The sequence below is a fragment of the Triticum aestivum genome, chromosome 5D (genome assembly GCF_018294505.1).
Source record: "Triticum aestivum cultivar Chinese Spring chromosome 5D, IWGSC CS RefSeq v2.1, whole genome shotgun sequence".
Taxonomy (NCBI): Eukaryota; Viridiplantae; Streptophyta; class Magnoliopsida; order Poales; family Poaceae; genus Triticum; species Triticum aestivum.
The window spans coordinates 498,336,431-498,408,519 of record NC_057808.1 but is presented as its reverse complement, the minus strand read 5'-3'; the positions used below and the strand labels follow the sequence as shown (position 1 = coordinate 498,408,519).

At 43.6% G+C, this 72,089-nt stretch overlaps 2 protein-coding genes and 1 long non-coding RNA gene across 4 annotated transcripts; all 3 read left to right on the top strand.

Annotated features, from left to right (window-relative positions):
* The first annotated feature begins 35,519 nt into the window (after positions 1–35,519).
* Positions 35,520–36,683, top strand: LOC123125747 (transcription initiation factor IIA subunit 1-like). Its single transcript, XM_044546212.1, has one exon. The coding sequence runs from the start codon at positions 35,557–35,559 to the stop codon at positions 36,448–36,450; it is 894 nt and encodes a 297-aa protein (XP_044402147.1). The 5' UTR covers positions 35,520–35,556; the 3' UTR covers positions 36,451–36,683.
* Positions 36,684–43,447: 6,764 nt separating this feature from the next.
* Positions 43,448–46,554, top strand: LOC123123180 (uncharacterized). Of its 2 annotated transcripts, none has more exons than XR_006460538.1 (3): positions 43,448–44,120; positions 44,201–44,550; positions 46,495–46,554. It is a non-coding gene; the product is annotated as an uncharacterized lncRNA (long non-coding RNA). The 2 variants fall into 2 exon arrangements; XR_006460537.1 differs by lacking the exon at positions 46,495–46,554 and adding an exon at positions 45,325–45,602.
* Positions 46,555–58,106: 11,552 nt separating this feature from the next.
* Positions 58,107–60,151, top strand: LOC123125746 (transcription initiation factor IIA subunit 1). The gene has a single exon (XM_044546211.1). The coding sequence runs from the start codon at positions 58,171–58,173 to the stop codon at positions 59,047–59,049; it is 879 nt and encodes a 292-aa protein (XP_044402146.1). The 5' UTR covers positions 58,107–58,170; the 3' UTR covers positions 59,050–60,151.
* Positions 60,152–72,089: the final 11,938 nt, after the last annotated feature.

Below are 72,089 nucleotides of genomic sequence, written 5' to 3'. Positions count from 1 at the left end.
GTCTATCTTCATAGTTCTCCCTGACAATGATCCTGCAGTAGTAGATAGCGCAGCTAGGCATGGACTGAGAGTAGTCCATCAGTACCTTCCATTGCTGATCTACCGTGTTGATCTTGTTCCAGGGACATCGAGCTATTTGCGAACCTGACAGAAAAACTCATTATGTAAATTTTAAATACACCATAGTCTAGCTGCATAAAAACAATTGCAAGCATAGGCTTGTTTCCTTTCAGCCACCAATAAATCAGTCCAGAGATAGATACAACTGCATAAAAACAATTTCAAGCATAGGCTTGTTTTTCGCAGAGCTTTGCTTCTAGTTTGTTGCTACTCAATGCTCACCTTCATTTCTCATCCCTGTTATTTATGTTGGCTGACATAACTTGCCTGTTGCTCTTGGCCTGCATGTGTATGATTTCATACTGATCTCCGACAGTGCCTAGACGAGGGAGCAGATTCTAAGGATCGACGAGGCGATCCTCAACAGGATCGAGTGGAACCTGACGGTGCCCACGCCCTACGTCTTCCTAGCGCACTTTGCCAGGGCCGCGTCCTCCTTCTCAGATTAGAAGAATGATAAGGAGGTAAAAGAACTTTACATTTACATACACAACATGCAAATCACTTCTGTTGACTATCCAAATCAATCCGAGAAATGCACATATTTCTCTCTGGATTGTGCGAGTTAAACGAACTACTCTAATTTAAACAAGTTGGGATCCATCACTACAATAGGAGTATGTTTGCATTTCACCTAGCTTGTAATCAATAACCTAGTCCTTAAGTAAATGTTTGATTACATCATGAGCTTTTCTACAAATTAGTTAGCTAGTTGTTTCAGCTGCTGCATTGTTGCTTATATTTGATACTACATAATGTGACTGGAGTTTATTGTGATTTGCAGAAGATAGAATCTGGATGCAATTGCTTTGGATATTCCTGTTTGCCCCCCCCCCCCCCAGGCATGCTCATGAAGTACAATCAGGTGTCCTCATCTGACTATTTCGCCAATGGGTAAGCCGCGCTGCCAATATTTCAAGTAGTAGTATGGTGTCGCTATCGTCTCTGTGCGTATATAAGTACGCCACTGGTGAGGTTTAGCAATCTCTGTTATGGTGTTGATCTGAATCATGCTTTTGTGTATGTGACAACGAACTGGCTACCCTCGTGTAGTCGAGCAATTAGTATCCATACATGCCCAGTGCGTGCCTAAATCCTGAGTTTTATTTTTAAACACTTCTCCATGTATGTGCAGTGCCTATTGTAATTGTCAAGTGTGAATTCTGTACATGAGGTGTGTTGTTCTCCTTCTTGTAGTAATTTCTACTAGTCTGCTTGTTACGTGCAGTGCATTTGCCATGTGTATGTGAAGTGCACAACACATTGCGTGTATTGAGGATGAAATGGTCAGAGTATGGCATTGTCAATTTAACTTCCATTTTTGGTGTTGAGCTGTCGTTAAATTGGTGTTGGTACCATGATGCTTGAACTGTTATTTTCTTTTGGTGTTGAGGTGAGGACTTTGACCACGGAAGTACAATCAGGACAACCATGCTGTTGGTGGTAGCTCCCAAGGTCGAGCAACTTCTCCAGGACTACTCTGATAGCAAAGAGCCAAGCAAGGGTGTGAACCATAGTTTTGGTTGATATTTGCCACCATGTTTTGGATTTGCAGGTACACTTCTTAGATATAAACTGTAATTAGACTTGTTCAAGCTATGTTACTGCGGACGTGCAGTCTTGTATGTTTTTCTGAATATTGATCATATGAGTTCTGGATTTAATCATTTAATAAGAGAATTATTGATTGTTTAATTTTTAAATGTGTATCAATTGGAATATGTGAATTAAAAAGACCAAATGTTCTATTGGACCAAACAATATTTGGGCTCTAAGAAGGCTACGGCCCAAACAATTGTGGACTATCACATCGGGCATTTCTAAGAAGCCAGAACAAAAAGGATACACGAAATGGACATAAAAATGTTGGGCTTGGCCCGTGAAGCCGACCAAAAATTGATAGAAAAAATATAAAAGGCTGAATTGTTGGGTTGGGCCCATGTAAAGCAGCGGACTGGATCAGACTGATTCTAATCAACGACCTTTTCATTTGGTCGCAATTTTCCCACGTCAGTTTGCCACGTCGGATCCGACGTGGCCTGGGCAGGCTACCAGCGACCAAAGCAATTGGCCGTAGGATCAATGACCTTTTGTTTTGGTCGTTGCCTTCAACGACCTTATCACAAAGATGGTCGTTAATTTCCATTAAAGACGGTCAGCTTTTGACCATCTGTTTTTGGTCACAAAAAGGCCGCAAATGAAAAACAATGACCATTCAGCGACCAATAGTGATGGTCGCAAGTTGACATATTTCTTGTAGTGCAAATCAACTTCAAATGAGCCGCAGTTTGTGATACGTCTCCAACGTATCTATAATTTTTGATTGTTCCATGCTATATTATATTCTGTTTTGGATGTTTGATGGGCTTTATTATACACTTTTATATTATTTTGGGACTAACCTATTAACCGGAGGCCCAACCCAGAATTGTTGTTTTTTTTGCCTATTTCAGAGTTTCGCAGAAAAAGAATATCAAACGGAGTCCAAACGGAATGAAACTTTCGGGAACGTGATTTTCAGAACGAACGTGATCCAGAGGACTTGGACCCCACGTCAAGACATCAACCAGGAAGGCATGAGGTAGGGGGCGCGCCTACCCTCCCACGCGCGCCCTCCACCCTCGTGGGCCCCACATTGCTCCACCGACGTACTTCTTCCTCCTATATATACCTACGTACCCCCAAACTACCAGATACGAAGCCAAAAACCTAATTCCACCGCCGCAACCTTCTGTACCCGTGAGATCCCATCTTGGGGCCTTTTCCGGAGCTCCGCCGGAGGGGGCATCGATCACGGAGGGCTTCTACATCAACACCATAGCCTCTCCGATGATGTGTGAGTAGTTTACCTCAGACCTTTGGGTCCATAGTTATTAGCTAGATGGCTTCTTCTCTCTTTTTGGATCTCAATACAATGTTCTCCCCCTCTCTTGTGGAGATCTATTCGATGTAATCTTCTTTGCGGTGTTTTTGTTGAGACCGATGAATTGTGGGTTTATGATCAAGTTTATCTATGAACAATATTTGAATCTTCTCTGAATTCTTTTATGTATGATTGGTTATCTTTGCAAGTCTCTTCGAATTATCAGTTTGGTTTGGCCTACTAGATTGATCTTTCTTGTAATGGGAGAAGTGCTTAGCTTTGGGTTCAATCTTGCGGTGTCCTTTCCCAGTGACAGTAGGGGCAGCAAGGCACGTATTGTATTGTTGCCATCGAGGATAACAAGATGGGGTTTTTTTTATCATATTGCATGAATTTATCCCTCTACATCATGTCATCTTGCTTAAGGCGTTACTCTGTTTTTATGAACTTAATACTCTAGATGCATGCTGGATAGCAGTCGAAGTGTGGAGTAATAGTAGTAGATGCAGGCAGGAGTCGGTCTACTTGTCTCGGACGTGATGCATATATAGATGATCATACCTAGATATTCTCATAACTATGCTCAATTCTGTCAATTGCTCAACAGTAATTTGTTCACCCACCGTAATAATTATGCTCTCGAGAGAAGCCACTAGTGAAACCTATGGCCCCCGGGCCTATTTTCCATCATATTAATCTTCCAACACTTAGCTATTTTTATTGCCTTTTATTTTACTTTGCATCTTTATCATAAAAATACCAAAAATATTATCTTATCATATCTATCAGATCTCACTCTCGTAAGTGACCGTGAAGGGATTGACAACCCCTTTATTGCGTTGGTTGCGAGGATTTATTTGTTTGTGTAGGTGCGAGGGACTCGTGCGTGGACTCCTACTGTATTGATACCTTGGCTCTCAAAAACTGAGGGAAATACTTACGTTGCTTTACTGTATCACCCTTTCCTCTTCAAGGGAAAACCAACGCAGTGCTCAAGAGGTAGCAAGAAGGATTTCTGGCGCCGTTGCCGGGGAGTCTACGCAAAAGTCAACATACCAAGTACCCATCACAAACCCTTATCTTCCGCATTACATTATTTGCCATTTGCCTCTCGTTTTCCTCTCCCCCACTTCACCCTTGCCGTTTTATTCTCCCTCTCTTTTCCGTTCGCTTTTTCGCTCGCTTCTTGTTTGCTCGTGTGTTGGATTGCTTGCTTGTCACGATGGCTCAGGATAATACTAAATTGTGTGACTTTACCAATACCAACAACAATGATTTCCTTAGCACTCCGATTGCTCGTCTTACCGATACTGAATCTTGTGAAATTAATACCACGTTATTGAATCTTGTCATGAAAGATCAATTCGTCGGCCTTCCTAGTGAAGATGCCGCTACCCATCTAAATAGCTTCGTTGATTTGTGTGATATGCAAAAGAAGAAAGATGTGGACAATGATATTGTTAAATTGAAGTTATTTCCTTTTTCGCTTAGAGATCGTGCTAAAGCTTGGTTTTCGTCTTTGCCTAAAAATAGTATTGATTCTTGGAATAAGTGCAAAGATGCTTTTATCTCTAAGTATTTTCCTCCCGCTAAGATTATCTCTCTTAGAAATGATATTATGAATTTTAAGCAACTTGATCATGAACATGTTGCACAAGCTTGGGAGAGGATGAAATTAATGATACGTAATTGCCCTACACATGGTTTGAATTTGTGGATGATTATACAAAATTTCTATGCCGGATTGAATTTTGCTTCTAGAAATCTTTTAGATTCGGCCGCGGGAGGCACTTTTATGGAAACTTTTCCTTAGTTTTACCTCGACCCCGTTTAACCGTACAGTGTTTCCTATGACTCAAGAAAGAAAAAATGAAACTACGAAAACAAAAGTCTTCACGCTTCATAGTCCCCGCATCAATATCAAAGTCTTCAAGGTCAGACCAATTTCCTCATTTTCAAAGTCTTCAAGAAAACCAACTTCCATTGAAGACATACATTTTAGGGGTCGACTTTCATGTAAATATCAAACTCCTCATAGACTTATAGAACCTGTGTACACTCACAAACACATTATTCACTTAACCTATAAGTCTTCAATACACCAAAATCACTAAGGGCACTAGATGCACTTACGAAGATACACAATCTGAAGAGTGCAACCTTCATTTTGAGGTGGGTCTAGGCCAAATTAATATCTTTATTTAGTGTATTCATTACCTTGCAATCTGAGTTAGGACCTAAATGCCTACATTGTTTTTCTTATTCCTATGTTTTCTTGGTTCATAACATCTATAGTTTTGGTGGTATTGATTCAGCTTTGGATTCTCAAGTGGAATTTGGAACATTCTTGGGATATCCAACTAAAAGAAACAAGAAATTTTATACAATTATGAGTAAAGAGAAATTACACTCTCGAGCAATCTCTAGCCTTTGATTTATACATAGATTTTCTCTGAGAGATGCATGCCTATTTTGTACAACATGTGGTTGAGTAGCACAAGATACTACTTGACTTATGTTGAAATATTGGTTAATCCACAACATTTTTTCTTTTCATATTGACAAATTAGAAGAGATATCAACCAACAAACCGCATCTCTAGAAATAATAATTCGTGGATATTAGGACTATCATTACACAAGAAGCAACCTTTGTTCCTAAAACCCATAACCTTCTTTTGGCTAGTCTAGTCCGCTCCGTCACATGGTACCAACAAGAGGTGATTTCAAAATATGTATACGTACATATTTTGGCATGAGCTAATTGTATCAACTAAAATAGGGTTTAATGGCATCTCAAAGGATCGCAAGCTTGTCAAAGAAGAAGTGACCATCAAATGCAAGTTCTTAAGACCTTTAATTATGACCTTGTGGGGACTAGAATAAAATCATATGTGCTCCCGGGCATTAATTAGTGTTGGTCATAATCTCTAGTCTGCTACGCACCGTTAATGCACGAGCAATGCCATGCAGCCAGAAGTATGTACAATGTTTTTCCTTGTAGAGTTAACATTACACCGTTAATTTCTAGCCGTGCATACGAGCATTGTTCAGAATTTATTGTACGGTAGTGGTAGCTGGACCCATGACTCCATATTACTGAATATATTGTTTCCACCACCCAACTAACTGGAGCAAAAATTGAAGAAATTTTGACATAGTTTGGATATATTGATTATTTGTTGGTTAGTTAGGTTGTTGGGGTGCTCATTTTACTGTAGTTTGGAAGAACTATAAAGTTTCATGTTAAGATAAAAAAAATTATCCCCAATACATGCAAGCAACTAAAAGTGACCACTTCAGTTGTTGTATAAGAGAAAGGGTAAATTTAAATCTACATCCTGAATAGGTTTAACATAAATTTCACAAATTTCTCTTCAGAGGAATCTGTGGTGGATGTATTTGGTCTTGAACAAAGTTTATGTCAAATCTAGATCCAAAGAGAAAGAATCTATTTGGGAACTATTAGTCAGGAACCTGGATATAAGAATTTCCAATAAGCTCTTTTCCGACCATGCATAGGGACCTCATGCATATTCATTAAGACCAAAAGGTGAAACATGTTGAAAAGAAGACAAAAGCAACTCGGTCCGATAGGGCTTGAAAGATCTTGTCAAAGGGACGTACACTTCGACCAACACTTTTATAGACTCATGAATGCCGGGAGTGGCAGATTTTCAGGAAATGTGTAAGTGGGTCAATGAAAACATCAGACAAGTCAAGGTCTTGTCTGGTGCGAGCAACATGTAACTACTTATCAATCTGAGGTAACTCTGAATACCCACTATTTCCAGATCGAACCCATGAAAGATGATCATGTGTAACTTGCCCATCATTCTTGCCATTGTAGCTCGATCATGGTCTCTCTTTTTGTTAGTAGCACCTAATACTTTATGCCATAAAAGAACATATATACGAAGCTCAAGATGTTGAGAAGATGTATATGTGAGGTTGTTCGGTGGGGCAGTATAGCATTGATCAGATATGAGTCCGAAAGCAATGAGTCGCTCAACAAACCTTGTATACTGCTGAGATAACGTTAGGTACATGATCAAGACCAAGATACAAGATTGTACATACAGAAAGCACACATGTTGTAAAAAGGAATAGGGAGTGAGTAAGAATGTGGATGAGGAATTAATGTCCCATATTTGTGGCTAGATGCCTGACATAATAGAATAGTTGTACACACGAAATATCATATGGGTAAAAGATATATTGGTTGGTGCCTGCCTAGCAATTTCATTAGTTCAGTATAAAACATCATTACTTGTCCATACATGTGGATTCTCTTGTGTGCATAGGTACCACCCACGTCAACAAGGTGGAGCCATCTGACCAGGACAATGGGTTGCTCACTCACATGGACACACTATGCAACACACACTAGTGCAGAAAAGCCTAGCTATGGCGTGCCAAAAACAGCCTTGCCGGCGTAGGAGCCCCACGCCACCAATATGGCGCTAGTGCTAAAAATTAGTGGTGGCGCTGGAGCCTACGCCAGCAGTAATATACGTGTTTCTGGCGTACGATGTTTGCAACGCCACCACTATATTCACTCACCTAGCAGCGCACAATGTAATTTGCACGCTACGAACATTTCGTGCACAAAAAAAAGGTTTTTCAACACCATGTAGCATTTAGCATTTCACATTAATACTAAGTACATACTATATAACACTAGAACATTAGCAGATAATAGAACATTATGAGTTGATATTTAAGTGGCTGCTAGCTAGCTATAGATCTCACAAACATAACCAGTTAATAGAAACATTACGAGCTAAAACAGTACTAGTACATAGCGCTAATACATAATTAAGCAGTACATTCATGTACTACCCCGCCACACACATAGTTCTAAATGAGGTGGATGACCACCATCATCCTCAAGCCATGGCATCGGATGTTCCTGATGGTGACGAAGATGGCCTGTCCAATCTGGAGATTTTTTCCAGCAAAGAAATTGTTCCATCCCGCGGCGCTGAACACAGTGCGACCGTCCGTGCCAGTGTGTAAGCACAATTCGTGATGGAGCGGCAAGCCCCTTGCCGTAAGACGTAGTCCAGCAATGCCTACTTCATCCGGCTCGATGCCATAGCTCTCACTTAGCCTCTTAGGTAATTTTTGAAGAAAAAACAAATATGGTAAATGAGCATGTAACATTACTACACACTAGCTAATTAATTAAGCATATCACGCATTACTACACACTAAGCATATCCTCAAATTCTACACTAATAAGCGCATATATATCACAACACATTACTAAGCATATCACATTACTACACACTAGCTGAGCATCCATCACGTTCTACACTAAGCATATCACATTATACTACACACTAAAGCTATATATATATATATATATATATATATATATATATATATATATATATATATATATATATATATATATATATATATATATATATATATACTACACACTAGCTGAGCATTCATCACGTTCTACACTAAGCATATCACATTATACTACACACTAAAGCATGTCCTCAAATTCTATACTAAGCATATATATCATCAAATTTCAACACTAAGCATATCACATTACTACAAGCATGTCACAAGTAAGCATATATATCATCAAATTTCAACACTAAGCATATCACATTACTACAAGCATATGTCACAAGTAAGCATATATATCATCAAATTTCAACATTAAGCATATCACATGACTACAAGCATGTCACAAGTAAGCATATATATCATTAAATTTCTATACTAACAAGTAACATACCATGACATGGCGACACACATTTGTCCTTGTCAGGCGGGTCGTGAATGGCAACCCGACGTACCATCACGTGGAGGAAGTATGTACTAGAGGTTGGCCGATTTGTCCTTGCTTAGCCTGATTCCTTTGGCATAGAGGGCTGCATCAAGTGGGTCATCATCTTCGTCATTGTTGATGTAGATAACAGCCAGCCTTGGAGTTTGTCTTCTGAAGGAGAAGCTGATAAGTTCACCCCCAGTGAGATGCATGTGGTTGATGAAACGATTCCAGTCATCTCCTCCAATCTGGGATGTTTTTCGTCCCTTGTGGACCTCCATAGTGTAGCTAGGGGCCCCCCCTGGAGCGTCAAAGATCACACTGTCTTCGGTAATGAGCGCACTGAACTCCAGTCTCACATTGCAAGGGACGATTTGTGTAAAAAACCAAAAAACAAACACATTGCATTGCGGGAAATAGCAAGAAAAACAAAAGAAAATGCTGTTATAAAGGTTCATGTAATGCGTTACCGCCGCAGGAACAAAGCACGAGTGGAAGTAGATGCCAAACAGCGTGCCACTTGAAAGGTCGGTTGCGCACCTTGACTTGCACACTGGACATGGCCGTGGCGGCTGCTCCATTCTACATATAATACAATTGAAACTAAGGATGTGTTTGATAGCGAAGTATTGACAAATTAAAGTATTGGATAACCACAGTAATTTAACAAGTAGGTACAAGCAGATGGTGACGGGTTGGGGCCTAAGTATATAAACACTTTGTACACTAGTAATTGCATACACAAATAAACAAAAATTCTACACAAAGCTACAATTTCTACACTAGTAATTATCACTAACTACAATTTCTATGACACAAAGCATCCATGCAACTAACTTTGGATTCTACATGACGCAAAGCAATCCATGATATACATACTAAAATTTCTACACAAATTAAAACAATCCCCTAAGGGCATCTACAATATCAAAAATATAAAAAAGGCATCTAACTTTGGATTCTACATGACACAAAGCAATCCATGATATATATACTAAAATTTCTACACAAATTAAAGCAATCCCCTAAGGGCATATACAATATCAAAAATATAAAAAAGACATCTAAAATGTGACTCCGGGATTCACTAAAATGCGAACGGACGACGTGGGAGAGTGGAGAGGAAGGAGATGTGATGGGGGAGTATAGTGGATCTAACCTTGGTGCCGGCGAGGGGCGGCAACGGGGCGTCAACGGGCCGGCGGCGGCGGTGGCTTTGGTCAGGGGGAGGGGTGTGAAATGAGAGAGAGCGGTGACTTAATCTTGTACTAAGTTGACTCTGATATATTATCGCTGGCGTTGGGAGAAAGTGCAACGCCATAGCTAATAATAGGCCAAATAAAAAAAGACTAAGATTAATAATGAAAGACTTGACAAAATAAAAGACTTGCATATGGCTAATGGTTAACAACGACACACATGTAGAATAGGCAATCGAGCAAAGATTATACACTACCAACCAGAGAAACCTTGGCGATGTTCTGTAAGATTTTCACCATGGCTAGAGCATGTACATGAATTTAGCGCAATGAAATGGCATCATGCATCATGATGCTCTAGTTAAGAAAATCATCATGGACATCTCAAGATCAACTCAAACATATCTTCGAGGATAGGAGGCCAACCTACTTAAATTGTTCTATACAACTACAAGCATATGAGGAGCTATGAGTATGTTCGCTACACGAGTGTACGTGCGACCAATCAAATTATTTAGAGATCCCTGTGGTGAATGGAACAGAGCATATAACATGAGTCTCCACTTGTCACTAGTGGAAAAACGGCTAGCCACAACTATCGTTGGTGGCGTGCCATTTCCCATCGTCAACGCCAGCACTATTTTTGCCAAATAGTGCTGGCGTAGGACAAATCAGCACACCAGCTTTATATGATTAGTGCTAGCGTTGCTTTTCTTCGAAACGCCACAAATCTTTTGGCCCATATGCACTCAACGTCTGGAACGCACGGGTAGCGTTGATTTTATTTGTACGTCATAGTTAATTTATCAGTGATGGCGTCCGTCTGCTTTGTACGCCAAAACACTTTTCCATTTGATCAAGTGTTTTATGTATTTAATTATTAAACTAGTCACAAAATAATAGAAATTTTATATTATGCGTTTTGTGATAATTAATTTTACTATTTTTATCAACTTAGGAATTTTATTTCTTTACTACCAGTTCAAATTACGAAGCCTATGCTACATGTGTGTCGTTGTTAACCATTAGCCATATGCACTAAACTATGCACTATTGTGTTTCATTGTTGTTAGTTTTTTGCGTGTAGGGTGAGGCTCAGGTGAGCCCAACCCAGTGACCGCATTGCCCATCGGGGGGCAGCTTGGGTGAAACCCTACCCGTCGTCGCCTCCTCTTCTCCCATCCCCTCCCCCAGCTATCCCTGGAGGACGCTAGTGGTGGCGGGGATGCATTCTCATGCATCGATCTCTCAGGTGGGGATCTCTCCAGCCATGGAGCTTGGACATTGGGGCATCAACCTGGGGTGCCCTAGGCAGTTATCATACTGATGTTCTACATGGGCGGTGGCGTTCGGTGTGGGTGGCGATGGGCCTCCGATGCCCAGATCTAACAACAACAACTTGAGGTTGGTCGGCAGTGGCGACGAGGAAGCGACAACGACAACGACTACCCGAAGGCGTGTGGCGGAAGGTCGCGGCTACGGGTCTTGGCTCGTTGTCAATCTCAGCTTCTACCACACGGCATCTGGATACGTGCGCGTGAAATGGCTCTCGACCTCATGTGGCTCACTGCATGCTATGACAGTTATGTGCTCACACTCTTAGATTTGGTCACGTGGTGATATCCATGCCAAGGATATGCACGCGAGCGCCTGCCTTCGGCTATGAATGCCATGGAACGGTTTGTATTCCATTCCATACAAACTCGTCTTCTTCACCAAAGGGTAGTGGCAAACACAATATCTTCAGCTTGGTAGTGCTCTTCGAGCACCGAGTCTCAAGGACGGGGTTGAAAACCCTAGGTATGACCTTTGGTGGTTGCCCTGTCAATGGCGGTGTTTTACGTGCCATGTCCTTGTTTAATACACTGCTTTGGAGTATGTTCAGATGTGCACGTCAGAGTGAAATCCCAAGATTTGTAAGTCGCTGGCCATGTCGGCTTTCTTTGTTTCTTCTCCTTATCCTTTTTGGCTATGTGCAGCCTTGATATCTTGATTCGGTCTTGATATTGTGTCATTGTAGAGCCCGGGTGTAATTGGTATCATCTTAACATTAATCTATTACCCTTTGTCAAAAAAGGATGAGGCTCTCACTAGGATAGCATGCTTAGACAAAAAGGTAGAAAACAGATGAGTATCCTAATTAGATCGCTCTCAACACTTGGTATCATCTTAATATTAATCTATTACCTAAGTATTGTAGAGTAAGGCGGTGGAAGTGCATTCATATATTAGGATTTTATGCTTTTGTTTAAACCGCCAAGAATAGCGTCGGTGTGCAAGGCTGCCCACCTGATCATGCATCCACACCTTGATTCAAATACGAAGATGAATGAAGATAAGTTGCTAACACTTTTTGTTGTGGGCTTCAGGCAACCAGTCAAGTAGTGCCTGCTTTCATTTTTAGGTTATTTGCATTTGCATAGGGATAATCATGATAAAAAACCTAGCCATTTTAATGTAGATGTGTTTTCCATACATCCATCAAACTAAAGATCGTCTAAGTGACCACATGGCAGGTCATATGCGTGTCATGTCAGTCAACACATTGCAAGCGATCGTCTAATTTATACTGTATTAAACCACTGCACTAAGTTGTACAAAACCTTATATTTGGTAACAGTTGGCTGAGCTGAAGCAGTAGCATGTTGGATAGCCTCAAATCACTTGTAGAGACATGCCGGTCTTGAAAGATATGGCCATTCATAATCCCAGAGATCAGCAACAAAGGCTATGAAATGCACACAGAGAACATTAGGAACAGGACGTCACAGGGAGATCCACGGTATAGTCAAAGTCTCCTGAGACACATGGAAGCTAAGATCAAGGTGGCAACTAAGCGATCTAGCTGAGAGACTACCTCCTGATGCCCTCTATTCTCAGACTCAAATGACGATGTCTTTTTATCAACCAAAACCATCAAAACCACTCACATCTCGTCTTTGCTTCTGAAACTCATCGTCTCTTTTTCCAAGTGTCTCATGTTGCGCAGAACAAACATTCGTCTGCCTATATGTTGAGATTAAGGTTTGTAAGGAGATGTATAAATGGGTAGCCGAATTGACCGGGTAACATAGGTACACGAGGAGGGCGGATGAGGAAGCAATGACCCCCTAAGTCCTTTTTTTTCTCAAGCACGTGCAATGTAAGTTTGACGACAACAGAACACACACATAAGAAAACCTAATGTGGTACTTTTTTCTTGTGTCTATATACTTATTTTTCTTGGAACAGGAAGAATTTAATTATCATCGCCGGTCTCTGCATCTTGAACTTGAAGTGCATCAAGAGGCAATAAAATACCAGTTATCATGAGAGAAAATTTCTACAATATCAATGAATCTATCCAATAGCAATGGCCAGTCCAACCATTAAAGGACATTTCGAAGCTCTTTGGAAAACCATCTTCATACTAGAAGGGTTGGGCGCACTTTGCTGCGCCGTTGGTGCTGTTGGGTTTCTTAAAAACATTACTCATTCTGTTTCAAAATATAAGATGTATTACATTTTTTTAAAGTCAATCTTTTTAAATTTGATCATATTTGTAGAGAAATATATCAAAATCCATAATACCAAATCGGTATAATTAGATTCATCATGAAATGAATTTTCATTTTTTGTTTAATACTGTGGATGCTGACATTTTTGGCTCTGAACTTGATCAAAGTTAAAGGAATTTGTCTTTCCAAAAAATAATAGAGTTTTTTTATAGTTTGATGATTTGGTGGGCCTTCTTGATGTGATTCTGTGTTATCCACTAATAAACCCATATTTGTGTGGGGAAATTTCTGGGTCGGTAGTTGCATGTACTATATTGGTGCTACAGTATCACATGGTGGCGTTTCTTTCTTCTAGGTGGTGGGAGAGTGCGCAGGATTGATATGTTTTTATAGGCCGGCCGCTGCTGATTGATTTGAAAAATAATTTGCTCCATAATTGAATACCTCAATCGAATTGAAGAGCTTCAAAATTAGGGAACAATAGTGACTTAAAATAATTGAATGAGGGAGCTCCTTGAGCAATTGTTGACCCAGTCAAAATTGAGTGGCTCAATTTAAATTGAAGACCTCAATTAATTGTGAGGCCTTAAAAATTAGGAAGCATGGTGTATAGTATAAAAGAATTGAATGAGAGAGCTTTGAGAAATTATTGACCCGGTCAAATTTAGGTGACCCAATTTCGATTGAAGAGCTCAACTGATTGTGAGCACTTTAAAATTAGGGTGCTTAGTGTTATAGAGGATTCATCGCAAAGCCTTTTGGAAAGGGGATGCACATGTACAAATGTTGCCGGACCTACTGATGCCCTCTGAAAAATATCATCAATCTATCATGTTTTGGTTTCAAGGATAATTCTGAAGCAATAACGAGTAGTGCAATACGTACATGTAGCTGGTGTAATACTGTTATATCTTATATGTATTACTAAGGCTGGCGATCGATATGGTGGTGTCCGAGGTACTCCTAGTTCTTGCGAGATCATTGGATACAACTTCAGATTCTGATTCTCAAGCAAGTTGTGTAGGTAAACTAGTTACAGTTTTGGTACACAAACGTGTACTCGATGTTATTGAAGCCCCAAAGTTTAATGCTATGGTTAGATGTTATCTTAATTATTCTTGTATATTTGTGGATGCTTGCAAAGAGGGTATAGTCATAAATCTTTTGTTTGCTCAAGTAAAAACAACACATTATATAGGCTGCACACAAATAAATATCAAAGCGATGAATGCAACTCAATGAAACTACATGAAAGTAACTTGGTGAAATTCCCGTGTCTCCTCGAGAGCAACTTGATTCCTATAAATAAAACATCCGACTTGTTCTAACCACAATTAAGGATTGTGACACTTGCTGCACAATTGCACTTTTGTTACAATTTAAGTTCATGCAATTATTCAGGTGATCAAACAAACCATCGAACAATCTTTACAACTTTCACAATGAATACTTGCTGAAATCCATCAACCAATTCCTTATGTTCCTCTACGAGACTCTTAATTGCCGAAAAGGGCTATAATAGATACCCTACACTGTGGGTTATCAAGGGACATCCGTCCCGAGCTCATGCCAAATGAACGCAAGAAGGCTAAAGAGGAATATGATCCTTACATTACTTAGGAGGAGGAAATTACAAGTGAGACTACTTTGCTTGAGGATGTCACAGAAACGTTTTTTTTTGCGGGGAATATGACATATTTTTTGCTCTGATAATAGGTTACATTCGACTAACAAAGGATGTGAGTTATAATCTGAAGGACGGGGCAACCAACATGCGGTGTGATCCTCGGTTCTACCACAATTAGCTAAAACACGACTAACCATGTTTTGATTTCTATCTAGGTTCTCCAGCACGATCTCACGAAGACGTACATATATCATCTATTCTCTTTTAGTAATTGGCACATAGGTGATCGGTCCACCATAGTTCTGCCAAGCACCGCGAGCAAAGTCACACAATCACTTGGGAGGACTATGGGTTTATCGGTCCACTAGAGTGCCAACCCTGCCCCTTCCATGGCAGCACATACGTACCTCGGCTTCCTAAGCATCTGAACAATTGAACAAACAACAAGACGCAACAAAGCCATGCGACAAACCTCATGACGTAGCACCATCCTGCTCTCGCCAAGCCATCCGCTTTTAGAAAGGAACCGTCTATGGATAGCGTCGTCCATCCCATAGAATCACATCTGGCGGTGGTGGCTTGGACTTTTCCACCTGGCTTGAAGTTTCACTTTGAGTTGCTACTGGCCACTTGATCTAGTCTAGGAAAGTAGGAACTGTCACCAATAGAGTCCCATCTAGGGTATTCCGTTTGCACAAATGCTAGCCATTTTTGTAAAGCTTCTATCGGGGTTTGTGAAGCTTCCAACTGGTTATTTCTTTTCTTTATTTTTTGTTGGGGTTTCTTTGGTTTTTTCTTTTCCCTTTTTTTAATTTTTGTTTTTGCATTTTGAATTTAATATTTTATTCAAATTCATGAATATTTTTAAAATTCGCAAAGTATTTTAAATTCTGTCAACATTTTAAAATTATGAACATTTCTAAAAAGTTTTTTTTATTTCCCAAACATTTTTCGCGTTCGCGAACCTTTTTTGAATGCACCTTTTTAAATCTCTAAATCTTATTTGAGTTCACGAACTTTTTTGAATTATCGAACTTTTTTTGAATTCATGAATTTTTTTTCGATCCCTGAACATTTTTTTCATTACTTATTTTAAATTCGTGTTCTTTTAAATGAAGGATTCTTTTTGAATTCAAGATTTTTTTAAACTGTTTTAATATACTAAAATTTAATCTATTAAAAAACTAACTTTTTTTTGCCTAAACTAGTGTGACCGAGCGAACGAGCTACCTGGGCCATCTACTCTCGGAAAGGCTGCCAAGGAGGAGGTCTCCCAGAGCAGCGACGGCGACGCTAACCCTACTGGTCGCCGGAGCGAAGCCGAGTGCCGGCACCCCGCGCCGCCACACCCCATCCCTCCCCACGCCTGCCGGTACCCAACCTGAAGACTGTTAGAATTAATGGGCTAGGCCCATAGCAATTTCTGAAATCTCAAAGCCCATGTGTAAAATGGCAAGTGGTGGTGCTAAATTTAGTCCCACCTTGGAAGTTGAAGAAGAGTTGGACCTCTTTATATAGTGGGTTCTCTCCACCACTCTAAGTGGTGTGTCAGAAGAGAAAGGGAAAACCACACGCGCGCGCTCGCTCGCCTCGCCTGGGCGGGGCGGGGCGGGCATGCGACATGCGCATGAATGGTCCGCCGAAATCCAGTCCGTCTCCTTGCAGGAGCGCAGCTTCCTTTTGCCGTTTTATTTTTATGTCTTGGCAGACAAGTTTTTGATTTCTTGTCCGGTAAGTATACGAATTAGAAACCGAGTCGGTTTGGGATTGTGGTCGCGACACAATACCGCCTCTGGTCCTAATATATATACAGCTACCGGCTGCGGCCAGAGACACACCGAAAAACACCTAGGGTTTTGCCTCATCTCACAACTTGCGCCGCCATCGTAGTCTACTCCATCCCAAACGCCGGCGTGCATCGGCGCGTGGGAGAGCAGGTCCCCGGAACCGTTCGTCTTTGCGATCCTGCACCGGGAGAGGACGAATTAGGTTTTTGGGAAGCGCTGTGCGCGACTGCTCAAATTCGTCATCACGGGTCGTCTTCCGTCCAAGTCGGGCGGTGCTACTCATCGTCGTATTCATCGCCGTCAGCAGCAGATTGTCGCCAACATCGTCATCAACACTGTCGCACCCATAATAGCTAACGATCAGTACGTCCAACATCCTCTGTTCATGTCTGTTTCTACAGCTATTGTTACGTGTTTGCTGCTGTTATGCATGTCTTGCTGTTCTTCTAGTTTGCTAGATTATTGCATGCTAGTATCTCTTCTAGTCATGAATTATTTACTGGAATTAATCATGAACTTGCCTAATATTCCAACAATCCAAAAACCTAATTATAGGCAATTTCCTGAGTTAACTATGGCTGGATTCGCTGATGCACTGAGGCCGGATAAGTTTACCGGTGTGCACTTTAAGAGGTGGCAGGTGAAGACCACGCTCTGGCTTACTGCTCTGAAAGTTTTTCACGCTAGTGTTGGTGCTCCAGAGGGAATGACCGACGAAGATCGGAGAAAATTTCAGGAAGCCAATACTATGTTTGTGGGATGCATTCTGAGTGTTCTTGCTGACCGTCTGTGTGATGTGTACATGCACATAAACGACGGAAAAATTCTGTGGGATGCACTGAATGCAAAATTCGGTGCAACAGTTGCAGGCACTGAACTGTACATCATGGAGAGTTTTCATGACTACAAGATGGTGAATAACCGTTCTGTGGACACCTCTAGAACTCATACATTCTGATCTTTGTCAGATGAATGGTGTGTTGACAAAAGGTGGAAAGAGATATTTCATGACTTTGATTGATGATGCGACTAGATTTTGCTATGTTTATTTGTTGCAAACTAAAGATGAAGCATTAGACTACTTTAAAATCTATAAAGCTAAAGTCGAAAATCAACTAGAGAGAAAGATCAAGCGTCTTAGGTCCGATCGTGGTGGAGAGTATTTTCCAAAAGTTTTTGATGAATTTTGTGAGGAACATGGTATTATTCATGAGAGGACGCCTCCCTATTCACCTTAATCAAATGGAGTGGCCGAGAGGAAAAACCGCACATTGACTGACTTGGTGAATGCCATGTTAGACACTGCTGGTTTATCTAAGGCATGGTGGGGGGAGGCTCTATTGACTTCATGTCATGTCCTGAATAGAGTTCCCAACAATAATGAAGAGAAAACCCTTATGAGGAGTGGGTTGGGAGAAAACCATCACTTTCTTATTTGCGCACTTGGGGATGTTTGGCAAAGGTCAATATTCCTATTCCTAAGAAACGCAAACTTGGACCAAAGACAGTGGATTGTGTCTTTCTAGGGTATGCTCAACGGAGCATTGCTTATAGGTTTTTAGTGGTAAAATCAGAAGTACCTGATATGCATGTTGATACTATAATGGAATCTCGTGATGCAACATTTTTTGAGAACATATTTCCTATGAAAGATATGCATAGCATTGCTAGATTTTCTTCTGAGATAATTCCTGAATCTAGTACAACTGATGAATATTTCGAACAATCACATGAGGAAGTCCTTGAGAAGGATAACAATGAAGTTCCTAGAAGGAACAAGAGACAAAGGATTGCAAAATCCTTTGGTGATGATTTCATTGTATACCTTGTGGACGACACACCCAAGACGATTGCAGAAGCATATGCATCTCCGGATGTAGATGATTGGAAAGAAGCTGTTCATAATGAGATGGACTCAATTCTTTCTAATGGAACTTGGGAACTAACTGATAGACCATATGGTTGTAAACCTGTGGGCTGTAAGTGGGTGTTCAAAAAGAAGCTAAAGCCTGATGGTACTATTGATAAGTACAAGGCGCGGCTAGTGGCCAAGGGCTACACTCAGAAAGAAGGCGAAGATTACTTTGACACCTATTCACCCGTTGCCAGAATGACCACCATTCGAGTGTTACTTTCCTTGGCTGCCTCTTATGGTCTTATCATTCATCAAATGGATGTAAAGACATCTTTTCTCAATGGAGAGTTGGAAGAGGAGATCTATATGGATCAGCCTGACGGGTTTGTGGTAAAGGGTGAAGAGAGAAAGGTGTGCAAGTTGTTAAAATCTTTGTATGGTCTGAAACAGGCACCTAAGCAATGGCATGAGAAGTTTGAAAGAACTCTGACTTCTGCAGGATTTGTCATTAACGAGGCTGATAGGTGTGTTTACTATCGCCATGGTGGGGGCAATAGTGTCATATTATGTTTGTATGTGGACGACATACTGATCTTTGGTACAAACATTAATGCAATTAATGAGGTCAAGTCTTTTCTATCAAAAAGTTTTGACATGAAAGATCTGGGAGAAGCCGATGTAATTCTAAACATCAAACTTATTAAGGATGAGAGTGGGATTACATTAACGCAATCTCACTATGTTGAGAAGGTCTTGAACCGATTCGGTTTTATGGATAGCAAGCCTTCTCCAACACCTTATGATCCCAGCGTGACACTCGGAAAGAACAAGAAAGAAACGAGAGATCAATTAAGATACTCTCAAATTGTCGGTTCACTCATGTACTTAGCTAGCGCTACAAGACCAGATATCTCTTTTGCTGTGAGCAAACTGAGTAGGTTCATGTCCAACCCGGGTGATGATCATTGGCATGCACTAGAAAGGGTCTTGCGCTATCTGAGAGGTACTATGAGTTACGGAATTACTTATTCAGGGCATCCTGCTGTGCTAGAAGGATATAGTGATTCAAACTGGATCTCCGATGTTGATGTACTTTACGCAACAAGTGGGTATGTATTTACTCATGGTGGTGGCGCAGTGTCATGGAGGTCTTGCAAGCAAACCATATTGACGAGGTCAACTATGGAAGCAGAATTAATTGCTTTGGACACAGCTACTGTTGAGGCAGAATGGCTGCGTGAGCTCTTGATGGACTTGCCGGTTGTTGAAAAACCTGTACCGGCTATTCTTATGAATTGTGATAACCAAACGGTTATCGCTAAAGTGAACAGTTCTAAAGATAATGCAAAGTCATCAAGACACGTGAAAAGACGTTTGAAGTCTGTCAGGAAGTTGAGAAACTCCGGAGTAATAACTGTTACGTATATACAAACAGACAAAAACCTGGCAGATCCCTTTACAAAGGGACTATCACGAAATGTGATAGATATTGCATCGAGGGAGATGGGTATGAGACCCATAGATGTTACACCATAGTAGTAACCCAACCTTTGTGATCGGAGATCCCGTGAATTAGGATCTGGGAAGAACAAGCTATTGGTTAACTGAGGAGAGTAATAACTTATGATCGTCTCCAAGTGAATATGCAAAACTCTCAGAGCTGTAAGGCTCAGATCTGTAAGGCAGGTTGGCAACATGCCTTAATGTGGTTCTATTGGCTATAATTAGCAAAGATGCTGTCCTACAGAGCAGTCTTGAAAGAACACACCTATATGAGTTCTGACTGTAAACGTCGCAGTCTATGAGATTTGGGTGATCTCTAGTAAGCTCATGAAGAGACCAGGGAGTATGACGTATAAGCTCCAAACCGCGGGGTAGCCTACTGGCGGTCAGGTACTGGTTAAGACTTTGAGTGAAACCTGTTCACACAAAACTAGCAATTCAAGGCATAGTCCATTGTCAAGTTGTGAATGGATGTAGCTTAAAGTTCTAGGCAGAAGTTCAACTTAACAGTCTCTGCTGAAACACTGGTATATTAAACAAGTGGTGAGAGAAGGCAAATCTCTAAATGGGTATTTGAGATCTGGTGCGGGATTGTTAGAATTAATGGGCTAGGCCCATAGCAATTTCTGAAATCTCAAAGCCCATGTGTAAAATGGCAAGTGGTGGTGCTAAGTTTAGTCCCACCTCGGAAGTTGAAGAAGAGTTGGACCTCTTTATATAGTGGGTTCTCTCCACCACTCTAAGTGGTGTGTGAGAAGAGAAAGGGAAAACCACACGCGCGCGCTCGCTCGCCTCGCCTCGCCTGGCCGGGGCGTGGCGAGGCGAGGCGAGGCGAGCATGCGACATGCGCGTGAATGGTCCGCCGAAATCCAGTCCGTCTCCTTGCAGGAGCGCAGCTTCCTTTTGCCGTTTTATTTTTATGTCTTGGCAGACAAGTTTTTGATTTCTTGTCCGGTAAGTATACGAATTAGAAACCGAGTCGGTTTGGGATTGTGGTCGCGACACAATACCGCCTCTGGTCCTAATATATATACAGCTACCGGCTGCGGCCAGAGACACACCGAAAAACACCTAGGTTTTGCCTCATCTCACAACTTGCGCCGCCATCGTAGTCTACTCCATCCCAAACGCCGGCGTGCATCGGCGCGTGGGAGAGCAGGTCTCCGGAACCGTTCGTCTTTGCGATCCTGCACCGGGAGAGGACGAATTAGGTTTTTGGGAAGCGCTGTGCGCGACTGCTCAAATTCGTCATCACGGGTCGTCTTCCGTCCAAGTCGGGCGGTGCTACTCATCGTCGTATTCATCGCCGTCAGCAGCAGATTGTCGCCAACATCGTCATCAACACTGTCGCACCCATAATAGCTAACGATCAGTACGTCCAACATCCTCTGTTCATGTCTGTTTCTATAGCTATTGTTACGTGTTTGCTGCTGTTATGCATGTCTTGCTGTTCTTCTAGTTTGCTAGATTATTGCATGCTAGTATCTCTTCTAGTCATGAATTATTTAGTAGAATTAATCATGAACTTGCCTAATATTCCAACAAAGACCTCCGTACAGCACCGGCGTACGATCCCGTCCCGCCTCTTCGGGTGCTCTTCAGTCGTCAGGCAGCTAGCTAGGCACGGGCTCAGGGCGACAGAGGCACCCACATCCGGCAAGCACGGCGGCGTACGCAGCACTCCACGGCGAGTCGGCAACGGCAGCAGCACCGTGAGTGTTCCAAATTCTGATCCTTCACAATTTCTGATTTTCCCGGTTGAGAGGAGAACAGAGGATAATTCTTAAATGTATCGATTGATTCATTGTTGGCTGTTTGCATTCGTCTACTGATTCGTTTTGCATCGTGAGAACTTTTGCATCGAACCTTTTTGTATCAACCATCCACTATCATGTCTTGTAGTATTACTGTGAACTTTCATTTCGTATATTGTTCCCACCATAATCTCACTGAATTATTGCTGTCTGCTTGCTGAAGATGAGCAAAACAGACAGTGGCTTCTTATTTTCCATCACAGAAAAACCCAACCGATCGTCAACTTCGTATCAGTGCTCGCTAAATGAGCAAAAGACTCTGTTACTTGCCTTTTTAGTACTGTAGATTCCTTGTGCAGCCAAGGTGTTTTTGGTCTTTGTAGATTGTTCTGTTTCTTTCTTACCTTTTTAGTATCAGAAAGGATTTGTTCTTGTCACACTCACAATACAGGCTCGAGCTAAACATAAGATTTTAGTACTTTGCTTTATTTTATTTTTTACTCGTCTTGTACTTTACCATGGAGCAGGTTAGTCCATCGTTGAACCGCATAACGAGGCTGTTGCAGTAGCAGCTGGAATGAAGTTTAGGGTTTTTTTTTTAACCGGGCATCACCCCTTTCCATTACTTGACATAACGAAAATACAAATAGTTTGTCCGGACTGCTACTACCCAGGAAACTAGAAAGGGGAACGCGAGTTCAACGCATCTGTGGGAAACCCGCTGCAAGCACTCGTCATCGAGCAGCCTGCCGCGGGGCGAAAACCCACATACACCAAATATTAGTATCAAACATACTAGAATTAAGGGGACTCCAACAGGGCTCACGCAGGAGCAGCAAAACATCCTGAGACAACGACAGAACCCAGCTTTAGCTCCAGATTGCAACCGAGATCTCCCATCAGTCCAGCATCTTCTCACCCGGCGCTGCGCAGATCCTCATAATGGCTGAAGCGCTGGCCTTCAACATCTTGGACCCCCGTTCTATCATCTCCCGATCCTCTCCATTCATCATCCAGCCACATGCTGAAAAGCTCACAGCAAAAGGGGTTTTAAGATTTTTCAGTTCAAAGGTAGCTTGGTTGCGACAATTCCAAATTGCCCAACAAATGGCCGCTAATCCGAAGGTGTAAAATCTTTCACCATCAGGGAGGAAAACATAACACCAGGAAAAAAATTGTGAAATATTGTTTGGGCATCTATCAGTACCCAAAGCACAGCCCACCGTCCTCCAGACCACTCTGGCTACAGGACATGTAAAGAAGAGATGCTGAGAGGTCTCTCTGTCTCTACAAAATGAACATTTCGGATTACCAGCCCAGCGTCTTCGCTTCATGACATCTCTTGTCAAGACAACATCTTGGAACAGCTGCCAAAGGAATATTTGAATTTTAAGTGGAATTTTAGCTTTCCAAATCTACTTGTAGTTGCATCCCGCTAAATTCCTCTCAAGGTACTCATACACTGATTTAGTTATGAATTTTTTCTTTCCCCCCAGGGTCCACACAACTTGGTCCGAGCTCTCTGATAAGTGCCAAGAGGCAACTGTAGCTCTCAGCTCGTCCCACTGAGCCACTAATGGGGAGTGGAGTTGTCGAAGGAAAAAGTTCACCCCCACACCATTATTGAACTTAGCCACTGTGATATCTTGATCATTGCAAATGTTATATAGTGCAGGGTACTTCTGATGCAAAGGAGGTTCATTATTCAGAGGATCTTTCCAAAGTCTGGCAATATTACCAGAGTTCAGCTCAACTCCTCTCCCAGCTAGATAGTATTCTTTCACTTTCATAATCGCCTTCCAAATGGGCGAATCACTAAATTTGCACTTAACAAAGGCTACTGTGTCTTTATTCAAGTATTTAGCACGGATAATGTCTTGCCACAGCCCTTGCTGCGTCTCCAGTTTCCACCACCACTTGGTGAGTAAACTGATATTTTGTTTCCGGAGGTCTTTCACCCCCAAACCACCTTTTTTCTTAGATCTACATATTCTAGTCCATCTCACAAGATGATATCTCTTGCGACCATCATGCTCTTGCCAAAAGAAACGTTTGCGATGCTTGTCTAACTTTGTAATGACCATCTTAGGTAGCAAGAACATGGACATGTAGAAATATATGATGTGGTAAGGGAGGCATTAAGTAGTATAAGCCTCCCTCCAGAGGATGCCGCATTGCCAATCCAGGCTTCACAACATTTCAGAAATCTTTCGTCAGCAAAGTCCCAATGTAAACCCCGAAGAGTGGAGTAGCTAACAGGAACGCCCAGGTATTTCATAGGAAAATGTCCTATCTGGCAATTGAAGAGATCGGCATGAAATGCCAGAGTGTCATCATCCCCTCCAATACACAGAATTTCGCTTTTCAGGAAGTTAATTTTAAGCCCCGACATGAGCTCAAACATGTAAAGTAACAATTTCAGGTTCACCGCAACTTCTTTATCATGCTCAAAGCAGATGACCGTGTCATCAGCGTATTGAAGAATAGCCACCCCATCCTCAATCAGGTCCGGTGCTAATCCAGTGATTAGTTTCTCTTTCTGTGCATTGCAGATCATTTTTGATAAGGCCTCCACAGCCAGGTTCAACAAGAAGGGGGATGGGGGTCACCTTGACGCACCCCTTTGTAACTTTGAAAGTACGGGCCTTTCTCATTGTTCAGCTTAACACTAACAGTGCCATTGTGTAAAATACTTCTCACCCAGCCGCACCAAGTTGGGCTAAACCCCCGATCTCGGTGACAAGCTAGTAGGAAATCCCAATCAATTTTGTCGTAGGCTTTCTCAAAGTCTAATTTCAAGACTATACCCACCCTTTTTCTTTTGATGTGTATGATGCAACACCTCATGAAGAGATAGGATCCCATCCATAATATTCCTCTGCTTGATAAAGGCGTTCTGATGCCTACTAATCAGCTTGTCAGCATAGATTGCTACCCGATTATCCATTACTTTGGTAATCAATTTATAGGGACATCTCAATAAACAAATGGGACGATATTGCTGGATTTTACTAGCCCCCTTCATCTTTGGGATCAAGGTAATAGTCCCATAGTTTAGGCGAGCTATATCAAGTTTATTCGAGTGAAAAGCCTCAAACAGGCGCATGATGTCATTTTTGACAAACTCCCAACAATGCATATAGAACTCAGCCGGGATATTGTCCGGGCCCGGGGCTCTATTGCTTTTCATGCTGAATAATGCTTTTTTCACCTCCTCTTCAGTGAATTTATTTGTGAGTAAGATATTATCTTCCTCATTAAGTTTCTCTTCTTCTGACCATGTATCAGGGGACAAATGAAACATGTTACCTCCAGCGGGGCCAAAGAGGTCTTTATAAAAGGAAGTGGCATGAGCCAACAGATTCTGCGTGCCCTCAATAGTCACCTCTCCCGCAGTGAACGAGTGAATGGTATTTTTCCGTTTTCTGCCATTCGCAATCCTATGATAAAAGGTTGTATTCCGGTCTCCTTTGAGCAACCATCGCTCATTGGATTGTTGCAACCAGAATAGCTCTTCCATAAACAATAGTTCATTCAACTCCGCATTCAGGCTGGTCCTTTTTTCATAAACTTCTGGCTCAAGAGGTCCATCCTCTTCTAGCCTCTCGATCTCTTCTAGTTCTTCTTTAATGTGTTTTTTCCTTTTTCTGGCATGCCCAAAGGAATGAGAGCCCCATCCTTTAAAATATTTTTTGATACGCTTGAGTTTGATATTGAGCACATCAATAGGATCCTCAGAGTTGACAGGTTGCTCCCAAATCTTTTTGGCCTTAACATAAAAGTCCTCATTACTAAGCCAAGTTAGCTCAAATCTGAACTCACGATTGTGAGAGGGGCCTGGTTTCACACATCCCGTGTCCAAGAGTAAAGGATTATGATCTGAGGTGTCTCTAACTAGTTTTCGAACAGTTACCAGGGGAAACAAGTCCTCCCAATCAAAGCTCATAAGGATTCTATCTAACTTCTCCAAAGTAGGGTGCTTCTGTTTATTAGACCACGTGTATTTCCCCCCTCCCATATGGATTTCTCTCAGCTTCAGAGACTGGATAACGGAGTTGAATTTATCTGTATAATGGGAGTGAGACATTTTCTTGTTCTTTTCTTCACTGTTGCGGAGAATGTTGAAATCTCCACCCACTATATAGGGGACAGGGAGTTGAGAGCATACAGATATCAATTCTGCTAGGAAGTCATCTTTTCTATCATCCTGGGCAGCCCCATATACCACTATGAGGGCCCGCATGCACTTTTGCGTAACATCATAAATGTTAGCTTGTAGAAGGAAATTTTTAGGCACCCAGGATACCACTTCAAGTGTTTCTTTTTTTATCCCACACAAAATCCCACCTGACTTGCCTACAGAGGGGATATGATTCCAAGAATATCTATCCAGGAGGTCAATTTTCCTTAAGAATTTAGGGGAGATTTTCTTTTTCATAGTTTCCTGAAGGCCTATAAAATCAAGGGAATGGTCTCTTATTAAATCTGAGAAGCAGGTAGTCATCCCCCTCTTCTCTGCTCCTCTACAGTTCCAGAATATGCCATTCATTTGACCGCATTATTTTTTCCCTTCCTGGTAATCCTGCTAGGAGGCAATACAGGATTACCCTTTTTTCCTTTTGTAACATCATTATCTTTCTGGCTCCTGGTAACAGGCCTGTATATAACCACATTGACTCTTTTTTTCACTTTTTTCCTGGACCTGACCATAGTAAAACTCTCTTCTTCTATTTCACTTTCATCACCCCATCTCAAATTCAGAGGGGTTTGGTCACCTTTTGCATTAGTTAGTATCAAAGGCTTTTCTAACACAGAATTTAGATTTTCCTTCTCATTCTGAGATTCTATATTACGGCATTTTTCAAGTTCTCTAAGCACATCAATGCAAGCAAAATCAGAATCAGGTATGTTCACTCCCATCTTAATAGCTCTAAGCATTAAATCAGGGTTAGATAGAATATCAAAGGAGTTTGAGCTCTGTTGTATACCTTCTAGGTTTCTCTTCTTCACAGCAGCCACCGCTTTGTCATCCATCCTTTCCATTTTACTCTACACATTACGCAAGCTGAAGCGCAAGTTTTCTTCAGTGACTAGAGGAGGGGTAGGGATCACCACTTCATCTGCATTTTCCTCAGGTAGCTCCACCCTGTACCCGTTACCCCCCTCGAGATCATCTTGTTTGTCTGATCCCATCACACCATTCACCTGTGCACATGATTTTACAACATCAGAATAGGTTTTCTGTTCACACCCCCCTCTCCAATGGATGTCAGGGCTAACATTAGTAAGGTTACTCACTTTTTCTTCTTCAAAGCTTTGTTCCTGATTCAGAGTCTCAAGAAGCAAAGTACTGTGTAAGGAATCATCTGACTCAAAGCTTTCCTGTGACTCCCGAATAGTGTCAACCCTCTCACCCTTGGATGTGGAAGGAGCCAGTCCAAGTCGAGGGGAGGGGTTGTTCACTTTAGCTCCAGGAGTCCCCTGTTTAACCACCTCTTTTTCCATATTTCTCCCACGGTTCTGAGCAATACTAACAGTATCTTTCTCCCTGTTAGGATCTTTAACCAAGATCTGCTCCACTTCATAGTAAAAATCATAGAAATGTCCCCCCAGGACTGCCTCAGCAACACCAGAATTTCCTCCATGTTTCTGCAGCCCATTTTTACCCTAACAGAGCTGGGGCGATGCATCGCGGCACTGTTAATTTCCAGGGGAACACCCACCAAAGATGTGACAAATGCAAGGTTCCTTTCACTCCTCTTGTCTAGAGGCACATTACTAACTTTCACCCAAGCTACTTCCATCACCCCCTTCGCCCCAACAGCAGATGACCACTGTGTGGCATGAATCACAGCACCACTTGTTTTAAGGGTGACTTTTCCCACATAGCATATTTGAGCCACAGCCCTAGGATTGGGGAATCTCACTACAAACACACCAGGGCCTATTGCATGAGCTGAGCATCTCCAACCCGTCGCAAGGTAATCACTCAGATCAAGTTCCATCTGGCGAGTGGAAGTTTCCCCCTCAACAATCGTCACAACAATGCTATTGGCTCTCTCTTTCACCTGACTAGCCGTGCAGGAGTCATGGATATAGTAGAAGCCCTGTCCCTTGGATTGGAATGCACACATGGGGGCGATGCACTCCCAAGGAAGGAACTCGACACAGGCAGATGCCAGGTGCCCTAACTTATTGCAACGCTTGCAAAAAGCTTGAGGGCAACGAGCAGGATGATGCTTAGGTGATCTGCATATAGGACACAGATCTGAGTTCTTGGTAGGGTGCACCTGATTTGCTTTTCCATGGGGACGCTTTTGTGGTGGGGGAGTGTGTTGATCTGCGCCGGCATCGCCCGAGCCCGACGAGGCCGGTGTCTTATGCACCCAGACTCCTCCTCCCACCTGGAAGTGTCGTCCGACTCCGACGCGCCCTTGGATGAGTTGGAGTTGGTGTGACCTCCATCCTCGCCGCGCCTCCACGAGAACTTGCTCTGATCCCCCCACGGCCGTTGCCGCGTCCAGGGATCCGGCCCGACCCGCGCCCAGCTCGTCCCGCGCCAGCCGATTCGCGCCGCTCTCCATGGTAGCCTCGCCCCCCTCCATCGCCTTGGGAGAGGAAGCAGCCACAGCGGCGAAGGACCGCGCGTCTCCCCCACTTTGCCTCTCCACCACCCAAACGACTCCGGTGGTTTCGATCTAGGATTTCTCTCCGCCGACCAGAAGTGGGAGAAAGCAGATTCTAGGTCAAGCACGGGGCGGGGGCGCTGTTTATACCTCCGACGCGGGGCTGGCGATGGGAGTGAAGGGTTGGATTTCGCCCCACGTGTCTCTCATCCGCCATTGGCGGGCGGTAGGTGGATCTCGGGCCCGTCCCGAACCGGGTCGGCTCCGTTGTCTTGGTTTTTTCCTCCCGAACCGCCTCGCCTGAAACCGCTGTGGAACACACCGGATTATTCGCCGGCGGCAGCCGATCGCGCACCCGCGCAAAGTGACATGGGAACGCCACGACGTCGCCGATGTCGACACGCTCCGCCTCGCGTAAGAAGCGTGCATCCACCGCAACACCTCGAGAATCCGATAGGACCAGGCGGAGTGCGTCTCGACGCAGCAGGAGCACGCCGTCATGAAACGTGAGTGTGCGCGTCACGAGATCGGCAGTGAAGGAGACCCGCCATCTCACATCCGCGTCGCCGCTCGGTCCGCCGCTCGAGCACGCCATCCGTCGATCGGCCGGATCTGCACCGATGTATACATGCAAGAATCAATTCTTGAAAGAAGGTGTACGGTTACGTGAGGTACGATCTGAGAGAGATCGCCTTCCCGTCTTCTCTGCCAGACCCTCCGAGCACCAAGAGGCGCCCTAAACTCACACTGAAAGAAAAATGGTGTATCCTCAAGGAGGCAACTAGGCTGTATGGGGCTTCCTGGGTCAGGGACATCGGTCCAGAGCTCAGGCCGAATGATTACAAGAAGGCCAAAGAGGAATCTGATCCCAACAGCACCGAGGGGAAAACCAAAAGTGAACCTACTTTGCTTGAGGATCTCGCGGTGGCAGCGAAGGGTGGGAACGAGACTCTGAAACCCGCACTGCGACGCATATACATCACCCGTTCCTCAACCTACACAAGTGCAGTGAAGAACTATGAGGAGACTTATCAGGAAGGGCTGAAGGATGTGTTGGATGAGAAGGCAAGAAAGGGTCACCAGCAAGGCAATGAGCCGAGGAGATCATCGACGTCGCCTCCACCCCCGCAATCATCATCATGAGCTTGTTTCAGTTTGTGGGGGAAATGTCATCATCAGGACTCGCAGTTCAATGTTCATGAGATTGTTTCAGTTTGTGGACAGTTGTGTAGTCGGGTACAACAGATAGTGATGCTTATCACATTTCCTACAATTTTGTTTCATGTGTAGGTCTCTGTTCTTGTTTGTCTGCTGATCAAGGTTATGTGAACTGTATTGTACATTGTTGCTATGGACGTTGTTCTACGGCTGTTTCAGTTGATGCTCGGACAAACAAAAAGTGATGCTTAGAGAAACAGAAAGAAACCATAGTATGCTAGTTAGAGCATCTACAGCCGGGCGCCCCAAACTCGCCTCATACGCCCGGGCGGGCCGCCTGGTCACTGACCGGTCACGATTTTTCGACCCAGACGCCCCCCTCAAACGACACTCAAACGCACGGGTTGACCGGCACCCCTCATATCCAGCCCAAATATGAGGCGTATATGAAGGCGCCCGGGCGCGTCCGCCACGTAGGACTGATGATGGGGACCCACACGGACTCGCCTGGAAACCCGGCGGTCCGACGAACACCTCCTCCGTCGCTGCAGTGTGAACGCCGCATGGCGCCGCTCCGGCTCGCCGCCCGAGGCCAAATCCGGCTATTTAAGCCGGCCGGCGTCCCCCAACCCTAGCCCATCCACTTCCTCCCTCTCTGCGCCGCCACTCAAGCCCGTCCGCCTCATCTCCCCCGCTCTCCCCCGCTCTCTAGCATAGCCATGGTCTGGCGGCTGATCACCACGTACGCTATGCTCACGGCCGAGCGCAGGAGGCAGATCACGGAGGAGATCCAGGCAAGGCACGCCGCCTGCATCGCTATTGAGCTGCCTCCGGACTCGCCGGAGCTGGAGGAAGACGAGGAGCAACAGCCGAAGGAGGAGGAGGGAGAGCTCATTTTGCTAAATGGTATCAATTCCATAAATTGCATATAGCAATAAATAAATCAGCAAAATTCTTTCTAATATTTTAGATATAAGAAATAGATAGAAGAAACATTTCTTCTATGTAAAATATTAGAAAGAATGTACCCTCCTATCCAAGAATTTCTAATTTCTATTAAATAAAAATAAGACAATATAAGATATTATAGTTGGAAAAAATTGTTATTTGATTGATACATTGTGATCCTTAATGTTGATGAATTAAGAAAAACGGAAAGAGAGGGATTCGAATCCTCGGTACCCCTTTAAATTGAATTTATATTTTCAAAAATGGGGTTTACCAAATTTTTAATGACTCTGAGGTTCAACCCAATCCATCTTTTCTTTCTTTTTCCTTCCGGTACTAAAAAAGATTGAAAAGGATCAAATTTTGTCATATCACGAAGAAATATACCCCTCCCATAGCAATAACTAGAATTTAAAAAAAGAAAATGACAAAACATCTGGGAATAAACAATTAATTTCTATCAATAAATCTGCTAAAGCACACAGTGCAGTAGCAATAAATGCGAGAATATCGACTTCCATAACCTCTTTATTTTTTATTTTCACAATAACTCGGGATGTAATCCCAGTCCGGTCATTAATAACTTGATTATTTTTAGATAATAGTAGATAGAAAGAACATCTGTAAGGAGTCCTACTGAAACCAAGAAATATAGGCCTGCTTGACATCCACACCAAATAGATAGAGTTTTCCGGTATTTTTTTAGTGATTTTTTGAGCGGAGCCCTGGCTTGTCGTATCCGTCTGAATGGTGGCTCGCTTTTTCTAAGTAATGGGGAAGAGGACTGAAACATGCCACTGAAAGACTCTACTGAGACAAAAAGATGGGCCGTGAAAAGGTAGAGGAGGTAGGATGGGCAGTTGGTCAGATCTAGTATGGTGATAGAATTTCTATCTCCTACTCTACAAGGATCATCTAGAAAGCGAAGAGCTTTGGTTCCATTCAAATAGAGAAGCTGACATAGATGTTATGGAAATTAGATGAGTTGATTTGTATTTTGTATACTATACTATGTTTTCTTTATATATTAAATATGAAGTTCTTACTCTTTCTGTTGTTTGGAAAGATCGAACACGCGATGTTCCTATTTCTTAATTTCGTGATGAGTCGTATGCTTGCGACAAGAACGGCAAAAAAATTTGAATTATAATTGTCCAGGAAAGATAATTTTTTTGAATTTGAAGAAAAAAAGAATTCTATTAATTTTCATTTTCCATTTATTTAGTTAGTTTTTCTTAATGAAACTAAAATTATTAACTAATGGGTAAATACAAATAAAGAAACAACTTTGCTGACCATGATATATTTTTATCTAGGCGGAAGAGTCCCGTCATTTGAGTCTCCAACATTATTCCAATAATTACATATCCGATTTGCCTGCTAAAGAGAAAATCTATTTGATTATCTCTCGGCCAATATCGATTTTTAGAAAGAAAAAACTAGAAAAAGCATCAATATAATAAAAATAATAGAGAATTAAAAATCATAACTTGAAACAAGAACTACAAATTTAAAGCAATAATAAAGAGTTGGCATGTTAATAAAACTGAGAAAATTAACTCGGAAAGGGTTGTAAGATCGAATCAAGAATTGCATTATATCCATTTCTTATACCTTCTATTTTATATGATACTTCATAAGAATAAACCATAGGGATAGGGTTATCTCATGCCTTTCCTCGTTCATGGTTCGATATTCTGGTGTCCTAGGTGTAGAGGAACCACACCAATCCATCCCGAATTTGGTGACATTACAAAAAACTTCACTCGAATACATCTGATTCCTCTTTTTCTGGTCTTGATTATTCAACGTCGGATCGAATCATGTCCAATGTCCATTGGAATTTTATCTATCCTTCTAATTTTCAAACTTTTTTTCATATACATTTTGCCTTTTGTGGAGGATCTATGCCTACTCTACTTTCCTATCTAGGACTGCGATATACAAAATATATACTACTGTGAAGCATAGATTGCTGTCAAGAAAGAATTTTATTAGTATTTAGTTAGGTATTTGCTCGTTTCACTTTGTCTCGCTTTCTCTAGAATCTCTAGAAAAAAGAATAGCTCTATCCTTTATTTAATATTTAATAATACAATAATAAGAGACTACTAAATAAAAATGAGATACTACTAAATTAGAACCTAATTAAGATAGTAGGACTAATCTATGCAGTGATCATGTCCTTCAAGTCGCACGTTGCTTTCTACCACATCATTTTAAACGGCTGCCGGAGCCAATGGAGAAGGCGGATCCGGAGGAGGACGAGGCGGAGCTTCCCGAGTAGGGCTTCAACACATGGCGGAGGCGGAGTTCGCTGTCGCCCAAGCCGCAGAGATGGCGGAGCAGCAGGCCATCCTGGAGTCCATCCAGGATGACGCCTATGTGGAAGCCAACCGGCAGTTCCTCCGGCAAGAGCAGGCGGCGTCCGACGCACTCTTCGCCGAACTCGACGTGGAGATAGGGGTGGGGAGGCCGGAGCGGAGCAGTCAGAGGCGCCTGAGGCTTGGGAGCTACAGTTGTCGCCCATGCTGCCGGAGCCGGGCACGAAGATTTTCGACATCTCTAACGAGCAGTAGCTAGATCTCTACGTAGTACTACGTAGGTTATTTAGTTTGCATGCTTTTGTATGGATTTGAGAATCTAGTATGAGATGTCCGGACGCAGTTGTGCTAATTTGAGGAGTGCCCGGTCACTACCCGCGAGCGCGTCTGCGGGCGTTTGAGGGGCCGGATTTGCAAAGTCTGGCTGTAAATGCTCTTAGATCTCTCTTGTCGGTTGAATTTTCAATCATGTACGTTAGAATGAGCATCCATGTGCAAACTCTAAAATGAGGCCTACTCCCTCCGACCGGGGAAGTGTATACATTTAGCTTTAAAATTTGTCCACCAAAGAGTCTACTTCTATCTTCCCAATGCATATTCAAATAGAAAAAAAAATGTTTCCCTCTTATTACACGATAATCAAGACCAATAATATTCTACACATTATATTCTTAATTTCTACATGCACTTAGCTCATTAAGGGTTGGGTAATTAAGGAGGCGAGAGATGGTGGCTTGTTCCTTTTCGATGTATTTTTTTACTCCATTCCATGATCTGTCCTAAAATTTCTCTATATACACTTTACAACCGACGGAGGGAGTACCTAACGGCCACATAGGGTCGACTTAGAAGTAGTCATGCCGATTGGGGGTCATGTTTGGTTGCACGGGCTGCTTGTCCCTGGGTAGCCTAATTCATCCTGATGTCTGCTATTCTCAAAACTTTTTACTAGTGCAAACCATGAACACTACGTTCACATAGTTCCCTTCTGATAATTTGCTTCTTCCCACCGATCGATTGTCGAAGATATATATAGAAAGAGGACCGTAATTATGATGACACATGAAGGGGCAGTACTATACCCATACACACGTTTAGTTATACTAAGACTTGATGTATGGTAGTTGATGGTCTCTAGCTTAGCTAGTCTAATGGGAGCCGGGAATTTTCCAATTCGCAAGGAAGTAGGTTTGGTAGCTAGGTCATTAATCATAATCATTATCGTATATATGCAAACTATTTCTCTGCAGGAAGCAGCTTTTCCACCAAATACCAATTCCAATAAACGCTCACGTTCATCACCGGCTACCACACACGTGGATCGGAGCGTAGATCAGTGCGTAGAGCACGTGCAAGAGAATGGGTAGATGAGGAGGGTGGATGAGAGATCACGTGCAATATATACAAGACTCGTGAGCAAAACACAAACGTAAGAGTATTTGTTTCCGTTTTCTTGTGTAGATATTTAGTTTTGTTTTTGAAAAGGAGGAATACCCATGATCTCCCGGTCATTGTGTCCTGATGATGCAAACAGCCAAATTATTACAGGTTAGTGAAGTGCATGAACAGAAAAGAAAAGGCTAGTGATTATGAGAAAGAATATGTCTACAACATCAATGAAACCAATGGTTACGGCCAGTTTTGTGTTATTTCATTTTTGTCAACATTTCTTGGCAAAAAATGTGAAGAATATTTCTTTAAAAATGCGAATAATTCTTGAAAATTGTGAAGAAATTTGGAAGTCGAAGAAACTTTTAAGACATGAACAATTCTTGAGAAATTTGAAAACAAATTTGAGAAACATGAACAAACTTTTGAAATTCCAAACATTTATTGAATTTTTTATATGCGGTGACATTTTTAAAATATATATCGGAAAATTTGGTAATATGCGCTAAACGTTTTTTAAAATACACATTGAACTTTTTTGTGATATAGGCTGAACAATATTTAAATACACATTGACCATTTTTGTGATATATGTTAAACATATATTTAAAACACATTGAAATTTTTGTGATATATGATGAACAATTTTAAAATACACAATGAAAATTCTTTTAAATATGTCAAACATTTTCTTAATATAGGGTGAACATTTCCTTAAATATACAATGAACATTTCTGTGTATAACACACAAGGAAATTGTATAATACACGGAAAAATGATGAAAATATAAAAAAACGTAAAATAAAATAAAATAAACAGAAACGGAGAAAAGCAAAAAAGCAAAAAAAAAAGAAGGAGAAAAGAGAAGAAACAACAGAGCGACCATGGGCCGGCCCAAACTAGGGCTTCGGGAGGCTGAGCTTCAGCGAAGCCACGTACTGCGGTCCGGTCTTCCCTCAAATCAGTGGTTTCTTTAGTCCCACATTGCCTGATGAAGAGAAGGCGTCGGAGAGCTTCGGCTATATAAGAGGCCGCCCCCTCGATCTGCAGGGCCACTCGCCGCCTCCACCTCCACCTCCCGCGCAATCCCTAACCCTAGCACCGCCAACGCCATGGCCAGCGGCAACGCGTCCACCGCCTACCTCTCCATCGTTGAGGACGTCGTCACCAAAGTTCGTAAGGACTTTACGAACTCCGGCGTTGGCGACGCCGTCCTCAACGAGCTCCAGTCTCTCTGGCAGACGAAGTTGCTGCACTGTGGCGCAATCTCAGGGAACATCGACCGCAACAGGGCTCCCCCCGCCGGAGCGTCCGCTGGCGGCGCGACTCCACCGGTGCACGATCTCAACGTGCCCTACGAGGCCACGTCCGAGGAGTACGCCACCCCAACCGCCGACATGCTCTTCCCACCGACCCCGATCCAGACGCCACTTCCAGCTGGGATTGATACATGGCCGTGGGACTATGCCCCATCGCCGATCGGTGACATAAGAAACGGGATGGGGATGAATGGGGCTGATCCAAAATCTGGCCGCCCAAGCCCCTGCATGCAACCTCCATCGCCCTGGATGAATCAGAGACCACTGGGGCTTGATGTGAACCTTGCTTTTGCCTATGAGGACCCAGACCGGATGATGCCACTGACGAAGGATTTTCTGATGACTTCTTGTGGAAAACGGAAGAGGGATGAATATCCTTCAGCTGCTTCATTTGTGCCACAACAGGATGGATGCGCAGACCAGGTTGCGGTTCATTATGATGCAACACCAAAGCCAGGAAACGATACAGCGGGTGGTGATGATGATGAACCTCCTCTTAATGAAGATGACGACGACGACGATGATGACATAGATGACTTTGATGACACGCAGCACCTCGTCCTTGCACAGTTCGACAAGATAACAAGGACAAAGAATCGCTGGAAGTGCACTCTGAAGGATGGAATCATGCATTTGAACGGCAGAGATGTTCTATTCCACAAGGCTTCAGGAGAGTTTGATTTTTGAATTTCATTTCATGGTAATTAAAGAGGATATTTTAGGTGCCTGCTGTATCTACTGTCTTTAACACAAGGATAAGGAAGGGAAGGTGACAAAAGAGTACTGGAGTTGTGGCGAGTTTGGCACTATGAATGTGTGTCAGTGTTTTCCTGTTGAGGCTTGCTTCACTCATGTCACTGTAAAAATGGTACAGTTGGTACGGTTGTGGACATGTTCTTGAGATGGTCACTTAAAGCTGGTGGGACTGAAAGTACCTTTCTACACCTGAGCTCATATGCTCCTGCTATGAACAGTAAAATAAATAAAATAGAAAAACATTCAAAAAATTCTGAAATTTTTTTGTGACATACTTTAAGAAATGTTTGTTGTGCATGCAAAATTTCATCACGAAATCACATTGGTGGAGGTCGTGGCAAAAATAACAAAATCAAAGCTCCAAAATACGTTTGAAAGTAACATTTTCAATCGATTTTGTTCTTTTTACCATGCCTTCCACCAATGTCATTTCATGACGAAATTTTGCAAGCACAACAAACATTTCTTAAAGTATGCCACAAAAAAATTTCAGAATTTTTTGAAATGTTTTCCTATTTTATTTATTTTACTGATCATAGCAGGAGCATATGAGCTCAGGTGTAGAAACTCCACGCTGGTGGGACGATATTATCTCATAAAAATCATCAAGAAACAAGTAGTGGCTGCAGAGTTGTACGGAGAAAAGGGAAAAAGAGAAGGGACTGTCGTCTATTCTTAACTCGACTGATTTTTATTTGGGTTTAAGTCTAATTTCTGTCCTATGATGCGCTACCACGTGTCTTGATTTGATTTTTGATTTTGTCCTAGTGAATCTGAAAGCTGAATGACCAATGATAGACAGAAAGATGACTGAAAACCTTACAAGAATTGAACACTGAAAAACCTGAAGATAGATAGAGAGGAGGACTGCATAAACGAGACTCAAAGGTGGTTGAGAAACGTTCACTAAAGACTGAAGAAAGATGACTTGAAAGGAAATAAATGGAGAAGGAAAGAGTCAAGAACGACACCCAGGAATAAACTACCAGAGTGAGATCAATAGTGTGCAACTATTGCCCAAAACTGAACTGACAATTATCACTGAAACAACTGACATGACCCAAGAAACTGAGGACTGAAGAAAGATAACTGAAATAATCCTGAAAACTGAAGAAGTACACTGAAAACTGAAAAAAAAAACAAGTTCAGTTGGTGAAAATATAAATGACAAAGGAACAAAATGAAAAAGGACATGGCTAGCGGGCGCCCGAGCGTCCACCGGTAGGAACTAGCGCTCATCCAAATATGAAAAAGAGCAGCTAACGCGCACAACCGCAGTTCACTAAAAAGAAACCATCTCCTCGCGTGCATTTATTTGGGGATCCAAAAAGTTTAAAAAACTGTAACTTCTGATTTAAGTGTAGAAATTCAATTTCATTTTCACAGTTGGCTTCCTCGCGACGAGTTCTTCGAAACTAGATCTCATATAGAAAGGTTTTGTCGAACTTTTTTTCAAGGCAACTTTGGATACGATGGAGGCAACTTTAGTGCTATAGAAAAGCAACTTCATTTTTTCCCAGTAGGACCGCCTATTAGGTTGGTTTGTGTAAAAAAATGAGAAAACTACGCACAACATGATGCACCTTCTACATATGGAAAAGTCTAAGTTCACCATTGATGGGGCTACTGGAGGCAAAACAAGGACAATAACTTTCAGATCGTTATGTACTTGAGTATCACCTAAAAAATTAGCAATTTTTGGGGTGTTTTCGTGCAATTCCAGTGCATTCAACAAGCAACTCATGTGTGTTTCCTATTGGTTGGTTTGTGTAAAATGAGAAAATCAAGAAAATGTGTGCAAGTCCAACTCATCTTGTGTGTGTATCAACTATATACATCTGCATATAGCAATTGTTCTAGCAAACTCTAAGCAACTGCCCCCCTAGCAGAAATCCACACAACTGTTCTAGCAAGATCCAAAGCCACTATTCCTAGCAAAAAATCCAAGCAATTGTCCTAGCAAATCCAAGCAATTGTAATACCAAAACGCAATGCAAAATTGTTTATAGCAAAACCAAGCAAATGTATTAGCAAACAGCAATGCAAAATTATTCTAGCATAACCGAGCAACTATCCTAGAAAACCAAGCAACTGTACTATCCAATCCAAGCAACTGCATTACTAAATAACAACTATGAAAAAATTGTCCTAGCAAAACCAAGCAATTGTCCCTAGCATTCCTACTTAGATTGTCTACTTTAGACAGAAAAACGTATGACCAACTTGAATAGCCTTTGTGGATAGCTATCTTACCCCCTCCCCTCCCCATGCAACTTATCTATTCTAACAAAAATCCAAAACAAGTCAATTACAAAGAAAACACAAAATAAAAATTGTTCTAGCAAAATAATCCAAGCAATTGTCTACCAAAACAAAGCAAATGTATTACAAAAAGCACATGCAAAAACCTGTTCAAAATGAATCCAAGCAACTGTCCCAACAAATCACGAGAACTTGACAATGATAATTACTTGCCTAACAATGATGCCCGGTTTGCATGTCATTGCTAATTAGTTGGCTACGATACTAGGACAAGTTGTCTGTCGGTGTAGCTCATGCTGCATGTACTCTGAAACATAGTGTTGGCATACTCGATTGTGTGGTAGACAACTTATATGTGAATTTAGTGAACATCATGATCATGGGAGGCAACTTATTAAGGACTTCTCGTTGATAGGCAATTATAGTAGGCAAACTAAGAAGTTGCTTTCCAATAACACTAAAGTTGCCTCTAAAGCCCCCAAAGTTGCTCAGAAAAAAAAGTTCGTTGAAATATACCCATATGGGATCTAGTTTTGAAGAACTCACCGTGAAAGACCCAATGGCGAAAACGAATCTAAATTCCGATACTCGAATAAAAAATTATGGCTTTTTAAATTTTGTAAAACCCAAATAAATGCACGTATTTTTTCTTTCTTCACTTGTGTTCGGATGGGACGAGGACCAGATAGTTTCCTTTTTTGTACTGTAACGACAACACACACCCTTTATGGCAGGTCTGCTCAGATGCAATGTGAGTTTTTTTTGTCGCATAGCGTGTGTGTTCGGGAAGCCCAATTAGCACAGCTGCACTGATAAGTATCTAGTAATGAAAAAATAATAAAAATTACTGAAACCTAAAACTGAACAAACACATCAAGGATGAAACCTGAAACCTGATAAAGCATGACTGGACCTGAAGAATAAAGAATGAGGACTAATAGAAATGAGAAACAGAGCAACAAATGATGACTGAAACTAAACCAGAAGATAAATGACGACAAAAGTAAGAATTCTTAAGACTGAAAAACAATGAAATGAAAAAGGAAACGAAAAAGAGACACCAAAGAGAAAATCATGATCACTACTTCATCACTCGATGCGGTGCTCTCCTCATAGCTCTCTCTTTTTGACAGACTGTCATCAGGATCGTAGTTGGGCTCCTTACAACCGCTAAATGACATGTGCCCCATAGGATCCACAACCCTCCTGCTGAAAAAAGAAGGCATCATTGCAGCGCGTTGTTATTTTCGCGTATGCGGTTAGCTGAAAACTGAAAGGAAAATAAATGGTCTGAAATATGACTACCTTAACCCTAATCGTGACAAAGTTATCTTTATGCTGTCTGTTTATGGTTCTTGGTGGGCATCTTTTCTAATCAATACACACTTGAACACAAAAGTTACACCATATTTTGTTTCAGAATTTCCTCATTCTTAACGTACTTGGGCGTGCATAGTAAAAAATGATTGTGTTAAAACACTCAAACGGCATGAAAAAAATTAGTCGGTACCGACTGTACCCAACTACCCATCCCAAAACTTTCAGTAATGATGATAGGTTCATGGGAATAGACAGTGAGAACTAACTAAATGAAAAATCAGCTAAAGGACTGAATATTGGCAGATAAATATATACATTGTCTCCATTCAGGGATTCATTTGATGTTTGCATATATGTTGGCTAAAATGTTTTTTTTTCTGAAACTAACAGAGCTTTGAACTCTCTGAACTTGACTCGTGTGAGAAGTGAACTCTGCATGCATTCTTCAGTTAACAAAGCAGAGCACCATGGGAATTTTGACAAAATGATCCGACTCTGGCATCTATCTTGTGATACTTGGCATCTAACTCAAATGACAGTAAAAAAAGAGTGGGAATCCAAAATGAGTGGGAATCACACCATTTACTAAAAAACGCAGAACTAGAAACTTAATCTTATGTGTTGTCAGATGAATCTCAACGCCAGCAGGAAAATCACGCCATTTACTAAAATCTAGATAGTTTAGAATGTGGTGCAGTACTTAAGAGGGAAATAGTTAGCGAAGGGAATGGAGTACATATAGGCATGCTCTCATGGCTGGTGTGAGATGCTACAGATATCACGTGTTGCTTGTTTAGGTCATACTAATATGACATGCTAGAGCTGGTGTGGGTCATGGATGCAAGGTGTGAGAAGGGGCTTTCATGTTTCGGGATATTCTTGGTTAATGTTATGTAGTTGATATTCTTGACCTCTAAGATTTTTTGCTTTTATTAGAAACTTGATGATGTGTTCTTCATCATCAATGTAGTATCAATCTATAGTTAATCAATGATTTCGGCGGTTGGGAAATGTAACCTACTTAGTTTTGGTAGTTATTTCCTATTTCCTATGGAACCTCCTAGTTCCCCAAAGTCACTTGTCCAAGAAAATTTGACATTGCACAAAGTAAAAGTCATTTGTCAAGGCAACTTATGTCTCACTTCTGCCACTAATACGACAAAATTACGTAAAAAAGACCAAACAACCTCATCTTCGCCAACGTGTCCGGCTGCTCCGCCTAGTGTGTTGTTGCCTGGCGCACGCTGTTCCCTCCTGACTTGTCATTCTGCTGAACTCTCACCGGACCTTGCATCCATACTTATACTCATCTACTAAAATGAATTTCTCAAAAAGAGAAAACTTCTAATATAAACCAACACAAGATGCATGTACTTTGTCTCACGGGCTTCAGGCAATTGATCAAAATAGTGTTGCTTTTAGTTTTTGAGGATCTTAGGGCATCATCTCCAATGCCGACCCTCAAACCTCCCGCAACCGTCCGAACCACGGAAGCCATCCGACCGACTTGTATCGGTCTGGTCCGGACGCGATTTCTCCTGCAAACCAGAGACAAACGGGGGAGAGGGGGGGGGGGTTGCGGGAGTCCAGACACGCGAACGTCGCTCTCCACCCCCCGGCCCACCCAAAAGGAAGGCGGAGCCCGCGCTTTTGTACCATCCCGCACTGTTTCCGCGCCAAAATCCCCCACTCTTTTCTTCCATTCCCTGCTGCTCTCTGCCAAAGTCCTGCTCATTTCTCCCACTCTCTCTCGTTTCTTCCGTCGCCGACGCATGGAACCGTCGGAGAACCTGTCGGATATGGAGTTCGCAGACGTGCCGGAGGATCCGAGCATCACACTCGCCGGGAAGATCAACTCGGAGATGCGGCAAAATCGCCATGTCAAAGCGAAGGCCGCAAAGGAGGAGAAGCTCAAGAAGCAGTTGGCCACCGGTGGGCCTCGTGGTGGCGATGGGTGTGAAGGTCGTGGAGGACGAGGCGGTCGGCGCGGGCGTGGCCGACGCTAGCAGATGGGCGCGCCGACAGTACATACAACGCCGTGGCCAGAGCCTTACAAGCCTCCGTACTACTACGCCGCCAAGCAGCTCGGAACCCCCACCAGTACGGTGCCTTACATTGTCGACGTTAATACGGCGCCGCTCTTCTCCAAGTATTCTTCACTGCCGCGAGGTCATTAATCATAATTATATCGTTTTGCTGGTTGCTTCTCAGGAAGCGTCTTGTTCCATTAATTCCAATGAACGCTCAAATTAATCATGGCTACCACACATACACATGGGCCTGAGTACCTCTTCCAGAGTAAGGCAGTGCAATGTGTGCACACATAAACAACCATCAAGTGTCATGTTCTTGTTTAAACCCACAAGAACAACACTAGCATGTAAGGTTCCTCTGCCTAGCTTGCGGGTGGACGGTGCACACTACTCCGTTGTCACGGCAGACATATTTAGGACCCACTATTGCCCACTTGATCATGCTTTAGGCCATCAGTGAACTAGCTGTTGCCTTCTGTTTCTTGAGGTTGTTTGCTTAGGGATCATCGCGGTCAAATTCGGTCATTTTGATTAAGATGCATTTTCCATACGTCTGTCAAACAAAAGACCGTCCAAGTGACCGTGTGGCAGATCATATGGGCATTTTTACACAATATAAATAGGCTCACATGTGTCATTTATGTGTACATATTAGCATAAATTTGACAAGTGGTCAAGTATTTGGAAGTAAATTTTGGTTTGAGCATAAGAAGATTATTTATACTCTCGTAGATCAAGCACTAAGCCAAGTTGCAGAGAAGATATATTCAGCAACACATGGGTAAATGAAATAAAATCAACAGTAGCTTATTTCGATCGCTTCATATCAGTTAGAGATGTAAGTTTCACTGAGGACAACTAGAAGGGCTATAATGGGGATGTAACGCCCCAAGACCGAAGCTCCAGATGTCTTCCTTATTTTGCGAGTCAGCTGCGTTATTTATTTGTTTGTTGCATCTCATCTCATAGCATCATGCGCATTGCATTTGCATGTTTCATAAAGCTTGCATCGTTCGTAGTTGCCGCTCCTCGCTTGTCTCCGTTGACCTCTTGACATGCCCCTTTGTCGTTGTCGACCTCTCTCAGACCCCCTCATGTGCGCGTCCGAAGCTTGCCCAAACCCGACCCGCTCAGTCGTCACCGTCGGGTCCGGATCATCCTCAAACATCCCTAAAACATCACCGGTTTCTCATTTTGGACTCCCTAGCCTATTTATCCGGGACCGTCCGATCAAGATCGGAGGTTCCAAAATAGCCCTAACCAAAAATCCAATGCTATAAGTAGCAGCCTAACCCTAGCCCTGTCCCATCGATCCATCTAATCCTCCCGCCGCCGCCACCCATGTTCCTCGGGAGCTTGTCCCTTCGCCAACCAAATCTTCCCCTCGGGATCCCCTCCCGATCCGAACCACCAACCGAAGCCGCCACCTTCCTCGTTTTCCAGATCGGGCCAACCACAACCTTCCAATCCATCGATCCCCATCCAACCACCTGCCCGAGCTCCTCCGTTCGAAGCCACCAGAGAGCCTCCGTGCTGGCTGGATGTGGGAACGAGAGGGAGCTCCTCCCGTTTGCTCCTCCCTCCATGGAGTCGTCGCCATCGGCGCACCCAGCCACCTGGACCTCGCCCCGTCTTCCTCGTCGACCAGGACCGGCCTCGTCCCTCTCTCTCGCCCTTCGTTCTCCTCCTTCTGTCTCTCTCGCGCTCTCAATTTCTGTCTCTCTCGCCAGGTACATGAGTAACAGGAGCTCACCCTGCTGCCATGGCCACCGTTCCGTGCCGTCGAGCCCCGCCTCCCTCGCGCCGGATCCATCCATCCCCGATGCCTGCGCCTCCTTCCTGCTCGGATCCAGCGAATTCCGAGCCAAGCCGCCGCTCTTCTTCTAGCGGACCTTCGCCGGAGTCGCGCCATGTTCCCCTACGTCAAGCCTCGACCTTGAGCTCTTCCCCAACGCCGTTCCTGGCCTCCACCTCTCGTCGCCGCCGGTCAGCCAGGCCCCCTCGCGGTCTCCCCTTTTTCTTTCTGTCTTCGTCCCTGTGTCTGAAGCTCTCTGTCTTTTGAACAGAGGACGTGCGCAGCCGCCTCCTTCAATTCGTCGCGCCGCCACCTAGTTCGCCGGATCCGCTGCCTGTCGGCCCCTTCTCCGCCTGGAGCTTCGTCTCCTGCACCCGCGCCCATATCCGGTCATCCCCGCCGCCAAACTCCGCGTCCCTGCAGTCCCGCGCCGCCGCCGCTTCCTGTCGAGCGAGCAGAGGAGGATGATGCCTCGTTCAGCGCCGTTGACCGCGCGAGCATCGTCAGCGCCTCCCTGCCTCGCATCGTGGATTGGCTCCAGCACCCTTCGCCAAGGCCCAGCCCCGCGCCGCTTTTTCCTCAGCCCAGCGGCTCCTACACCGATCGGGCCAACAGCCCATGGTGAGCCACCCACAGTCCTGCGCCCAGTTTCGGCCCATTCATATTTTTTTCCACGCGCTGTGAATGTTGCCATTTAACCAACAACCTGCATATTTACAGTTTGACACTCCATGCTCATGCATGTAATAGCTTCACAATCATGCATCGGATTAAAACAAGTTATATATGTAAAATGCTTAGAATTCTGTCTAGTTTCATAATATCCAACTTTCATCCATGTTAAAAATGTTTAACTTGCTGTTTGTTTAATTTTGCATAAATGCCATGTTAAAATGATTTATTTCATAACTAATTAACCGTAGCTCCGAATTTAATAAACTTTATATGTAAATGGGGTAGAAAAATGCCTAGTTTAACTTGGTGCACTTTATTTTGCTGTTTAACAACATTAAAATTGTGTTTAGGGCAGAACAGTAGCAAATTCAAAATATGCATATGGGGATTTTCTGGAATTGTTGTTTGTTGTTCCGGCCTCATTTAAACTTGCCTAAATAGTTAGTTTACTTATGCTTCACCTGTTGCCATGTTAATCAACATTTAACATTGTTGGGTACATAACCTAGAGAGAACTAAATAATTGAAGTGGTGTCTCATCAATATGCAACTCGTTGCATATTGAGCTCCACGTAATTTGTAGTATTGTTTGTTGCACTTTGCCATGCCATGCATCTTTAAACCGGACATGCATCATCCTTGGTTGTGCATCATGCCATGTTTATGCTTGTGTATTTACCATGTTGTTTGCTTCTTTCCGGTTGTGCTTCTCCTTGATAGTTCCGGTTATGTTGCGATTGTGAGGATTCGTTCGACTACGTCCGTTTGTCTTCTCATGGACTCATTCTTCTTCCTAGCGGGTTTTCAGGCAAGATGACCATACCCTCGAAATCACTTCTATCTTTGCTTCCTAGTTGTTCGCTCTCTCGCTGTGTCGCGCTACCTACCACTTGGGATATCACAATATCTCTTATTTTAATTAATGCACCTATATACTTGGTAAAGGGTGGAAGGCTCGGCCTTATGCCTGGTGTTTTGTTCCACTCTTGCCGCCCTAGTTTCCGTCATACCGGTGTTATGTTCCTTGATTTTGCGTTCCTTACGCGGTTGGGGATTTATGGGACCCCCTTGACAGTTCACTTTGAATAAAACTCCTCCAGCAAGGCCCAACCTTGGTTTTACCATTTGCCTACCTACCACCTATACCTTTCCCTTGGGTTCTGCAGACTCAGGGGTCATCTTTATTTTAAACCCCCCCGGGCCAGTGCTCCTCTGAGTGTTGGTCCGAAACGGGCAGCCTGCGGGGCCACCTCGGGGCAACTCGAGGCCTGGTTTTACTCGTAGCTTGACCTATCCGGTGTGCCCTGAGAACGAGATACGTGCGACTCCTATCGGGATTTGTCGGCACATCGGGCGGCTTTGCTGGTCTTGTTTTACCATTGTCGAAAAGTCTTGTAACCGGGATTCTGAGCCTGATCGGGTCTTCCCGGGAGAAGGAATATCCTTCGTTGACCGTGAGAGCTTGTGATGGGCTAAGTTGGGACATCCCTGCAGGGTATAAACTTTCGAGAGCCGTGCCCGCGGTTATGTGGCAGATGGGAATTTGTTAATGTCCGGTTGTAGAGAACTTGACACTTGACTTAACTAGCATGCATCAACCGCGTGTGTAGCCGTGATGGTCTCTTTTCGGCGGAGTCCGGGAAGTGAACACGGTTTGGGTTATGTATGAATGTAAGTAGTTTCAGGATCACTTCTTGATCACTTCTAGCTTCTCGACCATTGCGTTGCTTCTCTTCTCGCTCTTATTTGTGTATGTTAGCCACCATATATGCTTAGTGCTTGCTGCAGCTCCACCTCACTACCTTGTCCTACCCATAAGCTTAAATAGTCTTGATCTCGCGGGTTTTGAGATTGCTGAGTCCTCGTGACTCACAGATTCTACCAAAACAGTTGCAGGTGCCGTTGATACCAGTGCAGGTGACGCAACCAAGCTCAAGTGGGAGTTTGATGAGGACCTTGGTCGTTACTATGTTTCGTTTCCTGATGATCAGTAGTGGTACCCAGTTGGGACGATCGGGGATCTAGCATTTGGGGTTATCTTCCTTTTTCTTTTGGTTTTGACCGTAGTCGGTCTATGTGTGTACTCTGGATGATGTATGTTTATTTAATGTGTTGTGTGAAGTGGCGATTGTAAGCCAACTCTTTATCTCATTCTTGTTCATTACATGGGATTGTGTAAAGATGACCCTTCTTGCGACAAAACCACCATGCGGTTATGCCTCCAAGTCGTGCCTCGACACGTGGGAGATATAGCCGCATCGTGGGTGTTACAGGGGAGACATTGAACATTGGGAGCATAAGGTTACTGGGAGAAGCCATGTTATGAAAATCTCTTGTGGCGCGGAAAAATTCAGAAGGCTTAATGTTGTGTAAACATTAGGGTGACAAGTTTGAGATCAAATATATTGCCTAAGCGACTACCACCCGATGCACTATAATCTCAGTTTGATGGACAAAGTCTTTTTAACTACCAAAACCATCAATAACATCTGCATCATCTTTGTATCTGTAACTCATTATCTCTTTTATTAGTGTCTGCTATTGCATGCAACGAACTGAACACCACAAACATCCAACTACCTATATGCTGATATTAAGGTTGTATGGATTGACTGAGTAGCATGGGACATGAAGAGGGTGGATGAGAAAACAATGACCCCCTGAACTCCTTTGTATAAATTTGAGAGCATGTGCAATACGTACAAGATTAACATGAGCAATATGCACACATAAGAGTAATTAAAATTTGAAGTCGAAGGTCCCATTGAAGGTTAAAATGTTTATGTGGAATCTTCATCGAGGTGTGGTCCTGAAAAAGGACAACCTCGCTCGTCACAATTGGTATGGTAGTAAGAAATGTTATTTTGACATCAGTATGAGATAATTAAACATCCTTTATTTCATATCCCTTATGCACATTCTACATGGCCAGTCATCGAAGTTGCGTCGAATTTATATCCACCTTGTGGTGTTGCCAGCATATGATGGAATTATACATAAGTTTAATTCGTTTATAAGGTGGGAGCGTCTGCCTTATCATGGTTGATATGGCTATGTAGACATGCCATGGTGTTTAACAATAAAAATGCATCTCAAGTTATCTACCAATCTAAGCACCGGCTCCGTACATGGTCTTCTCTATAGAAAGTGGAACACCCACTATTTTTTATGGCGTGTGTATGCGTTTGGATCAGGAGTCCAAGGATGTTTTTACCCAACATGCATGGGTGATGGTATAGTCTACGGATAGGCCCCCCACCCTAGTCTAGTTTCGGTCTCCGGTGACTTTACTATGGCTGTTGTTTTATGTTTTTTGTTTGAGTGTGTTAGTGTCGGATGTGTGCATCCTAGCCACGCAAAGTATGGATGTATGCTCATGATGCGACGTGTCCCCCTGATGATATGTTTTGAGTTATAAAATCACATTTCATGTTAAAAAGAAAGACATAGAAGTTAATGCCAATGGTGCTACGATCGACTGATGAAAAAATTGAGGCTTGGATAGTTAGCTGGCCGAAATCGAAAACGTTTGTTACTTTGCAAAAAAAAAGGGAGGCCATGGCGGACACCTTTGAGGTTTGACATGAAGGCAACAATTGGAGTTGAAGAGTTAGCTACAGAAACTCGAGCTGAAGAGAGTTCTTTTATATATCTTGCAGCGTTTGTGGCTAAGTGAGAATGAGTTGAACCATTGACTTGCGGGACCGAGCATAACATGGACATGGACTCATAGTCATGGTGCAACATGGAAGACAACAAGGATTATCAATCAAATGCAACTACTAAACAACGACATGTTTTCCATGTCAAGCCAACTAAGCAAAGGTAAATCACATTAATCACTCCCCAAAATTGAAGATGCTTGTAATACAACCTCTAACAGGTATGATTCACCACAAAAGAAAAAAGGAAAACCCAAAGTAATACTCCCTCCATTTATTTTTACTTTGCATATGAATTTTATCCTAAGTCAAAGTTCATCATGTTTGACCAAGATTACAGGAAAAATATATCATTATTCACAATATCAAATCAACATCATTAGATACATCATGGAGTTAACTTTTATATTGCATGTCTTTAGTAGTATAGATGTTGATATTTTTTTAATATAAATATGGTTAAAGTTTACGAAGTTTGAATTAAGACAAATCTTATACGCGGAGTAAAAAGAAACAGAGGGAGTACAATTTTGAAACAAATATGAACCACTCCTAAAATTGGGAAATCATATTACTCAAGTTCTCTATTTTAACACTTAAGCTTGAAACCCTGGCCGTACACTTTGGGCCTCTGGAAGCAAGTTAAAAAGGAAGAGAAGCACACAATTGAGAAAGATTGACCACTTGCTTTTTTGTGCATGTTTTCTATGGCAATCTTGGCGAGTGGACTACAACACCACACGCCGTGATGGTTGGGTGGGCGGCCCAAGTGAGGATGATGATGTGAAGAATCAACATGGGAGGAGGCCAGAAGGCATCAAGCTGCAAGCACACATGACACACGAATCTTTCGTGCCTTGGCGTGAATGTGTGGCTGCGTCGCTAGCCACATGAGCTTGTAGACGGGACATGCGCATGTCCCATTGGTGGCTTCGAGCCGGTGTCCAGTGATCCAGGCTGGGCCTCTATGGGTTCGTCCCTAGCTTGGCTGAACTAGGCCTAGCGGAACTGAAGTGCTCCAAAATTGGGGCCCCTGCAAATTGGGAGTCGTGTTTCGTCGCATGGGCTGCTCGTCCCCGGGTCCGAGCCTACTTCATCCCGACGCCTGCCATTCTCAATACTCTTCATTCTGTACTGATCAAGTTAGTACAAGCCCTGAACACTAGCATCACAAAGCTCCCTTCTTGTAACTTGTTTTTGGCAATCGGTCGTCAAAGATATATATCGAGAGAGGACCGCAATGACGGCATATGAGGGGGCAGTACCATACATGTATGTACATGTAGTAATACTAAGACTTGTTGTATGGTGATCGGTGGTGCCTAGCTTAACTAGTCTTGTGGGAACCAAGAATACTACATTTTGAATGGATTCCCATTCGCAAGTAAGTATAGCTAGGTCATTAATTATAACCATACCATATTGTAGATTGTTTCTCTGCAGGAAGGCCCTTGTTCCATTAATTCCAATTAACGCTCAAATTAATCACGGGGACCACACATGGAGCAGAGTAAGGCAGTGCAACACGCACACACATCAAGGACCATCAATAGCCTTACATCCGTCAAACTGACACTACTGGAATTTCCGAGTTTCCCGAGTGCCTGGAAAACTCGGCGATAGCCGTTTCCCAATCGGCAGAGACTTTGCCGAGTGTTGTTCTCGACTAAGGGTATTCGACCCGAACACTTCAGGCAAATCGCACTTAGCCTAGAGCCGTCCTCGGGGACTCGGTAAACCATTTGCCGATTTGCCGAGCTCTAGGTGGGGTACTTGGCACAAAAAAGGCATTTGAGGGGCACGATGGAGATGGCGGTTGCCACATGGCCAGAACCTTTGTCGAGCACCTACCGCAGGGACTCAACGAACTTAGACACCTAGGAGCAAGGCTCGAGGCGTCCTTGTTTGCCGAGACATCGACTTCGCCAAGACCTGATGGATAAGACTCAGCAAAATCCGAAGCACAAGCGACCGTCACGTGCCATAGGACTTTTGCTGAGATCTAATATGTGTCGAGATTGTTATCCTTGTGCTCGGCAAATTGTCTCGTATGGGCGGCTGATGCGTGCTTGCCATCTTCGCCGAGATTCATATATGGGCGCATGACAAAGGTTAGAACTGTTTACCGGGTACGTTTAACACATATCAGCAAACGTTTTGCTAAGTCCTTCACCGTCGCCGAGAGCTTTGCTTGGCAAAGGTACGTCCAGCCTAATTCATGGTTCCCTTCTTTGTCGAGATGCTTTGCTCACATGTCGGCAAAGACACCACCGAGACACGAGGAAGCGCCACCTGACCTTATTACCGAGTTTTGCACTCGGTAAAATTGTTTAGCCGAGTTCTGCAGTCGGGAAAGCATCTATTGGGTGTTGTTTTCATATTTGTTTTTTTATTAGCCCTACAACAAATAATATTCCACATATATATAGCACCAACATCACTTCCCAAATGACTCAAACATTGCCACGTTATAGCCAAACACCATTCCACAACATACATAACAAACTATGATCTCAAATACACAAACACAATGTCTCAAGCACACAAACGCAATACTCTCAAGAATACACAATGTTCTCAAGCATAGAAAGTTCAGAAAAGCACAAGTGAATGCATAGGAAAGCACAATGTTCATCACATAACTAGGAGCTTACATGGTTTTGGTGTTCGAAGTGGGAACATCTAGAGTAGTCATTGTGCTTGCTTGCCCAACTCCGGGTGCAGGTACCGGCACATTGTTCGACCCAATTGACGGAATGACCTGTAAGCACATGAGACAATAAGATGAATGGTAAGAACGAGGATGGCGATTGAATAAGTTAGAAGACAACTCACCATGTCCAAGCTAGTATCATCTGCAGGATGCGTTGGTGATATTGGCACAGTTTTGCCGCTCACGGCATAAAGATGTGCAACCATCTCTTTTAGTGTCTACAATTCCTTGTTCTGTTTCTCGATGATGCACCGGTCTTCAGCCCGCAATCTCTGCTCCTCCTCCTGCAGTCCCTTTTCTGCATCCAACCAGGCCTACACCATACCAATGCATTGTCATTAGTGTTGCAATGCTAACATGCATGGCCCTTGTGTTGACCAATGAAGAAGAACAGACCTGAATAGTAAGTTGCACTGAAGACAACAGAAAGCTATAATTCACAAGCATTGAAAGTTGGGAGCAGAAAGTTGGCGAGAGAAGATATGGTGCGAAAATTTCACAACCCGGAAAACTAGGAAGACTCAATGTTGTGCAAACATCAGGGTGACAAGTTAGAGATCTGATATGTTGGCTAAGAGACTACCTCCCGATGCCCTCTAATCTCATTTTGATGGACAATGTTTTTTAACTACCAAAACCAACAATAACATCAGCATCGTCTTTGCATCCGTAACTCATTATCTCTTTTCTTAATTGTCTCCTATTGCATACAACAAACTGAATACATAAACAGTCAATTACACGTATATGGTGAGATTAAGGTTTTTTTGTAGTAGATGTATAAATGATAGCCGAACTGACCGAGTGGCATAGGCACATGAGGAAGGTGAATGCGAAAGCAATGAGTCACAACTCCTTTTTTTTCTGAATTTGAGAGAACGTGCAATACATACAGATTGACGTGAGCAAGACAGGCACATAAGAGCAGTTAATTTGGTATTTGTTTCCTTCTGTATTATGCATATATTTATTTTTCTTGGAATAGGAAGAATCTAGATATCATATCCCGGTTATTGAATCTTGATGATGAATACCATAATTAGTACAAGCGAAGTGCATGAAGAGACAAAAAAAAGTGTGATTATGAGAAGAAAAATGACTTCAACATCAATGGAACTATCCAATGCGACAAATAATCCAACTAGTAAATGACAGCTTGTAGTTCTCTGGAAAACTATGTCCGCCTTCCAAGGAGCGCCTCCAGAATGGGGGATGCACAAGCACCAATGTTATCGGACCTGCCGATCCCCTCCAAAAAATATTGTCAAGTCGTCATGTTTTTGTGTTAGGGCTAATCACGAAGTATGATAACTTCAAATATTGATGGGAAAAACTAGGATCCAAAAAAAATTAGCAACTTTGTCACATCCAATCGGTTATATATTAGCCATCTAGAAACCTAATCAAATTAGAACGAGAGACTCTTGCCAAAGAAACAAAAGAAGTTAAAAATCTAGGAAGTCATGACTTGAATTCCCCCCTTTTGTCCATAATTAATATATTCTTATTAAGCTGGGGACTAGATCATCTTCTCCAAGAAGCAAATATGTTTTCTTATTTTTTTTCCTTTTAAGTGATAGGTACTCAAATAATTTACTAAAATCTCTTGCTTGTAGAATTTCGTTTTCACATCCCACTACTGCCAACGCGTAGATAAGCTACATGCAAATAACAAATAGAATGAGAAATGCATGAACTTTCTTGTGAGTCACTCTTTCATTAATAGCAAAGAAGATTAACTCAAAACATTGCATCACTGTGATCTAATCGAAAACAGTTCACACGCAACACCTGGATAACAAATTGCATCATCGAAGAAAGACAAAGACACAATGTGTTATGGCGCTGCTAGAAGGAGGGCGCGGGAGGGCCAACCGGGCGCCTTTTTGCCCACGGCCGGGCAAGAGAGGGAAGGTATTTCCTTCTTAATTCCTACTTGATTAGATTGATACATCTCCCTCCCCTTATATAAAGAGATTTACTTGACCCCCAAGCAAGCGACCCTTATCTTTAATTAACCCTAAGACTAACAGGTTATACCGCCAGCCCAGACCCATTAGGCCCATTACGTACTCTAACACAATAATTATAGATGGTGAAAGTATCAATTAAAAAAATACTCTCTCCGTCTCATAATATAAGATCTTATTACAACCATACATCCTAAAACGACAAATGATTGTTTCGAAGGTTAAACCGTCACTCAATGCTGACACGCACCTTCTTATGGCCGCCCTTATGTCTCGAAGGTTACACCACCATCCATGCTGATACGCATCTTCTTAGCCACCGACTCGACATGTAGTTACTCGTTTAGATGTCGTAGAAGGAATATGCATGGAACCATGATGAAAACAAAATTCCGTTGCAACATCGTCAAGCTTCTTTCCCTAACAACGATAAGTCTACTTTTCCCTAAGCCCGCGTCGCTGGGGAAGACCTCGCCTGAAGTTCGATCCAATTAAATGGCACCAAAATGCACGACAGGCTCCACATGTGAAGCAATAAGGGCGGGAGGAATACAGCGAGCTATTCGTACAACAGTGTGTAAAGCTTAGCGCTCCAAGACAGTAAAGTCACATGACGGCTGAGGGAGATGGCTTGCCGGCCTATCACGCGTTTGGCCGGACGACAACTGAACCAGGTCAACCTCTCTCCAAGGTTTGCTGACTGCATGCGGCATGGGTTGCCACCTCTCTCGAGCCAACTCAGCTAATTTGGCGTTCTTTTCCTTGCCTTCTTTGCCCGTTACATGAAGATATAGCTAGCCTTGCAGACTTAAATAAAGAAGAACAAAAACGATATTGATTAGATATCTCTCAACAGTTATTTATGCAACCATATAGTACCACCCAACCCGAATGTTAGAATGTGCATGTATAATTGCTTACTTTGTACAGTCAAACTCAATCAATTTATTCCGATGCCTCCTATTCTCAAAACTTTTCGTGGTTACCTCCGGTGTATATAATTGAGCCTATATGTAACATATGCATGATCATGAATACATCCTACGCATAGTTCCTGTATCCTTGTAACTTGTTTCTACCAAATGATCGGCCTCTATGTGGAAGATATATAAAGGGAGAGAAAGGGAGGGGGAAGAAGCAAATTGAGCAAATAACTTTAAAATGATGGGGGTAGTACAATGCGTACGTGTAGTTGGTGGCTTATATTAGCAAAAGCGGCGATATGGTGGTAGCCATAGGGCATCTTCAACGGCAACCCGCAAATTTTCTCCCGCATCCGTCCACGGACACGGATGCGGAAGGCCGCCATTTAACGCCGCCCGCATACATTTCAAACACTTTTTCAACAATCGGATGACACTCATGCAAACAAAGCGGATTTCATATAAACCGAACGAAATTCATTATATTTTGGACATATTTTAACTTAAATAGCTAAAACTATGTGCATGTCTGGCTGCGCAGAGCTGCACTCCCATGACACGGATACACTACACTAGTCTACGGCTGGCCGCGGCGGATTCCGTTGTCTTCCCCATGTCCGGCAGCCCGCTCGCCGGATCGCCGTGAGCCCCATAGGTATATTCTTCCCCCGTATCTTCCCTCTGTCTGGCTGCACCACTCATCGGAGTGGCAAAGGGGATGCTTCAGCCGGAGGGGATTGGGGGCTCTACATCCGTGAAGCCTAGGCGGGGGTCAACGACGGTCTGTGCTGAACTGGGCAAGACACCAGTTGTGTACGCCGGCGTCGCCTCGGCGGTGGCCTTCATGGGACCGAAGCGACGGCGGCCTCCCGTGCTCTACTTCTCCTCGATGATGGTGGCGAGCGCGAACGTGCTGGAGGAGCGGTGTGACACACCACTCGTCGTTCACAACAAGCACGATGCCTGTGCCGCCGTGGTCCACCGCTTGTCGGCCTGGAGCCACATGCCACTCCTTGGCGAGCTGGCTTCAAGGGGCGAGTTGCTGAACGACGTCCAACTTGGATCTTCTGCCTCCGCGAGTTGGCATGCAGCCGTCTGGACCATTGACAGAGACGGAGCAGAGAGTTACCTGGCTCGTATCGGGCTCGACGGGCCACCCAGCCAGCTTGTATGCCGGAGAATTTGGCTTCCTGCTCGCCGGATGCCATGGAGCTTGCGAAGAAAATGGCGTGCAAGGAGGAGATGGGAGCGGAGTGTGGTGCGTTTTTTGCTCGGTGTCTGGCATCATTTAAATAGTGGGAGTAGGTTCCTCGGTACACGCGCGGATTTTAATGGAGGAAGGCAGGCAGTCTGCGGTCGTTTGAATGTGGCGAGGAGGCGTGTTCAGTCGGGCGAGCAGCGGGCGACACTCTCTTAGCCGGCGCGTCGCTTCATTGCCGGCAGTGAGAGATCGCATCCGTCTGCGCCACCCTCCCGTACGGTCAAAACGCGTGCATCCATGTCGGCCGCTACATGCCCTGAGCCGGCATGAATGCGGCGCGGCAAGCGGCACGGCGCGTGGGATGGAAAGCGCGGGAGGGGCAGATGGGGGGTTCGGGTAGGCCCGGGCGGTCAGAAACGGGCGTGGCGATGGTCCGGACGCCCGCAAAGCCCCCACGTTTGTCACCGGTTTGCGGGAGAAAACACATCCGGACCGTCCTGCGGACCGATACAGGCCGGCGTTGGATGTCCGTATACACGAGGATCTCCAAACACTTGTCCACATACCCGCATTATTGTAGTACTACAATCTTTTTAGAAAACATATAATTGTAGAGCTCGTGCTTATAGTTACTCCAGATCTTCTTGCGCCATGGCATTTTTTAAATGTAGTTTATGGATTTTGGCAAATTTCTTTTCTTTTTACTACAGTGGGAAAAATATTTTTCGTATTGAACCATGGCAATTTAAATTCATGGCGCATGGCAAATGTAATTTATGTGTCATGGCATTTTTTTTACTATATGAGTGCATACATGGCAATTTATTTAATACAAAGTATGCTAATTATAATAAAAACACAATAGCAAATTTCAACATGCATCTGCGATGGCAATTTTATTCATAATTCGTGTTTACTTTAAATACGCAAAAAATTCTCATAAAAGACATGAGATTTTTAATTAAAATACCATGGCAAATTTTGAGCGAGCTGGCTTGGAGCGGCGAGTTGCGGAACGACGCATTGGCTTGGATCTTCTGCCCCCGTGAGCTGGCGTGCAGCCGCCTGGACCATCGACGGAGGCGGAGCAGAGAGTTGTTTGGCTCGTATCCGGCGGGCTCGACAGGCTACCCAACCAGCTTTTATGCCGGAGAACTCGGCTCCCTGCTTGCCGTATGCCCTGGAGCTTGTGGAGAAAATGGTGTGCAAGGAGGAGATGGGAGCGGAGTGTGGCGAAGCCAACCGGCATTGTGTTAAATGACGAGCGGCTCGTGAACGGACGTGGGAGTAGGTTTCTCGGCACACGCACGGGTTTTAATGGAGGAAGGCGGGCAGTCTGCGGCCATTTGAATGTGGCGAGGAGGCGTGTTCAGCCGGACGAGCAGCATGCGGTGCTCTCTCGGCCGGCGCATCGCTTCAATGCTGGTAGTGAGAAATCGCATCCTCTGCGGCACTCTCCCATCCGATCAGATCGCGGGCATCAATGCCGGCAGCTGTATTCTCGCCGACATGAATGCGGTGCGACACGTGGGAAAAGCGCGGTAGGAGCGAATGGGGGTTTGGGTAGGCCAGGGCGGTCAGAAGCAGGCGTGGCAGTGGTCCGGTCATCCGCAAAGCCCCACGTTTGTCTCGAGTTTGTGGGAGAAAACACGTATGGCCCGTCTTGCGGACCGATACAAGCCCTCGTTGGAAGTCCGTATAGACATGGATCTGGAAACACTTGTCCACATACTCGCATTATTATAGTACTACAATCTTTTTAGAAAACATATAATTGTAGATTTCGTGCTTATTGTTACTCCAGATTTTTTTTACCATGGCATCTTTGAAATGTAGTTTATGGATCTTGGCAAATTCTTTTTCTTTTTACAACAATGGAAAAAAATATTTTTCGTATTGAACCATGGCAAATGTGATTTATGTGTCATGGCATTTTTTTTCACTATATGAATGCATACATGGCAAAAACTTTTATACAAAGCATGATAATTATAATAGAAACACCATGGCAAATTTTAACATGCATCTGCGATGGCAATTTTCTTCATAATTTGTGTTTACTTTACATAAACGAAAATTTTATCATAATAAACATGGAATATTTAATTAAAATACCATGGCAAATTTTGATATGAGCCCGCCATAGATATTTTTGTTCATATTTTGTGCTTGAACTGTTCATTCTATTTTTCTCATGGAAATTTCCAAACAACGCAAGCCAATTCCTTTTAAAAATACCAGAGCAATTTTTAGTATGTATCTTCCATGGAACCTTTATTTTTCATAAAATTTGTGTTATTTTTGCATATACGGCAAAATTTTCTTACAAAACATGGAAATTGATTAATATACCATGGCATTTTGAATATGATTCTACCATAGCAATTTTTTTGTTTCTATTGTTCATTCTATTTTTTACATGTCAATTTTCCGAACATATTTTTTTGCCATGGGAATTCAGGAAAATTGCCATGCCATGCCCTTTTTTTAAGAACTCAAATTGTTGTAAAACTTGGCATTGTATAAAATACCATCATGGCAAATCGTTAAATAGTTTGTTCAACTCGATTGGGGTTTGTTTTGGAATTTTCATTTGTCATAAAAATCATGACATTTTTTAGTAAATGAGTGCAATATAGTCATGGGATACAAAAATATGTTACTGTTTTTATGCCGTTTTGGCATTTTTATGGCTCGCCAGATGAAAATTTTGTTGTATTTTTGTTCAGATATTTAAAATAAGGTCGAAACATTAGTTTTTAAGTCTTTTATAGAGTCCGCCCGGGCCACCAATAGCAAACATTTACCCTAAAAAAAGTCTTTTATAGAGGTGTCCAAGAAAACTGGGCTTTTTTGGCCCAATTGGAGGCTCCAACTGAAGATTAGAGTGGTTAGCCTTGGGCCCAGATCGAACCATACCGCCGTGGATCGTTACCTGGGTTCTAGTCCGGTCAGAAGTATGATTACCAAGTGGAGTTGCGTCTATATATATCCCACCCCGTCCGCCTTCTCCTCCCCGTTCCCCTCTCTCGATCGACCTGCGCGCAGCCCCCCTCGCCGACGCTACCTAACCCTAGGAACATCCACCGCCGACGCCATGGCCAGCGGCAACTTGTACATCTCCGTGATCGACGACGTCGTCGCCAAGGTTCGTAAGGACTTCGACACCGACGGCGTTGGCGATGCCGTCCTCAACGAGCTCCAGGCTCTCTGGGAGACGAAGTTGATGCACTGTGGCGCAATCTCAGGGAACATCGACCGCAACAGGGCTCCCCCCGCCGGAGCGTCCGCTGGCGGCGCGACTCCACCGGTGCACGACCTCAACGTGCCCTACGAGGCCACGTCCGAGGAGTACACCACCCCAACCGCCGACATGCTCTTCCCACCGACGCCGCAGCAGACCCCGATCCAGACGCCACTTCCAGCTGGGATTGATACGGGGCGGTGGGACTATGCCCCATCGCCGATCGGTGACATGAGAAACGGGATGGGGATGATGAATGGGGCTGATCCGGAAACTGGCCGCCCGAGCCCTTTCATGCAACCCCCATCGCCCTGGATGAATCAGAGACCACTGGGGCTTGATGTGAACCTTGCTTTTGCTCATGATGAGGAGATCCGGATGATGATGCAACCCCAGCCACTGACGACTAAGGATTTTCTCATGATGTCTTCTGGAAAACGGAAGAGGGATGAATATCCTTCAGCTGCTTCATTTGTGCCACAACAGGATGGATGTGCAGACCAGGTTGCGGGTGGTGTTGATGATGATGAACCTCCTCTCAATGAAGATGACGACGACGACGATGACGACATTGATGATGACTTTGATGACACGCAGCACCTTGTCCTTGCACAGTTTGACAAAATAACAAGGACAAAGAATCGCTGGAGGTGCACTTTGAAGGGTGGAATCATGCATCTGAACGGCAGAGATGTTCTATTCAACAAGGCTTCAGGAGAGTTTGAGTTTTGAATTTCATTCATGGCAAAGATGATGTTTTAGGTGCCTGTTGTATGTACTGTCTTTAACACAAGGATAAGGAAGGGAAGGTGACAAGAGTACTGGAGTTGTGGCGAGTTTGGCACTATGAACGTGTGTCCTGTTTTCCTGTTGATTGAGGCTTGCTTCACCCACCAGTTGGTTTGTTGACCATAACTCATGTCACTGTAAAAATGCTACAGTTGGTACGATTGTGGACATTTTCTTGAGATGGTCACTTAAACTGGTGGGACGATGTTATCTCATAAAAATCATCAAGAAAAAAGTAGTGGCTGCAGAGTTGTACAGAGAAAAGGGAAAAGGAGAAGGGTTAAGTCGAATTTTTGTCCTATGATGTGCTGTCATGTGTCTTGATTTGATTTTGTCCTACGAATCTGAGAGCTGAATGACCAATGATAGACAGAAAAATGACTGAAAACCTTACAAGAACTGAGCACTGAAAAACCTGAAGATAGATAGAGAAGAGGACTGAATAAACGAGACTCAAAGGTGGTTGAAAAACATTTACTAAAGACTGGAGAAAGATGACTTGAAAGGAAATAAAAGGAGAAGGAAAGAGTCAAGAACGACACCCCGGAATAAACTACCAGAGTGAGATCAATAGTGTGCAACTATTGCCCAAAGCTGAAGTGACAACTACCACTGAAACAACTGACATGACTGAAGAAACTGATGACTGAAGAAAGATAACTGAAATAATCCTGAAAACTGGGGAAAAAATCAAGTTCCGTTGGTGAAAATATAAATGACAAAGGAACAAAATGAAAAATAATGAAAATTACTGAAACCTAAAACTGAACAAACAAAAGGAAAAAGGAAAAGAAAAAGAGACACCAAAGAGAAGAAAATCATGATCACTACTTCGTCACTTGACGCGGTGCTCTCCTCATAGCTCTCTCTTTCGACAGACCGTCATCAGGATCGTAGTTGGGCTCGTAACAATTGCTAAATGACATGTGCCCCATAGGATCCACAACCCTCCTGCTGAAAAAAGAAGGCATCATTGCAGTGCATTGTTGTATTTTCGCATATGTGGTTAGCTAAAAACTGAAAGGAAAAATATTACTAATCCCGACAAAGTTATCTTTATGCTGTCTGTTTACGGTTCTTGGTGGGCATCTTTTCTAATCAATACACACTTGAACACAAAAGTTGCACCGTATTTTGTTTCAGAATTTTCTCATTCTTAACGTACTTGGGCATGCTTAGTAAAAAATGATTGTGTTAAGACACTCAAACGGCATGAAAACAATTAGTCGGTACCGACTGTACCCAACTACCCATTCCAGAACTTTCAGTACTGATGATAGGTTCATGGGAATAGACAGTGACAACTAACTAAATGAAAAATCAGCCAAAGGACTGAATATTGGCTGATAAATATATACATTGTCTACATTCAGGGATTCATTTGATGTTTGCATATACGTTGGCTAAAATGTTTTTTTCTGAAACTAAGCAGAGCTTTCAACTCTCTGAACTTGACTCGTGTGAGAAGTGAACTCTGCATGCATTCTTCAGTTAACAAAGCAGAGCACCATGGGAATTCAGACAACAGTTTGTTAACCCAACGTTTGCCTGATTACAAAGGTGAATTACATAAGCACGTGTAATCGTGATACGAAGTAGGAACGCCACGAGGAGGCGGCCTGCTTGTGCGCCGGTTTCTTCATCCGGTGCGTCCAGAGCATGAGGTCGTCGAAATGATCTGACTCTGACACCTCTTGTGATACTTGACATCTAACTCGAGTGACAGTGCCAAAAGAAGAGTGGGAATCACACCATTTACTGAAAAACGCAGAACTAGAAACTTAATCTTATGTGTTGTCAGATGAATCTCAACGCCAGCAGGTAAATCATGCCATTTACTAAAATCTAGATAGTTAGTTTAGAGTATGGTGCGGTATTTTTGAGTGTGTTGACTGCCAATAGGCAGCAATGCTTGTCACTGCTTCGCTTCTTAGCTTCCTATCTAGCATTTCTTATTTTCAACTATATGCATACAAGTTATTATCCCTCATATCCCTAGAAGTGTTGAATGATAAGAGGAAAATAGTTAGTGAAGGGAATGGAGTACATATGGGCATGCTCTCATGGCTGGTGTGAGATGCTACAGATATCACGTGTTGCTTATTTAGGTCATATTAATATGACATGCTAGAGCTGGTGTGGGTCATGAATGCAAGGTGTGAGAAGGGGCTTTCATGGTTCGGGATATTCATGGTCAATGTTATGTAGTTGATATTCTTGACCTCTAAGATTTTTGTGCTTTTATTAAAAACTTGATGTGTTCTTCATCGTCGATGGAGTATCAATCTATTTCGCAAAAAAATGGAGTATCGATCTATAGTTAATCAATGATTTCGGCGGTTGGGAAATGTAACCTACTTAGTTTTAGTAGTTATTTCTAGGTGAGATTTCCTACGGAACCTCCTAGTTCCCAAAAGTCACTTGTCCAAGAAAATTTGACATTGCACAAAGTAAAAGTCATTTGTCAAGGCAACTTGATGTTTCACTTCTGCCACTAATACGACAAAATTACTTGGAAAAGACCAAACAACCTCATCTTCGCCAACGTGTCCGGCTGCTCCGCCTAGTGTTTGTTGTTGGTTACAATTCCCTTCAATTTCGACGTGATCCTGTTGGAACGTAGCCAGCTCCCAGCTGTGCTTTGGTTTTCATTAGCACTTTGAAAACGCTGAAGATTGCACACTGACTTTGAGTTGGGGGATAAAATGGCAGGCAGAAGAATCTTATGTCCGTTATGTTAGAATATATTGTAACATGTATATGCGGTATGATTATAAACCGCATATACGCCCGGTAGGTTAGCGTGTTGCGTGCATATTGTAATCAGGTAGTTGTGGTTGTTAGGATTTATCCTCATCTCTCTGTATAGCCTTTTCTTGAGGATCAATCCAACACAACCGAACTGCCAAGATCTTGTAAACCTCTTTGCCTATATAACATGCAACGCGTCCCTGCCAGAGGTATACGCTTCATCCATTCTTTCACGTTATACTTTCATGTGTCATTTGTGGGATTTGGAAAGCGAGGAACCTTGCGTGTTTTCAGCACATTTGGCCGTGTGAGCCGATTAATGTGATTTTTCAGATATGCTAATGGATTGTATTTTGTAGCAGGGAAAGAAGGAGGGGAAGAATGACACGAAGGTCTGGCTGCGGTGGTGTGCAAGACTTCTGGCACAAGTAGGTCTTGATGTCTTCAGCGCTAGCAGAAGCTAGAAGACCTGAATCCCGAGGCTGACTCCTGACTGTGTGAGATCCCCTGAAATGTGCATTCTCAACCGAGCCCATCAGGATAGTATGTTCTTGGAGAAGCCTTGCCGATGCCTCGCGTTCCTAAAACTCTGGGTAGTTGAGCAGTCCTTCTGAGTGTGTTGATTGCCACTAGATAGCAAACCGTTTGTCTCTTCGCTCCTCAACTTTGTAATGGCTTTTCTTCTCATGATTATTACTTCATACCCTTTTTTATAAAAAATATGATTTTCAGTCATTATGATGTACGCTCATATTAAATATTACTCCCTCCGTTTCATATTAGTTGCCGCTGATTAGTACAATCAGCGACAACTAGTATAGAACGGAGGGAGTAGCTACAAAACAACGATCGATGAACAACAACAACGACCATCCGCACCAATCATTTTTTGACATCGCAAAGAGAAAGAAAAAATTCTCCAGTAGCAACGCCTTCCAGAAACAGCACCGCCATGGCTGCACAACCATACCCTCTGCCTCAAGTCGACGGTTGTAGATCGCATCTCGCCATCGGAGGCTACTGGAGAAGAGATCTCCCCACGGCCGCCTTCATCAACTAGTGTCGGGACATAGCCCGACCACTTGTATCTGGCAGCAGCAAGGGAAAGGGAGGAAGGAGAGGTAGGAGGTGGCGGTTGTGGGGAAGAGAGAAGATGACCGCTGTGGGAAGGGAGGAGAGGTGGCCAGTGTTAGGTGGTGAGCCTCGAAAGCAAGAGCACGGAGTGAAAGAGTCATATTTTTCGTTCTCATAATAAGGTTAGCAATTGTTTAGATGATTACGCTCGAACAAAAGGTAGAATCATCACCTTGGCTGGGCTTTGGCTCCCCAAGTGCAGTCCAGTTGGCGGTTGGCGATTTTAATGACCTTTTTTTATTGCAAGTTTTACCTGAAAAAAAAACAAGGTTTTGGTGGTTATTTCTAGGCAAGATTTCATAATTAACCCTTTAGTTCACCAAAGTCATTTGAGGAAGAAAAATTGATAGGCACAAACCTAAAATCATTTTTTTGCCCCGCAAAAAAACAACTATGTCAAAGAAAACGAGCAGTCAGGCTGCTCCACCTAGCGTGCCGGTGGCTGGTGCACGATGTTCCCGCGTGAGACTCTATTCTGCAGGGCTCTCGCCCGGAGAAGCTTTGCCAATGCCTTGCATTCCTGAAATCTAGATAGTTAGTTTATAATGCAGTGTGTTCCTTTGAGTGTGTTGATTGCCAGTTGGTAGCAAATGCTTGTCACTGCTTCGCTTCCTGGTAGAGTTTTTTATTTTTCAACTATATGCATACAAGTTCTTAGCCATCATATCCCTACAAGTGCTGAATCATAAGAGGAAAATAGTTAGCGAAGGGAATGGAGCACATATAGGCATGCACTCATGGCTGGTGTGAGATGTTTCAGATACCACATGTTGCTTGTTTAGGTCATATTAATATGACATTCTAGAGCTAGCGAGTGTGAGTTTTTTTTTTTGAGGGATAGCGAGTGTGAGTTATGAATGCAAGGTGGGGAAAGGGCTTTCAGGATGCAGCAATTCGGTGCCCGTGCTCAGCTGGTCCTGAAATCGATGTCGTTGGTTCATGACTTGGGATTCGCATAATTGCTTCTGACGCGTCTGTGCAGAGCGAGCGGAAGCAAAGACGGAAGAAGGAAGAAGGGCCAGCTGCTACAGCGGTTGGACATCCGGCCAAGGCCCGGACATCCGGCCTCCACCTACTCAAAGAGCTCCGGAAGCGCCCCCGACAGCCCGGACATCCGTCCCCATGCCCCGGACATCCGGCTACTCCCGAAGCCCCGGACATCCGGCCCCTTCACCCGGATATCCGACCCCGCCTATCCAGAGAGCATCTGTTCGGGCAAAAATCGGCTCGGACATCCGGCCAAGGCCTGGACATCCGGCCCCCAGCCCGAACATCCGGCGCCTGTCTGCGTACAGTGAACGGGCCAAGGGCCCATGCATCCTCTCTCTCACTTACCCCATCTATAGTTAGGGTCAGCATTGGTTTAGCTCATATGTGAGATAGAGCTTTGCTCATCCATACGGATCTGCTCTTTGAGAGAGACTGCGACCCCTCTACGGAGAAGATCCACCTTGGATTCAAGACCCCCTCTTGGGTGGCCCCATCAAGACCTCCTCACGGAGAAGAACCGGTTACCTTTGTATCATCATTTGTTGATCGTGGATCTTGTATCTCCTCTCGTGTTTCGAGAATCTAGCACATGTGTGATCGTTCTTGTTGGTTTGAGTGATTCTCTCGTGTTTTCCCTCGTGTTCTTAGTTGGGATCCGCTCCTTTCGTGAAAGATCGGCCGTATAGGGTTCCACCCTACATCATCTTGGTATCAGAGCCACGTTGATCACGATTTCGGAGCCTCCCCTCTTTGTTTTCTAGCCTTGTTTTGTTGATTTTGTCCCTAATTCGAAAATTCCCCACAAAAATAGCCCCCTAGATTTTTTTTGTGATTTGTTGGTGTGATGAAGTTTTGTTGGATTTGATCCATGGATTTGCTTTGTTACTAGTGGATCTAGCTTTCCCCCAATTTTCCCCACTTTCCATCCACGAAACCTCCGCAATTTTGCCCCCAAAATCATCAATTTCCGCCCTCAAAATCGAGTTCCTCGAGTTCATCCTCAGACTTGGAGCCCGGACATCCGGCCCGTGGCCCCGGACATCTGCCCCCCCCCCCCCCGACATCCGGCTCCTGGAGCGCATTTTCGCGCGCGGTACTGGACATCAGGTCCCGGAAATCCGGCCCGTGCCCCGGATGTCCGGCCCCTGGCATTTCAGCCTTCGGTGTTTCACCGTTTTGACCATAACTAATTCATCTGGAGTCCGTTTTTGACGTTCTTTAGCTCGTTTTGAAGCTATTGACATCCCTCATAACACAAAAATACTACCATCATCATTTGACTCCATCAAATTTTTGGAACTTTGGCATCTTTGCCTAGGGTCTCCACCATAACTTCCGCATAACCACCACCGACTTCCGCAACCTAACCCATTTTGTTCCCCATAGCATTAGTGGTTGCTTGAGTAGTGATTCGAGTCTCCTAAGGTGTTTCGGCTACGTAGGGGCCATTGCTTCTTCATCAACAACCACCATAACTTCCGCATAGGCTTGCCCACCATACACTTCCGCCACCCCAACTTAACCCAATTTTGTTTGAGTTGTGAGTTGTGTCTCCTAAGGTGTTTCGGCTACTTAGGGACGGTGACCTTCAACTCCGACTCACATAACCCAATAACCCTCCACTCCCGCATTGCATACTCCAAAACCCATCATTGCATTTCCGCAATCCCATTAAGCTTCCGCAAAACCACCACCGCATTCCTGCTACCACCATTTGACATTTGACATTTGAGATTTTGAGTTTGCGGTTTTTCCGTTTCCTAAGGTGTTTCGGCTAATTAGGAACGGTTCAACATCGAGAACACCGCCACTCATCATCGCCACGAGGTCGTCATCGTACATAAGGACGGTAACCTCGACGACATCATTGTATATTCCCCTTGCAATTGCATTGATAACCCCTAGCCCATTTTGCGTCACTTGCCTATCGAGACTAGCCATTTGAGTATTGCCGGCAACGTTACTTGTGCACATTAGTGATCTACACCTCCCATTGCATACATACCATATCATATTGTTATCATCATATCATCTCTTTTGTCACAAGATTGTTCCCACATATACACAATTGCTATCTTGGTTTGTACATTTCGCAAAGTGGCCATACAAAAAAAATAAGCTTTTAAGCAAAAAGAGAGAGCAAAGAAGCTTGTAAGCAATAGCAATAGCATCATACCACATTGCAAGATTGCCATATCCGATCATCTTGGATCAAACACCGGGAACCATGCATATATAGCATACTTGGGATAGAAAGTTTATCCATTTTGCATCTTATAGGTTGTGCACAAGTGTCGTATCCGCCTATAGAGAAATCGTGCTAGCTCTTGAGTTGTGCAACACGAGCGTTTTCCGTGGATTCCACATTTTGTGCTCATTCCTTGGTTGCACGACCCCATTTATCTATCCGTGTGTGTGTTTCCGTGTGCCACATATTGCTATTGGTCTACTTGTTTCGCTTGCGAATTTGTGAATCTCTTTCAACATTATTGACTCTTGCTAACATTTTGCATCAAATTTTTGTGCCACTATCCTCACCGAGCTCCACCATAAGCCTTACTTGTGTAGGTGTGAGAAATTGACAAGATCGGTACCAATTGTGCTATTTCCTTGTTACATCATTGAGTGATCATTGATCCATCTTCAACATCGGTCAAGGTACATTTGGTATAGTTCTTCTCTTTCTCCCCTCATATTTGCTCGAGTCTTGCGATGGATAGGCAAGGCATTTCATCTCCGGTCTTAGACAACAACGACGGCGCGAACAACTACATCACCGAACCGTCAATCTTCGATCTACAATGACAAATGCAAGGCACAATCAAGATTGCGAGAGCGCATCGACAACCTCGCCATCGACATACGACACTCCGAAGCACATACAAGAGACTACTTCGACAACAAGCTTTCCGCACAAAAGAAGGAGGAAGATGCAAGGATGGAGGAGATTCGGACTTTGTTGGCCAAACGTTCTTCCCCTTCGTCGTCCTCAAGGCGATGGCGAGCAAGTCGACCATCTTCGGAGCGCCGAAGCGATACAAGCGCAAGTCATCCACGTCCACATCTCCATGGCGACCACCATCACGTTTGTGATCCACATCGTCATGAAGGGCAAGTCACCTCCAAGCATCATGTGCACGACGACGACGAACGACATCTACTACGAGCTCAAGTACGACAACGACAACATCATCATGAAGATGCTCGCCAAGCGCAAATGTACAAGTCCCAACAAGCCCTACTTCACGCCAAGTCCAAACTTCATGAGCACAAGAGAAGACCACGATACAAGCACGACCAAGACTGAGCTACGGCTACAACAACCACTTCGGCATCTTCGCCAAGTGCTATGAAGGCATATTCGCCTTTGGACATATGGCATCTTCGCCTACTTCCCACGAGTTCGCCTACATCGACATCTTCAACAACGAGGCGACCACCTACGAGCGAGGGCGACACTTCATTCTTCGGAAGCCTCTCAAGGACGATGGTCAAGCATGGGAAATTCCCTTCGGTCATGCAGACGAGCTACGAGGTGCCACATCATATGGACCTCCTACAACAAGACAGCGACAAGAAGGTCGAGCAAGGGCCATCCCCTTCGACCACGGCGACGAGCACGAACCTCTTCAACAACATGAAGACGACGCCCATATTGGACTCATACTCCGAGTCAAGCTACGAGACCGCACATGAGACTTTATCTTTGGTTTCGGAGGAGAGTGATGTTTTGCCACATCCTGTGGCATTCATCTTTGGAGGCGTTATGGATGAGGAGATTGAGCATGGGACTATCCCTTCAACCAAGGCGGCGATAGGAGTTGAGCATGGAGACATTTGCACCAACATCTCTCCAACACCCACATATGAAGAGATGCCCCAATTCCCATGTGAGGAGAGCCACCCCACCATGAGTGATATGAGTGACTCCACCATATGTGACATTGAGTGCATTTCCTATGAGAGGATGAGTGTGACCACCACTAGCCCCACACATGAGAGCATGCCACATATCCTATGTGAGGTTGAGAGCCATTTGAGTGACTCCACCAACCATACGAGTGAGAGCATCCAAGAGGGAGTGAGTGAGCCACAACACTTAGTGAGTGAGGTAGTTGAGAGGGCACGTGAAGCCACTATGGTTTCTAACAACTTAACCTCTACTACGAGTGTGTTTTCTTTGGTGCTAGGTCTCCTACATGACGGCATGCCTATCCTCGATGAGTCCATACCTCCAATGGAGACGACGATGGCCATGGTGGACAATGATGCACCAACCACATGGTTCCATCAAGATGAAGATGACAACGAGTGGATCTTCGACACCTCACCTACAACACATGAGCGACGCTCCAAAGGTAACATAGGTGATGGTGCTTCTCTTGTCCCACTAGTGGACTATCTTACCAATGATTGCTTGCATGATGTTGATCCACCTATTCCCATGCTTCATGCTAGTGCAACTTCTTCATGTCATGCCTTACCAATTTATGATGAATATGATGATGAGCATGTTGAGTTGTCTAGTTGTGATGCTATGCTCCATAGGATATCATGTGAAAATTCAATTGGTCACTTCATGTTTGACAATCCATTGAACTTGTCATATGCTATGAGTGAGATCTCCCATATTGCTTCATTTCAATCTCAACATAGTAACTATGCATGCCCCATTAAAGTAAATCCCATTTGCACTTATGGCGTAGATGACGAGATGATGGTCATTGGCTTTTGTTTTTCATGTGATGATATTGCTATGCTTCCTTTACACGATTTTCGCAATTCATCTACTATACCATGCCATGATCACATTGTTCCAAATATGCTTTGTTTTGGATGTTGTCAATATTCTCCATGTGATGTTTCTACAAATGCTCATGAGGAGACCCCCATAGTTTCCTCATACATATTAGGAGATCTTGATGCATTCCATACTTTGCATGATCCCCATAATTGCGTGCACCATATGCATTCCATGAATAACGATGCTCTACATATTTCTCATGATGAATTACATAATTTGAGTCTCCATTCTGCTATCATAATAACAAACCTCTCATGATGGATGACATGTTTCTATATCATGCATCTCATTTATTTGAGCATTGGATATTTTGTGCTAACCAACACAAGCAGTATGCATCATGATGGATGATGTGTACATCTACCACGCACACACAATTTTTCCTTTGCCTTTGTTTTGTGTAGGTACTCACGTATACTCGTCAACCTCTCAATCCCAAGAGTTGATGAAACGAGCTCTTGAGAGCAACGATGATTTGAGATTCTGTGGATTATCCTCGCCACTGTTCCCTTCGCGCAAGGACTACGCGCATTTTTTTACTTGGCTCTCACACGGCTTTGGGCTATATATCACTTGTTACGTTATGCTCATTTTCTCGTGTTCACTTTGCATGCTATGCCTCTTTCCATGCCTTTGCCATGCAATTGTGACCCTTGCTTCACTTACATATGATTCACCATTATACTACTTCTATGTGTATTTGCATGCTTGGTGGAGATACTTGTTGTTATTGCCATGTTTACCATGTGCCACATGCTATTGTTGATTCTTGTGTTGGGAGAGTCATGATGCCCCATTGCTATTTACATATGGCCTCTCGCCAATACATTGATGATATTTTACTCATATCTTGCTTTCATGCTTGCGATATGTCATGTGCATTATTCATGACCATTATTTGCACACATGACATGCTTGCCATGATTCCTTCTAGTACGTTGCATCTTCGCACTACTAGCTTGCTTGACTTGATCACTATGATTGCTTGCTTTGTCGCATCACCCATGTTCCATTATTACTCGCTTTCTTGGGTTGATGACATATATGTTCATGCCTCTCACTTGATTTGTCCTGGTCATTGTCTCTTGTCTATATTAGTTGCATCTCTCATATCACCTTGTATTGAGTGCCAACTTGCTATGCTTATTGATCGTGGAGACTTGGACATATTACTTGTGAAGCATGCTTGCTTACTTGAGCCTATTGTCTTTGGTTGTAGTTGCATCATATGCTTTCATACCATACCACACGTTGTCCTTTCTTATGATAAGAATGATGAGAAACTTGTTGGGTATCTTACCACTCGAATGATAGGTGTTACATTTGCACTAACCTCATTTGTTTTTCCGAGTGTTTGTCATGTTCTTTCATTTTGAGGAATTCACAAGGCGGTACCATCGCGAGACATATTGGTTATGTGAAGGCGTACATGATGTGCGACACCAACATTTTCGAGAAACTACTAAAGGTGAACTCCTTCCCTTTGAGCCATCTTCACATATGCATATTGGATGGGCCATACTTTCATTGTTGTTTCCTTCTTCTTGTCTACATGATACGTATATTGGATGGAGGACCGACATTGGAGATGGACCCTATGGACCTTCAAGTTGAGGAGTGCTTGGACTTAGTGGATGCACCACCGGACCAACACTACTACCACGACATCGAGCTATGGTACAACACCACCCATAACAAATTTGCATCTTATGCATGGATTGACTCACATTATGATTGCCTTGTTGCATCTTCCATTTCTATGTCATCCATGATATATGAGCTTATGCACTTCCTAAGCAAATTTGTTGTTATCTTCCTTGATGGCATTCATACATCATGATCGCATTGCCTACCATCAATTGCATGATCACATACTCACATTGAGCACCAACTGCCATATTCATGCTATTGATAAACCGTCTCACTATGACATCATTTTGCACCATGGTTGCATTGATCACGTTCACAATACATTTGTGTGCACAATGAATGCTTTTGCTCCCATGAATGCTTTGCATATCATTTTATATCATCTTACTAAGCTTCATGCGCTTTGTCACAAACAATCTTGCCGAACGGACTCATGTTTACTTGATGGACACCTTGTGTGCGCTAACCATTGTCTTTCCAGGTGTCGTTTGTGTTTGATCTTTTTGCATGTGTACCACTACGGAGACACCTTGGAGTACTTGGATTGCGCCATGTCTTCCACTTTGTCCAACTACAAGTCCGTCCACGACAATCGTTTCCATGGTGACGAGGTTTTCGTATCCGAGGTTGGATCTTTCCCAAGGGAGGGGAGATGATGCGGAGCATCCTACGATCATCCCCATGTACACTACGACTACACCTCAAGCCCCAAGTGCCCACATGTTGACACCTCAAGCATACGCCATTGGACCTAAGGTGAACTCGCTCCTTTCCGAATCTTCCCTTTCCACATGTAAGACATGGATGCTACCTCAAGCGCGGACCTTGTGCATACTCAGGTACACCCGAGGAGACCATGGAGAACCCAAGGACCAAGGCCAAGCGTGCGCGGAAGCGAAGATAGAAGAAGGAAGAAGGGCCAGCTGCTACATCGGCTCGACATCCGGCCTCCACCTACTCAGAGAGCTCCGGAAGCGCCCCCGACAGCCCGGACATCCGTCCCCATGCCCCGGACATCCGGCTACTCCCGAATCCCCGAAAATCCGGCCCCTTCACCCGGATATCCGACCCCGCCTATCCAGAGAGCATTTGTTAGGGCCGAAATCAGCCCGGACATCGGGCCATGGCCAGGACATCCGGCTCTTCGTGAGCCGCCGGACATCCAGCCCCCAGCCCGGACATCCGGCACGTGTCTGCGTACAGTGAACGGGCCAAGGGCCCATGTATCCCCCCTCTCACTTACCCCTTCGTGGGCTAACACTATATATAAACCCCCTCCTCCTCCTAGTTAGGGTCAGCATTGGTTTAGCTCATATGTGAGATAGAGCTTTGCATCCATACGGATCTGCTCCTTGAGAGAGACTGCGGTCCCTCTACGGAGAAGATCCACCTTGGATTCAAGACCCCCTCTTGGGTGGCCCCATCAAGACCTCCTTACGGAGAAGAACCAGTTACCTTTGTATCGTCCTTTGTTGATCGTGGATCTTGTATCTCCTCTCGTGTTTCGAGGATCTAGCACATGTGTGATTGTTCTTGTTGGTTTGGGTGATTCTCTCGTGTTTTCCATCGTGTTTTCCCTCGCGTTCTTCGTGTTCTTAGTTGGGATCCGGACCTTTCGTGAAAGATCGGCCGTATAGGGTTCCACCCTACATCA

Bases quoted from the DNA above. Each gene is read 5' to 3' on its own strand.
- LOC123125746 (XM_044546211.1), top strand. From the start codon at position 58,171: ATGGCCAGCGGCAACTTGTACATCTCCGTGATCGACGACGTCGTCGCC.
- LOC123125747 (XM_044546212.1), top strand. From the start codon at position 35,557: ATGGCCAGCGGCAACGCGTCCACCGCCTACCTCTCCATCGTTGAGGAC.